The sequence below is a fragment of the Nicotiana tomentosiformis genome, chromosome 4 (genome assembly GCF_000390325.3).
Source record: "Nicotiana tomentosiformis chromosome 4, ASM39032v3, whole genome shotgun sequence".
In the NCBI taxonomy this organism is placed as follows: domain Eukaryota; kingdom Viridiplantae; phylum Streptophyta; class Magnoliopsida; order Solanales; family Solanaceae; genus Nicotiana; species Nicotiana tomentosiformis.
Genome location: NC_090815.1, coordinates 57,598,547 through 57,670,635, shown reverse-complemented (window position 1 = coordinate 57,670,635; position 72,089 = coordinate 57,598,547). Strand labels below are relative to the sequence as shown.

The 72,089-nt window shown below is 40.5% G+C and overlaps 1 protein-coding gene across 1 annotated transcript; it reads right to left on the bottom strand.

The window, feature by feature from the left end:
* Window positions 1-20,733: 20,733 nt before the first annotated feature.
* LOC138909738 (uncharacterized) lies at window positions 20,734-49,366 on the bottom strand. The gene is made up of 5 exons (XM_070200951.1): window positions 48,761-49,366; window positions 47,920-48,210; window positions 24,918-25,074; window positions 24,459-24,597; window positions 20,734-20,827 (listed from the first exon to the last, which is right to left on the bottom strand). The coding sequence occupies exons 1-5, from the start codon at window positions 49,364-49,366 to the stop codon at window positions 20,734-20,736; spliced, it is 1,287 nt and encodes a 428-aa protein (XP_070057052.1).
* Between the last annotated feature and the right edge of the window lie 22,723 nt (window positions 49,367-72,089).

Sequence of the window (72,089 nt, the reverse complement as noted above, 5' to 3'; positions counted from 1 at the left end):
TTTTTCACAATCCTTTCAAGAGGGTTTGGGTATAAGTGTCAATTTGAGTATCTCTTTTCAGTTTGAAACTAAAGGACATGCTGAGAGAGCTATTCTGACAATCGAGGATATGTTGCGAGCATGCGCCATAGACTTTGGTGGGAATTGGAATAATCACTTGCCTCTTATTGAGTTTTCCTACAATAATAATTATCAGGCAAGTATCCAAATGGATCCCTATGAAGCATCATACAGACGATATTATAGATCATCCATTAGGTGGTTTGAACCAGCAGAGGTAGGACTAATTCATCGCGATCTTATGCATGATGCCTTAGAGAAGGTGGTTTTGGTTCAATAATGACTTAAGACTGCTCAGAGCATCAAATATGTTACACTCATGTACATCGACATACGTTGGAGTTTAAAGAGAGTGATCAAGTATTCTTGAAGGTGTTGCCAATGAAAGGTTTTATGAGATTTTGGGAAGAAGGGTAAGCTTTGTCCTAGATTTATTGGCATGTATTGAATCTTGAAGAATATTGGTAAGATAGCCTATAGGCTAGAGTTACCTGCATTGATGGCTTCTGTTCATCCTATTTTTCATTTATCAATGTTATGGGGATACAAGCTTGATCCATCTCACATCTTCTCACCGGAGGTAGTAAAAATAAGTGAAGGTTTAACTTATGAGAAAGAACCAGGTAAAATTCTTGATAGGAAAGTCCGTAGGTTGAGGACTAAAGAGATAGCTTCAGTTAAAGTATTATAGCGTAATCATGAAATCGAGAAGGCTACTTGGAAGGCCGAGGAAAACATGAAAACCCGATACCATACTTATTCATGACTACATATATGACTAGTTCTACGAAATTTTAAGTGTGGAGTTTATCATCTTTTACTTCAATAGAGCGAGTAGGAATTTCTTTATCTTGCTTATGAGTTGAGACTCGGTACATTTATGTGGTGTAGTTGATCCATTTATTACCTATGGTGGCTATATTTGTGCCATTCTATTGGACTTTCTTATTGTGATGCCGAGAGTGGCTATATAGTGGTGTTTTGGTGTATACGAGGCCGTTGAGGCATTTATTGATGTAATTATAATGAGTAGAGTCGTGTGGGGCATATATTGTATTGTTGTGGCTTGCTGACAAGTTAAAAATTTCGATAGGCCTAGAAACAAAGGAAACTATACCGAAAGTTTTGGAAATTTGAAGATTTAGTTAAATTATAAGGCCTTAATGACTTGAAAGTAAAGAGAGGTCTGGATATTAAACTTTCGAACCGTAATAGGACCAAGGATTTACATTCCAGAATGAATGTTTCTAAGCAGAGGAGAATGTTCAGTCCCGCGAATTCAAACGTCATATTCGGGTCAAGTTAACCTTAATAAACATTTAAAGTTAATCTTGAAGTGTACCTGAACTCACACGACGTTAACAGTGTCATCAAAGCATAAACCTTGGTGATGTTATTAAGAGTAAACAAAGTGTATACGAGTTTATAGAACTTAAAATGATCAAGATAGATCAAGAAAATGAAAACCTGCACAAGCAACAAGAGCTGGCACATAGCGCCTAAAGAAGAAAGAAAAAATTGAAATGAAACCAATAAACTTACCCTCCACAGCATAGCTATTGCATAAGAAACAATCCTTCACTTTGGGCAAGAATATATGTGTCGCACAACAGAAGCACAGGAGGAGGTTGGAAACTTGCATAAGACAGTGAACTTAGCTTCCAACGCACAATTATAACGCAACAAAAGAACTGGGAAGGAAGGGAGAAACTTACGCGTCGCACAACGATCACATATGAAGAAGAACTGAAGATGCAGCATGTCGTGCGACGCATCAGGATCACACAAGGGATTGGGAAGAATACTGAAAAATCTGTGCATTACTTGTGCGACACACAAGAAAGAAAATCTGCACCTGGGTCTATAAATAGCAAGTTAGGGAGAGAGAAACTTAGACAAGAAATTTCAATTGGTCTTGAGAGCATTTAAGGGAGGCTGAACTAGTGTTTTAAATACTCATTCAAGGTGAGTTCTCTTGGGTATTTATGAGGTGATTTTCGGTTTTAAACATCCTCTTTAACACCAAATCATCATTGGAATTTAGATTGAACAAAAAATTCTATAAGAACATTGTTTACCCTAAAAGCCGGGTAACAATTGAATTTATATGTGATTTTAAGGATATGTGGATTAATTCAATTCGAGTGATTAATGAAGTTAGATTAAGAAAATGAAGGACGTAATAAATGGCCAAACCAATGATAAGGATGATTCCGAGCTCGGTTGATGACTCGATGAGGAACCTGCCCTCGATTCCAAGCTTGTACTTATGAAGAACTTAAGAACAAAATAAGAACTTTAAACAACAAAGTGTATTGAAATAAATTTCCTTGATATGCGTGTTACAATGTGTCCCATGAATAGTAAGCTTCCCCCTTTATATAGTATGAGAGTTTTACCCTAAGTACAATTCTAAGAAAAGTAAAAATCTTCTGTTTCGCTAATCACTAATTTTCTGCCAATACTGGCCGAGATTCACGCCATGATATCCGGTTGGGCACGGATATCACAGCCTTTTATTAGTCATGTATAGCTGTTGATAATGCTCTCCGAAGTCTTGATCCTCGAACCAGACCCAGAGGACATGGCCCCGATACCCCCAAGGGTAGGTGTTTTGCCCGAGCCCCAATACGAGGGGATCCTTGCTTTGACTCTGATTCATTACGGTCACGTTCCTACTCCGTTTGACTTACCGAGAAATCAAGGTGTTCAGTGGGCCCAGTTTTACCCGTATACAGATAGTCCCCTCATTTCTTGGAGAGTAGGCTTGCCGAAACGATGGGATACGATAGATGACTCTGGTTCCTTCCTTCGTACATTAATATGAGGGAGCCGAAACATCCCATCAATCACGTCGTTCTGACTTCAGACACGTGTTGCTCACTGGCAGGTCGCCTCTGAATGCGAAGCGTCAGCTGTTTCCCTATAAAAGCTTCCTCCTTTTGTTCTTTTTCTACTTTTCGACAAAATCACTACTTTCGAGCTTTCCAACCATCATCAAACCTTCTTCAAACCTTCATATCTTCCTCCTTGTTCTTTAATTTCCATAGCAATCTCCAGATTTCTATCAAGATTTTCTTCAAATCTTCATACTCTATTCTTCATCTTCAAAACCTGTTTTTCCAAAACTTTGAGTTCTTTTCTCAATTTTTCAAACACTCCCTCAGATGACAATGGCCAAAACATCGAAAACCGTTCCTCAACAAGTTGCCTCTTCATCTTCTCAATCGGCCGCTGGTACTGAAGCAGTTGCCCCTAAGGTGGTTGCCCTCGAAACGGCTTCCCCCGTTGTGGCTGCTAATGAACCGGCCGCCGAGCCTCCTTTGTTGGCGTTCATTCCCGGGGGCTGCTCAATTGCAGATGACTTTAAAGTCGAGAAGCCCTCGCGCAAACAAGACCAGGGTGAAGGAATCTCGAGGTACATATGTTCTGTGACTGAAGATATTCTTCCCATAGTTCATAAGGACTGCAATTGGGAAGGTAAGAACGTAGTATTCCCCAAGCCCGAGGACGCCGTCACTACACACGTGGAGGGGTACTTAAGCGTTTATACTTATCCCTTCACACTGGGCCCGATAGTGTTACATTTCGCGTTTTCGTACGTTAAAGTTTTGTCGTAAGTTAATCGACGTAGACTCGAGAATGAGATTATTTTTGAGGTTATAAGCATTTATGCTATTTATAACAGGCGATAAGTAAGTATCGTGAAAGTTAAGAGGTAAACGAATCAAAGAAAATGAGTTTCGTTAAAGGTTGTCAATTTGGGATAAAATACAGTCCGAGCTATAATACCCGGTATTTATGAATTAGTGCCATACAAGGTATCACATGATCATGATAGTAAGGTGTATAAGGTATGTTAAAAGTGAGTAGTATTTTAAGTAATTTGGGATAATTCTTAATAATGTGGATAATCGGATAATTATTAATTTTTAGTGGGGGATTAACTAATTAATTAGCATCTTTGGATAAGCCTAATGAAACTCAATGTGGCAGCAAAGGCCTTAGGCAAATATGACTCTTAAGTTCATATAATAAGGTGGCACATTTAGAGGGTTATGTGGCTAAGTCACCACATGAGTGGGGCCCACACTCACTAAGGTATAAGACCTTTCTAATTCACAAAGAGAGGTGCTTATATCTAATCTACAAGTAACGGATCTTCAGAAAAAATTCATAAGAAGTTATACTGCGTAATAGCAACGGGATTTGTAATTCTAAGGGAGCCCGGTATAATCTTTCTCAAGAACATCATACGGATTTTTCCCTATTCCGATCCGCAGTTACGTATTTTGTCGCGATTGGCGTGTGTTAGAGGGATTGTCAAGAGAATCGGCTCTGGTATGTTAAGGTTATCCCTTCTTTATTTTTGGCATGATTCATACGATATAAACGAAACGAGCTAACACACAACTTTCATAAATTCCTCTATTCATAGAAGCACTAGTGGAGGGGTACCTATGTTCTTGATTTCCCATGTGTCTTATTATATCTTTTGTTCATGGGTCTCAGAAAAATACGTAGTTGATAAAGTTTATCCGAAAGGCATATTAATCTTATGACATTTCGAAAAATCTTATTAACGTACTTCTTATGCATTTCATTCATTTACACATGTACATTGACCCATGACCAGATGGCATTATATACGCATATATTATATGTATATGGGATATGGGAAAAGGTTACGGCGTGATGATTTCAGGATGGGATATATACGCACCACCACCCGATCAGCTAGTATACGTGATGATTTCGCCCACAGAGGCCGAGATGATATGACGTGATGCCCTTAGAGGCTGGATGATGTTATGAATAGATATACCTATGCATGATACGACATTTATATGCACATGCGTGACTTTATAAATAATTAAGGATTCACAAAGTTATTTAGACTTACAGGTGGATTCCTTTACTCCATATTTCATTTATGTCTTTTATGGACTGATTTTCATGCCTTACATACTCGGTACATTATTCGTACTAACGTCTCTTTTGCCTGGGGACATTACGTTTCATGCCTGCAGGTGTAGGTAGACAAGTTGACGGTCCCCTTTTTTAGGATTCTTGATCAGCGAGAGTTGGTGTGCTCCACTTAATCCGGAGCTGTTATTAGTTTTGGTACGCTACTTTTGTATGTAGACATGGGTACGACGGGGCCCAGTCCCGTCCTTTATACGATTGTACACTCTATTAGAGGTCTATAGACAGTCATGTATAGTTGGATAGTATGTGGCCTTGTCGGCTTCTAGTTTTTGATATATAGTTGTCTATCGCAGCCTTGTCGGCTCGCCCTACCGTATTCCGCATGTGTATATATGTCTTTTGGACATATTTTCCTCACTTATGTTATTCACGTGCTTTAGCAGTTTAATGGCAGATGTTATTCATGACCTACCCTTAATTCATGTTTATATCTTAGACGTATGCTTAGGGGTGTTCGACAGGTAGGACTCGGGCACTCGTCATGGCCCATCGGTTTGGGTCGTGATAAAAGTGGTATCAGAGCAGTCCTGTCCTAGGGTTGTCTACAGACCGTGTCTAGTAGAGTCTTGTTTATGAGTGTGTTATGCACCACACTTATAGACAGGAGGCTACAGGACATATAGGATGTTATCCTCCCTTCTTATCTTAGATCGTGCGATATAAGAATTCATTTTTTCTTAACGATGTGTTATGCTTTCAGCAATGCCTAAGAACGCTACAGCCACCAAGAAGGGCAAGTCCGTCGCTGATGAGACTACTAGTCGGGTGCCACGAGTTACCAGGGATCGTGGAGAGTCTCATAGTGAGATTCCATCTCAGACTTCACATACCCCAACCTCTCTAGAGGAGCTCCGAGGGGCACCAGCTCCAGCGCCTGCCCCTGTACATCTAGCTCCTTAGCCAGGTGCACCGGTCAGGAGATGAGAGATGTTATTCAGCTATTGACTCGATTAGTAGCCGCATAATCTCGACGTTAGGAATTAGGTATTGGTCATGTAGATAGGGCCATCAGTGTGAGGGTTCGTTATTTCATTAATTTGGACCCTCCGGTATTCACTGGAGCAGATCCAAACAAAGACCCTCATGTAATTATCGATAGGATGCAGAGGACTTTGAGGGTAATGAAGGCCACTGCGACTGAGTCAGTTGAGCTAGCTTCCTATAGTCTTCAGGATGTTGCAGTCAATTGGTACGAGTCTTGGGAGTTGTCCAGAGATGAGGATGCCCCTCTAGGGGTATGGCATGAGTTTACAATGGCTTTTCTTCGTCATTATCTGCCACCAGAGCTTAGACAGGCCAGAGTTGATAGGTTCTTGACCCTTAGGCAGGGTAATATGAGTGTTCGGGAGTACAACCTTCAGTTTGATTATTTGACTGGCTATGCTCCCACTATTATAGATAAGATGGAGGATCGGGTTCACAGGTTCATGATGGGGTTAGAGCCGCACCTGCCTAACGATTGTATGTCGGTCTCACTTCAGCCAGGCATGGATATTTCTCGTATTCAGGTATACGCTCAGGGTATGGAGGAGTGTAAGCAAAAGCATAGGGCTGATCTTGAGCATGATAGGGGCCAGAGTAAGAGAGCTAGATCTTCGGGTCCTTCTGGTGAGTTTTGAGGTGGTCAGAGACAACAATACCCGAGGTATCCAGCCCAGCCATCAGCTAGCGCACCCCCTCAGTTTGCCGATAGGAGATTTGATCGTTCCACATATTCAGGGCCTAGTTAGAAATTCAGGGCCTCAAGTTCTCAGTATAGGGGTGAGTCAAGTCAGATGAGGCCGCCCTTGCCACGATGTGCTCAGTGTGGTAAGCAGCATGTCGGGCAGTGCCGTATGGGGTTGGGTGTTTGTTATACTTGTGGTTATCCAGGCCACATTATGAGAGATTGTCCGACGAGAGGTGGTATAAGCATAGTTCAGCCAGCGGGATCTGTAGTTGGTTCGTCATCATCAGTACTCCCCCTATGTAAGGTTCACAAGCACCAACCGATCGTGGTAGAGGCAGAGGTGGAGCATCTAGCTCGAGCGGTCCTTAGAACCGCATTTATACATTAACAGGTCGACAGAATCAGGAGTCGTCACCTGATGTTGTTACAGGTATATTATTAGTCTCCTCATATGATGTATATGCATTAATTGACCCCGGTTCCACCTTATCATATATTACTCCGTTGGTTGCTAGTAAGTTTGGAATAAAACCTGAGTTGGTTAAACCTTTTGAGGTGTCCACACTTGTTGGGGATCTAGTGATAGCTAGGGAGGTATATACAGAGTGTATAGTAGTAGTTCATAGTCGATCTATAGTAACATACCTAATTGAGTTAGATATGGTAGAATTTGATGTTATACTGGGTATGGATTGGTTAGCTTCTTGTTATGCCAACGTTGATTATAGATCAAAGATGGTTCGATTCCAGTTTCCAGGGGTGCCTGTATTGGAGTGGAAAGGTAATACGACATCGCCGAGAGGTAGGTTTATTTCCTATCTCAAGGCAGGGAAGATGATTAGAAAGGGCTATATTTATCACTTAGTTTTGGTTTATGATGTGAAAGTAGAGTTACCAATCATTCAATCTATCCCTGTGGTTAATGAGTTTCCCGATGTTTTCCCCGATAAGCTTTCGGGTCTTCTGCCAGAGCGAGAAATTGAGTTTGCTATTGACCTATTACCAGATACTCAACCAATATCTATTCCTCCCTATATAATGGCACCCGTAGAACTGAGAGAGTTGAAAGAACAACTAAGGGACTTGCTTGAAAAAGGTTTTATCAGACCTAGTACATCACCGTGGGAAGCACCTGTGTTATTTATGAGGAAGAAAGATGGTTCCTTGCGGATGTGTATTGATTATAAACAGTTGAATAAGGTGACAATCAAGAATAAGTACCCACTCCCGAGGATTGATGATTTATTCGATCAGTTGCAAGGTGCCAAGTGTTTCTCAAAGATATACTTGAGGTCCGGCTACCATCTGGTAAGAGTTAAGGAGAAAGATATTCGGAAGACAGCATTTAGGACCAAATATAGGCACTTCGAGTTTCGTGTTATGTCATTCGGTTTGACTAATTCCCATCAGTATTCATGGACTTGATGAACCGAGTGTTCAGACCCTTTCTAGATATATTCGTGATTTTATTTATTGATGATATATTGGTGTATTCTCGTTCAGAAACTGAGCATGCAGATCATTTGCGTACTATGCTCAAAGTTCTACAAAAAGCAAAGTTGTATGCAAAATTCTCTAAATGTGAATTCTGTAGCTTTCCTTGGGCATATTATTTCAGGTGAAGTTATCCGGGTTGATACACAAAAGATTGAGGCAATAAATACTTGTCCTAGACCTACAACACTGATGGAGGTTCGTAGCTTTCTCGGTTTGGCAGGTTATTATAGAAGATTCGTAGAGGGATTTTCTTCCCTTTCAGCACCATTGTCAAAGTTGACTCTAAGGGAGCTACGTTTCAATGAACTGATGCTTGCGAACGAAGTTTCCAGGCATTGAAGGGCATATTGACTTCAGCACCGGTTTTAACACTCCCAGAGAGAACCGATGGTTATATTATCTATTGTGACGCTTCTGGCATTGGATTGGGTTGTGTACTGATGCAGCATGGTAAGGTTGTAACTTATGCTTCTAGACAACTAAGAAATCACGAGAAGAATTAACCGACCCACGATTTGGAGTTAGCCACAGTGATTCATGCACTAAAGATGTGGAGGCACTACTTGTATGGCGTTCATTTTGATATCTATACAGATCATAAGAGCCCTCAGTATATATTCAAGCAAAAAGAATTGAATTTACGCCAAAGGAGATGGTTAGAGCTACTGAAAGACTACGACGTTAATATTTTATACCATCCAGGAAAGGCGAATGTAGTAGCCGATGCCCTCAGCCGTAGATCTATGGGTAGCATACCATATTTACAACCAGAGAAGAGTGGGATAGCCCATGACATTCATCAATTAGCTAGTCTTGGAGTTCGATTATTGGATTCAGATGATACTAGAATTACTATTCAGGACACGGCAACATCTTTTTTAGTAACTGAAGTGAAGGAACGCCAGTACGAGGATCCCTTGTTAGCTCATTATAGGATACAACCCCTCAAAAGGAGAAGACACCATTTGAGATTATGGGAGATAGGGTCCTCAGATAGCGAGGACGATTATGTGTCCCTAATGATGCAGGGCTGCGTCGGCAGGTTATGGGAGAAACTCACTATTCTCGTTATTGAGCAACAAAAATGTATCATGATATCAGGAAATATATTGGTGGGACGGAATGAAAAAAGATATAGCGGAGTTTGTTGCTCGGTGCCCTAACTGTCAGCAGGTTAAGATTGAGCATCAAAAACCCGGTGGATTATTGCAGGCTATAGAGATTCTGACTTGGAAGTGGGAAGTAATCAATATGGATTTCATCGTAGGCTTACCTCATACCCAGCGTAAGTTCGATTCTATATGGATGATTGTTGATAAAATCAGCCCATTTTTTGCCCGTTAGGACTACATATTCCGTAGAGGATTATGCAAGGCTTTACATTAAGGAGATAGTACGACTTCATGGTGTCCCTATATCTATTATCTCGGATAGAGGTGCTCAGTTTACAGCTAATTTCTAGAGGTCCTTCCAAAAAGGATTGGAGACTCAGGTAAGTCTTAGTACGACATTTCATCCCCAGACAGACGGACAGGTACGACATTTCATCCCCAGATAGACAGACAGGCTGAGCGTACTATTCAGACACTTGAGGATATGTTACGGGCTTGTGTGATAGACTTCAAGGGTAGTTGGGATGATCATTTGCCGCTTATTGAGTTTGCGTATAATAATAGCTATCATACCAGTATTCAAATGGCTCCATAAGAATCTCTTTACGGACGAAAGTGTAGGTCGCCTATAGGATGGTTCGATGTTGGGGAAACTAAGTTAGTAGGACCAGAGTTGGTACAACAGAAAATCGAGAAGATTAAGCTTATACAGAAAAGGTTGTTAGCAGCTCAAAGCCGTCAGAAGTCTTATGCGGATAATCGACGACGAGACTTGGAGTTTCAGGTTGACGATTAGGTATTCCTAAAGGTATCACCGATGAAAGGCATTATGAGGTTCGGTAAGAAAGGAAAACTTAGCCCTCGGTACATTGGACCATATAAGATCATACGCAAAGTAGGCCAGGTAGCATATGAGTTAGAATTGCCTTCTGACTTGGAGTCTGTACATCTAGTCTTTCATTTGTCTATGCTTCGTAAATGTATCAGAGATCCTTCCAGAATCATGTCAGTTGACTGTAACACCCCGAAAAATTTCAAGTACTTAGGTGGTAAGTCCGGTAAATTTTGCAAAGAAAATAATGTTTCATGGTGTCAACTAGGCTTACGTGTTTGAGGATTGTAGAAATTCTTCGCGGCTCGGACTTTTTGGGTTGAACAATGCACCGGAAAGTAAAGAAAATTTTTTGGCGGAAAAGTGCATTTCTACGGTCCATTATGCGACCGCAGAATCACTCTATGGACCGTATAATGGCCGCAGAGTGAGGCAGTTAATTGGGCCAATTGGAAGCAATTATGCGGTCGACTATGCGACCGCATAACGGTTATGTGGACCGCATACACAGACAGTTCTTTTGGCTATTTTGTAACCAACTATGCGACCGATATGGGGTCCGCATATCGGTTATGTGATCGCATACCTTGTTCCGGAGCTCCATTTTTGGGTTTTTAAGACCTGACCCTATTTCGTTAAATATACTCTTTGGGTCATTTTTGAGCTATTATTTGACATTTTAGAGTGAGAGAAGGTGCCCTAGAGTGAGAAAGTGTTCTCCAATATTTGTCCTTCAATTCTTGCCCATGTTTTGGAAGATTAAGAAGGGAAAACTCACTAGGTCTTCATCCTAGAGGTAAGATTCTACACCCTAACCCTCACTTTTGAATTTTGTGTAGAATTTGATAATTAGCAAGATAATTTCTGGGCAGTTGGGTTGTTTATTTACATGCACTATGATATCAAGGGGTGTAGGAAGATTGTTGAACTAGGCATGGTAAATATTGGGTCGTGGGATGATAGAATTCTCCATAAAAAGGGCCTTGAAACCTTAATGCACACCTAGTGTTTGATAAAATGCTCAAATAAGCTAAAACCATAATCATCTTCCTAATTATGGTTCAATTTGTTATATTTCTAAAATAGATTGAAGTTGCTAAGAATTCCGAAAAGTTTAGAGTGTAAGGAAGCTCAAGTGAGGTATGTTGGCTAAATTCTTCTTTAAGAATTGGAATTGCCAATATCCCTGTAAGTTCCGAGAAGTTGATTATAAATGGAGTATTCCGATAAGTTTTGTGGTGAAGATATATGTTCAATTTGTTTTTCAAATGCTCTTATAATATTGCATTATATATTGAGGATGTGTCCCAAACTATGGATTATGTATCCACATGTTATAATCTCTAGTCGAGATTTATGTGAAAGTTATTATACCAAGTTGTGTAGAGATTGTGATTGTGATACACCTCCACCTGCATACATAGGGGTGAGGCAGCATGACCGCTTTGTATGGGGATTATCGTATAGAGATTGTGATTGTAATACACCTCCACCCGCATATATATATTGGGGTGAGGCGGCATGACCGCTTTGTGTAGGGATTATGATATTGTGGGACTGCACCTCCAACCCCTTACATTGGGGTGAGGCGGTACGACCGCTTTGTGTATGGTTTTGGTATTGTTGTGGCACCACCATCCGCATACATTGGGGTGAGGCGGCATAGCCGCTTTGTGTTGGTATTGGTATCGTTGATGCATTTCCACCCGCATACATTGGGGTGAGGCGGCATAGCCGCTTTATGTAGGTTCTTGGTACTGTGGTTATGCATCCACCCGCATACATTAAGGTGAGGCGGCAAGGCCGCTTGATTTGAGTTGTGGTATTATACGTCCACCTCCACCTGCCTATATCGGGTGAGGCGGCGGGGCCGCTTTGTGTGAAGATGGTTATAGAGGATCTTATCTTAAATCCTATAAATGTTGTTGATAGCTTTTAATAAGCTTGCTATGGTTGAGACGGTTATCTACATTATTCTATTGCCGCACTGGTTCATCATAATTATCTTGTATTTCTAAATTCTTAAATTGGTATTTAGTTTTCATACTAGTACTATTTGACGGTACTAATATCCCTTTTGCCGGGGGCGTTGCATCTTTAAATGGATGCAGGTGGTTCCACAACAGGAGACATTGATCAGTGATAGCAGTACACCTTCTTCCCAGCTGACTTGGTGAGCCCCACTTCATCCCGGGATCATGTATCTTTTGTTCTTTATGTATTATGGTTGAGGTATAGCCGGGGCCTTGTTGCCGGCATTATCATTGTACTCTTCTTTATCTATAGAGACTCCATAGACATAGTGTGGGTTGTATATTGGTGTTGGGAAAGACAAACTATGCTATGTTGTGGTTGTATTACTTGTCTATTTGAGACTTTAAAAATGGTGAAACTTATGGTAAGAAATTGGTAATTGCAGACATGACCACTTTATTGTTCAATTAAGGAAAACATATATTCTCTTTATTCATGAATGAGTTTGGGTAGAAGAAATCTAACAGGCTTGCTCGGTCGGGTTCACTCGGTTGAGGTCACATATGTTCAGGTCACAGAGCAGCTATCATATGAGGAAACTCCCATTGCTATAATAGATAGACAGATTCAGAGCTAAAGACATAGCTTCGGTGAAAGTACTTTGGAGAAACAATAATGTGGAAGAAATGACTTGGGAAGCCGAAGAAGACATGAAGTCTAGGTATCCTCACTTGTTTCCTCTTCTAGAGAAGGATCTGATTGAGACATCACAGCCTTAAGGTACGAGTATGGATTCTTGTGTTAGTTATTATCATTGGTCGTGTAAGGCCATTATCATTTATATAGATCCCGAGGAGTTAAACATTCGAGGACGAATGTTTCTAAGGGGGGAAGGATGTTATATTTCGCATTTTCGTACGTTAAAGTTTCGTCGTAAGTTAATCGACATAGACTCGGGAATGAGATTATTTTTGAGGTTATAAGCATTTATGCTATTTATAACAGGCGATAAGTAAGTGCCGTGAAAGTTAAGGGTTAAACAAATCAAAGAAAATGAGTTTCATTGAAGGTTGTCAATTTGGGATAAAATACAGTCCGAGCTATAATACCCAGTATTTATGGACTAGTGCCATACAAGGTACCACATGATCATGATAGTAAGGTATATAAGGTATGTTAAAAGTGAGTAGTATTTTAAGTAATTTGGGATAATTCTTAATTATGTGAATAATTGGGTAATTATTGATTTTTAGTGGGGGATTAACTGATTAATTAGAATCTTTGGATAAGCCTAATAGAACTCAACGTGGCAGCAAAGGCCTTAGTAAAATGTGACTCTTAAATTCATATAATAAGGTGGCACATTTAGAGGGTTATGTGCCTAAGTCACCACATGAGTGGGCCCCACACACACTAAGGTATAAGACCTCTCTAATTCACAAAGAGAAGTGCTTATATCTAATCTATAAGTAACGGATCTTCAGCAAAATTCATATGAAGTTATACTGCATAATAGCAACGGGATTTGCAATTCTAAGGGATCCCGATATAATCTTTCTCAAGAACATCATACGGATTTTTCCTACTCCGATCTACCGTTACGTGTTTCGTCGCGATTGGCGTGTGTTAGAGGGATTGTCAAAAGAATCGGTTCAGGTATGTTAAGGCTATCCCTTCTTTTTTTTGGGCATGATTCATACGATACAAACGAAACGAGCAAACACACAACTTTCATAAATGTCTCTATTCATAGAAGGACTAGGGGTGCCTATGTTCTTGATTTCCCATGTGTCTTATTATATCTTTTGTTCATGGGTCTGAGAAAAATACGTAGTTGATAAAGTTTATCCGAAAGGCATATTGATCTTATGACATTCTGAGAAATCTTATTAACGTACTTCTTATGCATTTCATTCATTTACACATGTACATTGAACCATGACCAGATGGCGTTATATACGTGTATATTATATGTATATGGGATATGGGAAAAGGTTACGGCGTTATATACGCACCACCACCTGATCAGTTGGTATACGTGATGATTTCTCCCATAGAGGCCGATATGATATGGTTGGATGATGTTATGAACATATATACCTATGCATGATACTACATTTATACGCACATGCATGACTTTATAAATATTTCAAGATTCACAAAGTTATTTAGACTTACAGGTGGATTCGTTTACTCCATGTTTCATTTATGTCTTTTATGGACTGATTTTCATGCCTTACATACTCGGTACATTATTCGTACTGACGTCTCTTTTGCCTGGGGATGTTGCGTTTCGTACCCGCAGGTGTAGGTAGACAAGTTGACGGTCCCCTTTTTTATGTTCCTTGATCAGCGAGAGTTGGTGTGCTCCACTTGATCCGGAGCTATTATTAGTTTTGGTACGCTACTTTTGTATGTAGACATGGGTACGGCGGGGGCCAGTCCTGTCCTTTATACAGTTGTACACTCTATTAGAGGTCTGTAGACAGTCATGTATAGTTGGATAGTATGTGGCCTTGTCAGCTTCCAGTTTTGGATATATAGTTATGTATCGCAGCCTTGTCGGCTCGCCCTACGGTATTCCACATGTGTATATATGTCTTTTGGACATATTTTCCTCACGTATGTTATTCACGTGCTTCTGCAGTTTAATGGAAGATGTTATTCATGACCTTCCCTTAATTGATATTTATATCTTAGACGTATTCTTAGGGGTGTTCGACAGATAGGACTCGCGCACTCGTCATGGCTCATCGGTTTGGGTCGTGACCGATAGACCCGATCGTTCTAGACTTTTGCAAGAGGTACGAGGTGTGCCTTGGGCAAATCCACCTATCGTTATGGAGGATCGTGACCCTCCTCCGCTACTTCGTGAACAAGACCGAATCTCGTCGGTTCACGATCGACCACCTGCTTCGATTATACGATCCCGGGATGTACTGAGAGGGACTGATCAAGCTTACTCGCCGGGCCAGCAAGACCCCCTTTTCGAGTATTGACAAAGGCCGAGACTGGGATGGCAGGGACGCTTTATCCGAGTGAAGAATGAGGATTTGATCCCCCCCGGAACACATGCCATTCCCTGAGAATTGGAACGCGTCTCGTAAGTGCAACTCCTCCTCTCAAAATCAAAAATTCTTCTTCTTCCATTTCTATCTTCTCATTCATGCTTGTGGCTGTGCTGCTGTCATCGGGGTTTCGAATGCGGTCCCCCGGTTAAAGGAGTGGATCAAGGGCATACCCAAATGTCGTATTTCGAGCGCACATGGCGCGGACTCTCGAAGGGCCGAGTAGCCAACACTATGTCTTCACCTTTTATTATACTAACTACTCTTCCCTCTTTGTTATCACAAGTTTGCCTAAGACCACCAAACTTAGGCCTTCGGAAAGGGATGAAGATGTGACCCCGTCCGTTGATTCCTCCGTTGCTGCCACAGAGGGAAAAAAGTAAAGGAAGAGAAAACACTTGGGCTCCTCAAACTCCGAGGTGAAGAAGCCAAAGAAGTGGGTGCTCTGCAAGCCCAACAGGGGCACCAGTTCCCGAGTGCCAGACTCTGACTCCCTCATCCATCTTAGGGACGAGCCTGAGGATGAATCTATTTTTGTAACCCACGGAATGACCTATCCCGGGTATTGGGATGCATCCAAAGGGGAGACTCGTGAGATCGACCCCCCTCAAACTTAAAATACCGACGTGGATACCTGAGGTGAAACTTCCCAGGATGCCGGTTCTGCTCCAAAGGAAGCACCTGGCGTAATTGAGATCTCGGATATGCCCTTTTGTACTGAGTCTATGGTCGAGGAGGCCCAAGCGAGAAAGGAGAAATCCAACGAGAGGGGCCAGGGTGCAGAAGATACCCTTCACTCCTTTTTCGACGGAGTGAACTCGTCCGCTTTGGAAGACTTCTCCGGTCTGGGTGTCATGGAAGTTCCAAAGAAAGATGCTTCCTCAGAAGTCGGCGGGCCGAGCTCGAGCCCGAAATTGGTCAATCAGTTCCCCACTCTAAGCGTGGACCCTGGTCACAAGAGGTCGATTATACTGACCGTCCCGGAGGATGCACGGGTTTTGTCCGCTCCTGTGGGGATAGCTAGCTACCTCTGTTGCCTGGTGACCGAGGAGGACTAGGCAAAAAAGAATGTGGTGAACGTGCCATGCCTTTTCAATGAGGCGCAGTAGATGATGAACTGGGTAAAGTGTAAGGCCCCGTAAATATTTCACCTAAAATATGGGGTTTTGTGGTACCGAGGTAGGCTAATATATTTGAGGGTATGGACTTTTTGGGTTGAACAGAGCGTGGGGGAGTTGAAGAAAAATTATTGCAGAACAGGGCATTTCTGCGATCCATTATGCCACCGCAGATCCACCACAGAGTGAAGCAGAGAATAAGATTTTAGGTGAATTTTGGAGGTTGTTTTGCAGTCAACTATGCGACCGCATAATTGTTTCGCAGGTTGCACATCCATCGCAGAACCAGCATGAAGATTTCTAGAAGGAGATTCTGCGGCAGCATAATTGATATGCGGGCCGTAGACCTGGCCACAAACTGGTCCAGACCAGCCCTGTTTTTAGGACCATTTCTGCAGTACATTTTGTGGGCTGCAGACTTGATCTGCGGTCCACTCTGCAACCGCAGACCTATGTTCGAAGGGTTCAGTTTCTGGTTTTTATTACCCGACCTAATTCGATATATAGACGTTAAGGACCATTTGTAAGGTAAAAATATGATATTTTAGAGTGAGGAAATACTCTAGAGTGAGAGGGGAGTTCCTAAGCTAATTGCTCATCAATCCTTGCTCAAAAGTTGGAGAATCCACAAGGAAAACTCACAAGTTCTTCATCCAAGAGGTAAGGTTCCATATCCTAGTTTCAATTTCGAAATTTGGGGTAGAAGATGGTTAATGGGGAGTGTGTTTCTAGGGTGTGAGAGTGTTATTTATGCATGCATGTACTATCAAGGTTTGTGGGAAGGTTGTTGAGCTCAAATCTACACTTTGGGTTGTGGGATGAAGAAATCCACCATAGATGGGCCTTGAAATCATAATGCCCATCTAGTGTTTGATAAAATGCTCAAATGAGATGAAACCACAAATACCCTCCTAATTCGTGTTCAATTTTTTTATGTTTCTAAATAGATCGAAGTTGCTATGATTTTCGGAACATTGTAGTAACTTAAGGAAGCTCAAAGCGAGGTATGTTGGCTAAACTCCTCTTGTAGAATCGACTTTCATGATGTCCTAGTAAGTTGCGATCATGATTGACTCAATTTCTTATGTCTCGTGTTCCAAGCCCTTCCTAATAGATTTGATTATTTTAAAATGAGTGTTGTGTTGAAAGATGTATGTACCCGAAATGTGCTCCAAATGTTCCTATCATATCATGATTCCCTCCGAGAATGTAATCTAGTAAGTTCAATGTATCAAAGGTGTTGTGATTTAAAAACCATTTTTCAATTGCAAGCTAGCATGCCTAATCGTGGTAGAGAAACTCAATGTGCTTAAGACTCTTGTTTGCCCATATGTGTACTTAAAGTCTTGATTTAAAAATTCTCTTATTGATGATAATCCATGGTAACGTTTGAGAGTTATAGGGGTTAGTATGAAATATGAAATACGACTGACGTGCCAAGAATGATATTACAATTGTGGCCATTAGTGCCAATGAAATGGAAAGACGTGTGAAATATTATGAAATGAAGTAAATTCTTTAAATAATAAATGCTTTGGGAGTATCATTTAGTCACAGAGGAAGGGTAGGTCGAATAACCTAACCCCGAAACTACACGTGTCGGTGTAAGAGTGATTGAGGGGTAAATCCTCATGTTGATGTGATGAGATTGTTTCCCCTTATATGGGATAAGAATGATGTGTTGAGATATTTCCCCTCAAATGGGATGAGATTACTGCTAGCAAGATATGATGTGATGTCGACCCACATAGCATTATGGTGAGATGGCTTAGTCGATCGGGCCGAGATCAGACGTTATGCCACGCACATGGTGGTGTTGTGAGTGGATGTCTCGGGGTGAGATTGCTTAGCCGATCGGGCTGAGATCGGACTTCGTGCTAAAAGCACGGTAGTATATCGGTACTAAATATCTCCCAACTTAAAAATATTAAAATTTACTTTTCTCCTAACTTGACCCCTTGGTACTATTTGAGGTTCTTATTGATTTCATGTTTCCTTCTCCCTTTGCTGTTACTTGTTCTATTGATAGGGTGTTTAGTTTATCATACTAGTACTATTCCATATGTATTAACGTCCCCTTTGCCGAGGGCGCTGTATCTTTAATGATGCAGGTGGTTCCATAGTAGGTGGTATTGATCTATGATAGCAACACAGCCTCCCCTCAGCTGACTTGGTGAGCCCCTTTTCATTCTGAGGTCTTGTATCTCTTGTCCTTTGTGTATATTCTTTTGAGGTATACTCTATAGACATAGTGTGGGTGGTACCTTTATTTTGGGAAGTCAAATTGGAAATATTGTATTTGTATCATATGTTTCCACATCTAAACTATGAACGTGTAATGTAATATTTTGGGGAAATCTTGAATGAAGTTCTAACGGTAATGAAATTTTGATTGTTCATGTAACCTTCTCATTGTCTAATTAATGAAATATACCTTCTCTTTATTCATGAGCGAGTCTGGGTAGAAGACATTGTACAGGCTTGCTTGGCCGGGTTATCTCGGTTGAGCTCAGGTCGCGTTCCTTGAGGTAGGAGCGTGACATAAGGCATCGTTCTCTTCCATCTATCTATAGTTATCTGTGTTTGAAGTTTCTCACATTTTCTTTGCCTTTTTGCAGGACTCGGTACTTCATCACGAGAGCTTCCTTCGGTACCGGGTTGAGGTCAATCAATTCGAGCTCGAGATCAAGGAGCTTGCCTAAAAAAGAAATATGTACAAGATTCTTAGCGAGCAGCAAGAGGGGGTCGCCAAGAACCTCCAGGCTGAGCTGGATGCAGCTCAAAAAGAGGCATCAACCTTAAGGTAGGAGCACGCCTACTTGGTGGAAAAGGTAAAGGTTTTCAAAGTTAGAAACGAAGGTCCGGTCGCAGAGGCTAACAACAATACTTTGCAGGTCAAGCAGAAGATCGACTAGATCGACCAACTCCGCAAGGAGATAGATGAGATCCAAGTGATGGCCGACGGGTGGAAAAACAAGATCGACCTGCTGGCCTCAGAGAAGGAGACCTCCTAGGCCAAGCTGTCTTCGGTGGAAGTTCATCTTCGGGAGGCGAAAGAGAAGGCCGATACACAAGCTTAGCAAAATGAGGACCTCCAAGCACGACTGGGCTCGGCCATCGCTGAACGAGATGCCCTTGGAAAGGAGCTCGAAACAATGAGATCCAAGTTGGAAGCAACCTCGGTTGATGTTGACAAGATGGTGGCCCAATATAAGGCCGATATTGAAGCATCCAAGGCCCGCCGGAAGACTACTGTTGAGTATGTGAGGCGGCTTTCCTGAAGGGAGACCCTCAAAGAAATACATGCCAGAGGCTTCGACCTATCAGCCGAGATTGAAGAGGCTAAAAGACTCGAGGTCAAGGCCAAGAGGCTAGCTGAACCTCGAGGTGAGGAGGGCTCCGAGGGCTCTGAAGAATCTGAAGGCCCCGACGGTTCTGGTAACGAGTCCGGTTCCGGTGAAGACCAGGCGGAGATGCCTTAGGATTTTTTTTGTATCTTGTACATATATTTTGTTGAGGCCATTTTTATTGGCCTTTGTAAAGATATTCTGGAATATATAAAGTTTTTCCCTTTTGGCATTTTTCAAGTCTATTATCTTCAGCATCTTTTTACAATTGCAAACATTTCTATTACCTTAGCACATAATCAAACGTAGTAATAAGTCATTTTTCGGAGGTCTGAACAAGACCTGCCCTCAATGCAATTTTTGCTCGAACTTATGGAAGCTCGGAGTGACCGAAAATTTCCCCAAGATGCTTCTTTAAATGTTTTTAGACTCTATCTTTGCCGAGCGTAACCTTTGAAAAGGTTTAGAATTTTATTGAAGGCCTTATGTTTTGATTACGGGCTGCAGACGTCTCTGAATAGTTTTTAGGGTGGTTGTAGCCTTTTAGGTTCAGGTACTGCCTAATAGGTTTTGTTCCTCCGGGTTCTGATAACCCGAGCCGCCCGAACTTGTCTCGGACGGTAGTCCCTGAGTGGGGGTAGCCCTTTGGGCTCGGATAAGGGTGGACCTTGGGCTCGATATTTCCCATGTAGGAATAGCCCTTAGGCTCGATACTTTTAAGAAGCAAAAAATGTTTGTTAGCAAGGTAGAAACTTTCTTTCATTTCGGTGCGTAGCGTACAAGATTGTAAGCATGTAAAAGCTTGTATTATGGCTGAGGTGGCCTACGTGGGCACGGTTCAATTGACCATTTGGCCTTACAATAAATCCTAACCACCGAGCCTCGACAGTTCAAGCACAAAATTTTCTTCCTTGCTAAAATTCTTGACCCGAGGGTAATGGCCCCCAGTATTCGAGGTCAATCTTCGAGAGGGCTCGGATACTGTTGATGTGACCATTGAATCTGATTTAAAACCGATCTTCGACTCTGAGTTAGCACGATTTACTATTGCCTCTTTAAAAACCTTTCTAGAAAATCCATTTGGGACAAAACCGGTTCAAGGGAAAAAGAGTGCAACGCATGCTTTCAGACCTAACAACTACATTCTCCTTTGGTTGTTGCCTGCAAGTGTTAGACCATTCGTAATATTAAAAAATATGAATGAGGTCTTACCTTAGCAGTAGTACCATTTTAAGTGGGTCACGTTCCAGTTGTTTGGTAGTTGTGCACGATTTCCTGCTTCGAGTTTATATGAACCCTTACCGGTAATACCGATGACTCGATGATAACGACAAGGTCGGGAATCCAAACTAGAGTAAGAATTTGAAAATAAAATGCGGAAGCAATAACAATAAGGAATTGAACAACTAGAACTAAAGGGCAGAAAATAAAGGATATGGGAAAATTCAAGGAAAGAATTCCAAGAAGTTCCAAGAACGCAAGTTCTATAGCCTTGACAAGATCAAAGCAACAACGTCTTGATTTATTGAAGAAATCAAACGCCTTTACTTAAAAGCAAATCAAAACAATAGATTTGGATCTTGACCGCTTTACGAGTAACTTGAGATAACAATTAATAACTAGTATTAATCGCCTTCTAAGAATACCACAAAGAAATCAAAGATATCATAATAGAGAAGTAATCTTACTACCTTGAACTATGAACTAGTAAAGGTTGAAAGATAAATCTCAAAGCACAAGTAACAAAGGTTCAAAAGAACTCTCAAAGTATGATATACTTAATCAATAATGAAGTGTCTCAATGAATGAGAAGAACTCCTTATTTATAGGAGTACTAAGGCACAAAAAGTCCTTAAAATTAGGTAGGGTGGTTGCTAAGGCATAAAAAGTCATTACAATTAGGTAGGGTGATTGCTAAGGAGTAAGAAAAGTCATTACAATTAAGTGGGGGAGGGGGGGAGGGCAAATCCCTTTGGGGCAGATTTGGACCTTAAAACTACTAGTTTGGGCCATTGATTTGGACTCCAATTGGGCTCCCATTTGAAACACCCCCTTTTGGACCTCTTTTAAGCTCATTTTGAGCCCCTTTGGTGGACTTCAAGGGCTGATTTGGTGGCCCAATCTTCCTCCTCTTGGACTTCAATTTGGATCACCAAATAATTATAAAACTTGGATAATTCATCTACTTTGGGCTTGAGCTCTTCCTCTACAATTAAAAGCTTCTTTATTTGCCATTGAAGTCCAGCAACCTTAGAGTGCAACTCTTTAGTTTGAGATCTTGTAAATGGCCTTGGAGCTTCCAAAACTCTATCCTTGTCCTTGATGCTATCATTCCCCTCTTCTTGAAAAGAATTCGTCCCCGAATTCGATCCTACATCAAACAAAGACAAGTCAGCAACATTGAATGTAGCACTTACTTGGAACTCACCAGGTAGGTCCAGCTTGTAAGCATTGTCTCCAATCCTTTCAAGGACTTGAAATGGGCCATCTCCTCTAGGGTGCAACTTTGAACTTCCTTTTGGAGGGAAATCTCTCCTTTCTAAAGTGAACCCAAACTAAATCTCCAGGTTTAAAAATTACTTGTTTTCGACCCTTATTCTTTCTCAAGGCAGTTTGCTCATTTTTCTTCTCAATTGCAAGCCTTGTTTGTTCATGAATTTTTTTCATCATCTCAGCCTTTGTCCTACCATCAAGATTAACAATATCATTAGTAGGTAATGGTAATAAATCAAGGGGAGTGAAGGGATTAAAACCATAAACAACCTCAAAAGGAGACATACCTGTAGAAGAATGGATTGTTCTATTGTAAGCAAATTCAATCATAGGTAAGTGAGCCTCCCAAGAAGTTAATTTACCTTTCAAAACAGCCCTCAACATGTTTCCTAAGGTTCTATTAACTACTTCAGTTTGTCCATCAGTTTGTGGGTGACAAGAAGTAGAAAACAACAATTTAGTGCCTAACTTCCCCCAAAATACACGCCAAAAGTGGCTCAAAAACTTAGCATCCCTATCACTAACAATAGTTCTAGGTATACCATGCAATTTGACAACTTCTTTTACAAAAAGATCAGCAACATGTGAAGCATCATTAGTCTTTAAACAAGGAATAAAACGAGCCATTTTGGAGAACCTATCTACCACAACATATATACTATCCTTACCATACCTTGTTCTAGGCAAACCTAACACAAAATCCATAGAAATATCAATCCAAGGTGAAGTAGGAACAGGTAGTGGCGTGTAAAGACCATGTGGTAACACTTTAGATTTAGCTTGTTTACATTCCAAACACTGTGAACACATTCTTTCAACATCTTTTCTCATTCCAGGCCAAAAGAAATTTTCAGCAAGTATGTATAGCGTCTTTGGGACTCCAAAGTGACCCATAAGCCCTCCACAATGTGCTTCCCTTACAAATACTTCACGTAAAGAGCAATTAGGGATACACAACTTATTTTCCTTAAAGAGAAACCCATCTTGGAGGTTAAACCTCTCAAAAGGATCCAACTTACAATCTGCAAAAATCTTGCCAAAATCAACATCATTAGCATAAAGTCTCTTGATTTGATCAAAACCCATCAATTTAGAAGTCAGGGTAGAAACTAAGACATACCTTCTTGAAAGTGCATCCGCAACAACATTCTCTTTCCCTTGTTTGTAAGAAATTACATAAGAAAAAGTTTCAATGAATTCAACCCACTTAGCATGCCTTCTACTAAGCTTACCTTGACTCTTCAAGTATTTCAAGGATTCATGGTCAGTTTTAATGACAAACTCTCTTGGCCACAAGTAATGTTGCCATGTGGCTGAAGCCCTTACCAAAGCATATAGCTCTTTGTCATAAGTGAAATAGTTCAATGTGGCTCCACTCAACTTCTCACTAAAGTAGGCAATAGGTTTAGAATCTTGCATCAAAACAACACCTATTCCTTTGCCAGAAGCATCACATTCAATTTCAAAAGATTTAGAAAAATCAGGCAATTGTAATAATGGAGCAGAACATAACTTTTCTTTCAACAAGTTAAAAGCATCATCTTGTTCTTTTCCCCATGTAAAAATCTCATCCTTTTTAATAACTTCAGTTAAAGGAGAAGCAATGGTGCTAAAGTCTCTCACAAACCTCCTATAAAAACTAGCAAGTCCATGAAAACTCCTAACTTCAGTTACACTCTTAGGTTTTAGCCATTCTTTTATTGCTTTAATTTTCTCTTCATCAACCTCAACTCCTTTAGAACTAACCACAAAACCCAAGAAAATCACACGATCCACACAAAAAGTACACTTTTTAAGATTAGCAAATAAGAGTTGTTTTCTAAGAACTTCAAAAACTTGTTTTAGGTGTTCTACATGCTCTTCTAAAGTGTTAGAAAAGATCAAGATATCATCAAAGTACACCACAACAAATTTTCCATGAAAATTCTTAAAGATATGATTCATTAATCTCATGAAAGTGCTAGGTGCATTAGTCAAGCCAAAAGGCATAACTAACCACTCATAAAGCCCATATTTGGTCTTAAAAGCAGTTTTCCATTCATCTCCAGAATTCATTCGAATCTGATGGTAACCACTTTTTAGATTAATTTTAGAAAAGATTTTGGATCCATATAATTGATCCAACATGTCATCAAGACGAGGAATATGATGGCGATACTTTACCGTTATCTTGTTGATTGCTCTACAATCCACGCATATCCTCCAAGTTCCATCCTTTTTGGGTACCAATAGGACAGGAACAGAGCAAGGGCTCATGCTCTCTCTCACAAAGCCTTTCTCAAGCAGCTCCTCAACTTGCCTTTGAAGCTCTTTTGTCTCTTCTGGATTACTCCTATAAGCAGGCCTATTTGGGATTTGTGATCTAGGCACGAAATCAATTTGATGCTCAATGCCACGTAAAGGTGGCAATCCATTAGGAATATCTTCAGGAAAGACATCTTCAAAATCCTGCAAAAGAAAAGAAATACTACTTGGCAAAGAAGAAGTTAGTAACTCAGAATTAATCAAAACTTCTTTGTAAGTAAGTAGTATTATGGGCAACCCCTCTTTTCTTGCATTATACACTCTTTGGCTTTTATATAAAAACTCTCTTTTTTTATTTCCTTAGCCTCTTTCCTCTCACCAAGACTTTCTATTTTCTCATTCAAGCCCCTTTTTATCTCTTCTCTCAAATTGTTGCCCTCTCTCTCTTTCTCTCGGCCATCTCTCTTTTTTTCAAACTCTTGGCCTCCTTTCTTTTCTTTTTCCTCAAGCTCACTTTTTATCCCTCCCCTTGGTTTTCCCATTGTTTCCCTTAATCTCTTTTGATCTTCAAACACTTGAGAAGGAGATAAAGGTGCAAGAGTAAATTTTCTGCCATTTAGCTTAAGAGAATATCTATTCTTCCTTCCATCATGAAAAACATTCCTATCATACTGCCAAGGACGACCCAGTAAGATATGACAAGCTTGCATAGGGACTATGTCACAAAGAATATCATCCTCATATCTACCAACATTGAATGAAATCATGCATTGTTTGTTTACCTTTAGTTCACCACTATCATTTAACCATTGGAGTCTATAGGGAGTAGGGTGTTTCATGCATGCAAGTCCCAATTTTTCCACAAAGTATGAACTCACCACATTAGCACAACTACCACTATCAATGATCATAGAACAAGTTTTCCCCTTTATCCCACACCTAGTATGGAATATATTCTCCCTTTGTTCTTCACTATTGCTTCCCAAATTGATAGCCATAATCCTCCTAACTACCCCAATCATGCCATCATTAGGTAGTTCTATATCATCATCATTACTCACATCTCCCTCTTCTTCTCCCTCACTTTTTTCACTCTCATATCCTCCATCTTCTCTAAGAATGATGTTTCTTCTACTTGGACATTCATGCATCATATGTCCCCTTCCTTTACATTTATGACACTGAATAGAACTAGAAGGTGTAAAAGGTTTAGGGTTAAAGGTTTTACCTCCCTCTTTGTTCTCAAATTTACCTTTATCCTTGTCTTCTTGAGATCTAGAAGAACTCTTCATCTCTTGATTCGACCATGGCTTCTTGGAGATGGTGTTTGACCGACCTTTCCATGAGCTAGCTTGTTTTCTTTTATTTTGATTTTCTACCTTTACAGACAAATCAACTAACTCATCTATTGTTACATATTGTTGTAATTCTACTACATCAGCTATTTCCTTATTTAAACCATTTAAAAACCTAGCCATTGTAGCCTCTTCTTCCTCGATACAATTAGCTTGGATCATAGACATATCCATAGCCTTAAAGTACTCATCCACAGACATGGACCCTTGCTTCAATGTTTGAAGGCGTTGTTGTAGCTCTCTTTGAAAGTGTGATGGTATGAATCTCTTTCTCATCACCCTCTTCATCTCAGCCCAAGTAGCAATTGGTGCTTGTCCTTCTTGCAACCTGTCCCTAGTAAACTTTTTCCACCAAATAGCAGCATAGTCAGAAAACTCAACAATAGCAAGTTTAACCTTCTTACCCTCGGAGTAGTTGTGACAGTCAAATATGGCTTCAACCTTTCTCTCCCAATCAAGGTACAAGTCTGGATCCCTTGTTCCCTTGAAAGATGGCATCTTCATCTTTATACTGCTTATATTATCATCTTCTACTCTACCTCTTTGTCCCCTCCTATCTCTTCCCATCCTATCAAAATCGATATCATTAAAATCATCTATTGGGTTTTCTTGATTTACAATGGGAGCAAGGGGTACATTTCTCCTAGCTTGGGGCTTAACATTATTTTCCCTTCTAAGTTCAGCTATTGTATCATTTTGCTCAGCAATGGTGTCCCTCATCTCTTGGAGTTGCAAATTCCACCTTTCGAATTGTTGATGCATAGCTTGCAAGGTAAAATCATTTCTTGCTTTGATTTCGGCTTCTTGAAGAACCCTTCGTTCATCATCACTACCTGTATGTGACATCTTAAATAATTAAAATGTATCAGAAAATTGAATTTTTCCTCAATTGTTCTCATACACACTTTGCCTTTTTTTCTCTCGAAATAACCTTTGAACGAAATACTTTGTAGATTTATAGTTAAACCCAACTCGTTTAAAGTTCTTGGTAGTAAAATATAGATTTTTGGGGAACAAATGAAAGAAGAAGCAAATCCTGGAACTATTAGACTCGGTTGAAACAAGACACGAACAAAAAGGAAATGATTATATATTTAGATTAGAAAGAGTAAGAAGAATTGAATTTTTATCTTATCTTTGAAATCTGGGATCCCCTCTTCTTGTTTCCTTTGATAGTTTTTGGAAACAAATTAGATACAAAAGAAAGTTCCTAGAGAGCAAGCAATTTTTTTTTAAATTGATTTTCGTTTTTTTGTTTTTTTTTTTAACTTTTTTTTTTCGCTCTTAGTATTCAAGAAATCCTCAGAATTATCAAGAACAAAACCTTGATAGAACCGCTCTGATACCACTTGATAACGACAAGGTCGGGAATCCAAACTAGAGTAAGAATTTGAAAAGTAAATGCGGAAACAATAACAATAAGGAATTGAACAACTAGAACTAAAGGGCAGAAAATAAAGGATATGGGAAAATTCAAGGAAAGAATTCCAAGAAGTTCCAAGAACGTAAGTTCTATAGCCTTGACAAGATCAAAGCAACAACGTCTTGATTTATTGAAGAAATCAAACGCCTTTACTTAAAAGCAAATCAAAATAATAGATTCGGATCTTGACCGCTTTACGAGTAACTTGAGACAACAATTAATAACTAGTATTAATCGCCTTCTAAGAATACCACAAAGAAATCAAAGATATCATAATAGAGAAGTAATCTTACTACCTTGAACTATGAACTAGTAAAGGTTGAAAGATAAATCTCAAAGCACAAGTAACAAAGGTTCAAAAGAACTCTCAAAGTATGATATACTTAATCAATAATGAAGTGTCTCAATGAATGAGAAGAACTCCTTATTTATAGGAGTACTAAGGCACAAAAAGTCCTTAAAATTAGGTAGGGTGGTTGCTAAGGCATAAAAAGTCATTACAATTAGGTAGGGTGATTGCTAAGGAGTAAGAAAAGTCATTACAATTAGGTTGGGGGGCGGCCAAATCCCTTTGGGGCAGATTTGGACCTTAAAACTACTAGTTTGGGCCATTGATTTGGACTCCAATTGGGCTCCCTTTGAAACACCCCCTTTGGACCTCTTTTAAGCTCATTTTGAGCCCCTTTGGTGGACTTCAAGGGCTGATTTGGTGGCCCAATCTTCCTCCTCTTGGACTTCAATTTGGATCACCAAATAATTGTAAAACTTGGATAATTCATCTACTTTGGGCTTGAGCTCTTCCTCTACAATTAAAAGCTTCTTTATTTGCCATAGAAGTCCAGCAACCTTAGAGTGCAACTCTTTAGTTTGAGATCTTGTAAATGGCCTTGGAGCTTCCAAAACTCTATCCTTGTCCTTGATGCTATCACTCGATATGGTCCTTCCCAATTCATTCCCAGCTTCCCTTTGTTCGGGTTTCGGGTGTTCAGTGTTCCGGGTGTTCAGGGTCACGTTGTCTATTTGGTTGTAATATCTTTCTATCCGCTGTTTCTGGGCAGCAAACCAGACTAGGGCAGCCTCGCGCGTCTCATACAATAGTTCCAGGCTCGTGCTCATGACTTTACCATTTGATTCTTTGGTTGCATATCGAAACCTGAGGCTCAGTTCTCCCACCACAATCGGTATTAGTGCTTCGGCACAGTAGACCAACAAAAATGGAGTGGCCCCGGTACTAGATTTTGAGGTCGTACGGTATGCCCACAAAACCGGTAAACCTTTTCTTAAGGTTTTGAAGTATAGTCTTGTTTGTAAATTCTACCTGTCCATTCCTACTTGGGTGATAGGGTGTTGACAAGATACTTTTGATCTTATGGTCCTCGAAAAAATTGCTTACCTTGCTGCCGATGAACTGCTTCCCGTTATCACACACTATCTCGCCCGGTATACCGAACCAGCATATTATGTGGTCCCAAATGAAGTCGATGACTTCTTTTTCTCGGACCTTCTCGAATGCTTAATCTTTGACCCACTTAGAGAAATAGTCAGTCATAAATAGTATTATCTGAGCCTTACCAGGTGTCCATGGCAAGGGACCGACAATGTCCATTCCCCATTTCATGAACGGCCAAAGTGAAAGGACCGAATATAGTAACTCCCCGGGTTGATAGATCATTGTTGCATGCCTCTCACAGACGTCGCATCTCCGTATAAAGTCCTCCGCATCTTTCTCCATGTCAATCCAGTAATAGCCGGCTCTAATTATCCTACAAACTAAAGATTCTGCTCCCGAATGGTTTCCACAGATACCTTCGTGAACTTCCCTCAAAACATATTCAGTGTCTCCCGGACCCAAGCATATGGCGAGTGGGCCATTGAACGTTCTTCTGAACAGGGTACCTTCGGATAGGCTAAACCTGGCCGCCTATGTGTGCAGAGCTCTCGATTCTTTAGGATCTAAGGGAAACTTCCCGGTGTTTAGGTAATCTACATACTTGTTTCTTCAGTCTCAAGTTAAGCTTATTGAGTTTATTTCGGCATGGCCTTCCTCCACTACCAATTTCATGAGTTGTATGATTGTTCCTGAGCCGAATTCATCATCATCGACCGATGACCCCAAGTTGCTAGAGCATCGGCTTCGCCATTTTGCTCCTTGGTCACGTGTTGTAGGATCCATTCCTTGAATCGATGCAGCGTTGCCTATAATTTATCCAAGTATCTTCGCATTCGTTCCTCTTTCACTTCGAATATCTCATTGACTTGATTTACCACAAGGAGGGAATCACACTTAGCTTTAACCAATTCGGCCCCCAGGCTTTTAGCCAATTCGAGACCTGCAATCATGGCCTCATACTCGGCCTCATTGTAATCAATTTCACAGTTCAAATAGATTGCCTGATTACGTTACCCCTAGGTGGCTTCAATACGACGTTGAGTCCGGACCCCTTTGCATTCGAGGCACCGTATGTAAAGAGGGTCCAGATTCTCGAGGAAGTCCCCGAGGTTAACAAGGCTGGCGTAAAGGCACCGTACGTAAAGGCTGGCATGAAGTCGGCCACGAAGTCTTCTAAAATTTGAGATTTGATGGCGGTTCGAGGTCGATATTCGATATCGTACCCGCTAATTTCTATAGCGTATTTGGCCAGTCATCCCGAGAGCTAGGGTTTGTGCATTATGTTCTTCAGTGGGTAAGAAGTTACGACACATACGGTATGGCATTGAAAATATGGCTTTAACTTTCTGGAGGCGCTTAGCCAAGTGAGCGCGAACTTCTCTAGGTGATGGTACCTTGTTTCGGCCTCGCCTAGAGTCCTGCTAACATAATAGATAGGAAATTGCGTACCTTCTTCCTCCCGGACTAAGACTCCACTTACCTCTATCTCAGATACTGCTAAGTACAGGTACAACTACTCGTTTTCCTTCGGAGTATAAAGCAAGGGTGGACTCAAAAGGTACCATTTGAGTTCTTCCAAAGCTTGCTGGCGAGGGGTCCATGAAAAGTTATTATTCTTCTTCAATAATGAGAAGAACCGATGGCTCTTATCGAAGGACCTTGATATGAACCAACCCAGGGCGACTATGCGCCCGGTTAGCCTCTGAACGACCTTCACATTATCCTCCACGGTGATGTCTTATATATCTTTGATTTTGTCGGGATTGATCTCGATTCCCCAGTTAGACACCATGAATCTAAGGAACTTCCCGGACCCGACCCCGAATGCGAATTTCCCCAGATTCAGCTTCATATTGTATTTCTTCAGTATGTTGAAAGTTTCCTGCATATGTTCCAAATGGTCCTCTACTCGCAGGGACTTAACTAACATGTCGTCAATGTAAACCTCCATTGATTTTCCTATTTGTTCTTCGAACATTCGATTTACTAGGCGTTGATAAGTGGCACCGACATTTTTTAGTCTGAACGACATTACGTTATAACAAGTGGTCCTCTACTCACAGGGACTTAACTAACATGTCGTCAATGTAAACCTCCATTGTTTTTCCTATTTGTTCTTCGAATATCCGGTTTACTAGGCGTTGATAAGTGGCACAGGCATGTTTTAGTCTGAACAACATTACGTTATAAAAATAGGTATCGAATTTAGTGATGAATGAAGTTTTTTATCGATCGCCCGGGTCCATCCAGATTTGGTTGTACCCGGAATATTCGTCGAGAAATCTGAGTATCTCGTGCCCGGCCGTTTCGTTGATCATGCAATCGATATTAGCCAAAGGAAAAATGTCCTTGGGGCACGCCTTGTTCAAGTCTTTGTAATCTATGCACATTCTTTATTTATTTTCCTTTTTAGGCACTACTACTACGTTAGCCAACCAATCCAGGTACTTAAATTCTCGAATGGAACCTATTTTAAGGAGTTTGGATACCTCGTCTTTGATGAACGCATGCTTGATTTCGGACTGAGGCCTCCTTTTCTGTTTAACCGGGTGGAACTTCGAGTCCAGGCTTAGCTTATGAGTGGTCAATTCTGGTAGGATCCCTGTCATATCTAGATAGGACCAAGAAAAATATTCCACGCTACCTATAAGTAATTTAATGAGTTTTTTCTTGAGCTCGAGAGTCAACCCCGTGCCCAGGTATACCTTCTGATCAGGCAAATGTTCGATCAATATGACTTGCTCCAGCTCCTCGACTATTGATTTTGTGGCATCGGAATCGTCAGGGGCGATGAATGACCTAGGAACCCCGTAATCATCATCCTCGCCAGCCTTATGCTTCTCCGGTTCGATCAGGGCCGGTGTCGGTGATTGCTATTTAGTTTCTTCCTTCCTAACCAACCCCGGGCTCATTAATGTCGAGAGTGCAGACATCATGATCACCTCATCAACTGCGAGCATTTCTTTTGCGGCCAGCTGTTCTCTGTAAACTGTCTTGTTTCCTCCCGGTGTTAGGAACTTCAACGCCTGGTGTAGTGTCGAGGGTATTGCCCTCATGTTGTGAATCCACGACCTTTCGAATAGAGTGTTATACCTCATATCCCCTTCGCTGACGTAGAACTTTTTTTCCTGAATGGTTACGGCGGTGTTTACTGGCAGGGGAATCTCCCCTTTAGTAATTTCACATGCCATGTTGAATCCGTTTAAGACCCGGACTGCAGGCACTATTTGGTCTTGTAGACCCAGCTGCTCTACGACCCTCGATCTGATGATATTGGCCGAGCTACCTGGATCAATAAACACACGCTTAACTCAAGATTTATTTATGAGTACAGAAATTACCAGGGCATCGTTATGCGGTTGCACGATGCCTTTAGCGTCTTTATCGTTGAAAGAGATGGTCCCCTCCGGCATGTAATTTTGGGTTCATTTTTCCCTTGTGATGGACACCTTAGAACGCTTCAGCATTGGCCCTTGTGGGGATGACGACTCCACCGATGATCACGTTGATGACATGCTGAGGTTCCTCTTGCTCGGTCTGCTTGTTGGAGTCCCTATTCCTACAGTGGTTTTTGGCTCGATTACTCACAAATTCCCGGAGGTGTCCGTTATTGAATAACCGGACCACTTCTTCTCTTAGCTGTCGGCAGTCTTCGGTCCTGTGGCCATGAGTGCCATGATACTTACACATCAGGTTGGGTTCTCTTTGAGCAGGATCAGACTGCAATGGCCAGGCCACTTTGATGCGTCCGATGGCTGACATGATACCGGCAGCATCGACGCTAAAGTTGTATTCCTAAAACCTCGGTGCCTCCTGGCCCCGATTGGCCTGTCGAAACTGTTTTTGCTCATGAGTCCCCGGCTATTATGACTTCGATCACTTCTTTTTTCATTCCTCGCAGGGTTATGTCCGGATCCGCTGCCCCTTCGATCTCCGCTATATGGTTGATACCGATCTCTGCTTGGTCTTGGCTCATGATCGACGACTCTTTTAGACATGTCATTAGTTTTGATGGGATACACGGACCCAGAGGGGGCCCCGAGCTGATTATCCTCGACTTTGATTTTGTTTGGTACCTGTTATGGACGTCAGCCCAAGTTACCGCCGGGTACTATATCAAATTCTATTTCAACTACTGTGAAGCCAAGAAGCTTTGGGGGTTGCGTCCTTGAGTGAATTCTTGAACAGTCCAATAATCTGCAACCAAGGGCAAGTCCATCCTTTCCATTTGAAACCTCGATACAAATTCCCTAAGCATTTCGTTATCTCTTTGTTTTACTTTAAAGAGGTCCGATTTTCTGGTCTCGACTTTGATGGCCCTGGCATGAGCTTTTACAAAGGCATCTGCGAGCATATCAAATGAATCAATAGAATTAGGGAGAAGGTTGTGATACCATATCATTTCTCCTTTAGACAGGGTTTCTCTGAACTTTTTCAGTAGAGTCGACTCGATTTCGTCATCTTCTAAGTCATTCCCCTTGATGGCACACGTGTAGGAGGTAACATGTTCATTTGTATCCTAAGTCCCATTATACTTTGGAATTTCGGGCATACGGAACTTCTTTGGGATCGGTTTCGGAGCTGCACTCAGAGGGAAAGGTTTTTGAACAAATTTCTTAGAATCCAGGCCTTTCAATATCGGGGGCGCTTCTGGGATTTGATTAACCATGGATCTATAGGTCTCCACTTTTTTGCCGTTGGCTTCGATTTTCTTTTCTCCTGATTCCACTCGCTTTGTCAGTTCCTCAAGCATCCTTATTATCTCGGGGTTGGTCTCGGGTTCAACTTCACCTGGTTTTTTTTGTGGCTGGTTCCTTTATGTGGGTGTTTTCTCGGGATAGTTCGGGCTCAACTCTGCTGGGGGCGCGACTTTGGTTCTGCAACTGGGCTATTGCTGACTGTTAAGCCTGTAATATTTCAAAGATCATCGGTAAATTGATCCTATCACCTTCGCCATCGTGTGTACTCCAGGCTATCGATCGGGCTCCACCGCGAATGCTATTTTCGGGTTCGGTAGACAAGTTTGCGTCGATAGCCACAAGTGAGTTAGCATCGATCGGGTCCGCGATTGGAACTCTGTTGGGGTCAACAGGAGACACCTCGTTGTTGGGCACTACATTGTTGTTCTCGCCATGGTGGCCAGACTCAGCATCAACGTTCAGATGAGCAGATTGAGAGTTCGACATTTTTAATTGGACCTAAAATTAAAATCTCAAAGAACAAGTGTAAAACAGAGTGCATTATGGAAATTTGTATCAAATTACCACTATTATCCCTAGCCCCACAGTGGGCGCCACACCGTTTACCCTAAAAAATGGGTAACAATGGAATTTATATGTGGTTTTAAGGATATGCAGATTAATTCAATACGAGTGATTAACGACGTTAGATTAAGCAAATGAAAGACGTAATAAATGGCCAAACTAATGATAAGTATAATTCCGAGCTCGGTTGATAGCTCGATGAGGAACCTGCCCTCGATTCCAAGCTTGTACTTATGAAGAACTTAAGAATAAAAATAAGAACTTTGAACAACAAAGAGAATTGAAATAAATTACCTTGATATGCGTGTTACAATGTGTCCCATGAATAATAAGCTTTACCCTTTATATAGTAGGGGAGTTTTACTCAAAGTACAATTCTAAGAAAGGTAAAAATCTTGTGTTTCGCTAATCACTGATTTTCTGCCAATACGGGCCGAGATTCACGCCATGATATCCAGTTGGGCGCGGATATGACGGCCATTTGTTAGTCGTGTGAAGCTGTTTGGTAATACTCTCCGAAGTCTTGATCCTCGAACCGGACCCAAAGGACATGGCCTCGATACCCCAAGGGCAGGTGTTTTACCCGAGCCCCGATACGAGGGGCTCCTCGCTTTGACTCTGATTCATTACGGTCACGTTCCTGCTCCGTTTGACTTACCGGCAAATCGAGGTGTTCAGTGAGCCTGGTTTTACCCGTATACAAACACAAAGAGGAGGAAAGAGCTAAAGTTTCTCTACAAAGGTAATCCTACTATCCTAAACTTAATATTAGAGAATAAATACATTTGAGGATGACGATATTGAGCTGGAATTACGGTTTTTATACGTTATTGAGTAAACCCTAACAGCTAGTGTTCTTGAACTTAAAGGATAGTTGGGGAAGACTATGAATAGTATCGACTTGATGAGATATGAGCTAAATGCTATTCTTTACAGTCTAGATAGTATTTTAACTATTGAATATTATATGGTTGCATACGAAATACTAGACTTAGAGTTAAAAACTGAAGAATCGCTTTCTTTGGTGAGAATATGGATATTTACTAAACTTGTGAAGCCAGACCTGTGTTGGATACGTAATTGACGCATCCCACCCTATTGTCGGGATGCGTCATTAATACCTCATATCTGTAAATCGTGAATCATTAGTGAAATTAGAACCTTGGGGATACGATTTGGAAAGCAATCTCAGGTACACTGAAACTTTTTATCCTCGGAGTGTTTCTGCAAACTCATATCGAAAATTGCGTAGAAATAAATTTTAAATGTGATTCCTAGCTTGTGGGAATGAGAGGGTTGGAATTGCACCATTTCTTGCATAGTAAAATATTCAACAACAACAACAACAACAATCCAGTAAAATTCCACTAATGGGGTTTAGAGAGGATAGTGTGTACGCAGACCTTACCCTTACCCCGAAGGAGTAAAGAGGCTGTTTCCGAAAGACCCTTGGCTTAAAAAACAAAAAGACAAAAGGACAAAAAGGAGACAATATTAGTATCACAACAGCAATCATAGAAAAAATAGGAACACCATGAAATCCAGAAGAAAGATGCAAAGCAAAGGGAGACAATATTAGTATCGCCACAACAATCATAAGAAAAATAGGAACATCATGAAATCTAGAAGAAAGATGCAAAGCAAAAGCGATAACTAGTAAATAGGACCTGCACTGAAAAGCGAAATAGTAAGACACAACATTGCCACTAACTATCTTAGACAAACCAAGTAAAATATTCAAGTGCTATAAAAATTATTTTCTTAAGATGTAACTTCGTTTTATTTTCAAAGAAAAAAACGCTACACTTTGTAGTATTTTGTGAAATAAAAATACATGATTACAGAAACGTTTTACACTTAACTATTCATAAATGATTAGATTGGCTATAAATGTTATACGTGATAAAAGTAAATATTTTGGGAGTTACTTGAGTTCACCGAGATTAAGCTTAGATATTTTTCCATAATAGATTATGAAACTACATATGACGGAGTAGGCATGGAACCTACATTATAGTATGGAACTACGAAAGAGTGTCCCACGAGAGGGTATATTTGTGCTACTTTATTAGCATGGCTGAATCGATTCGTGTGGCACAACAGTAAGACGATCTAAGCAAGTACGGTATATGATACCTATCGCCAGTACATAACTTAGTTGACTTTTTTGTGTCGGTGATGGAATAATGCTCCCGGTAAAGATAAGATTTTTACTTGATTTTGTTAAAACTTAATGCTAAAAGGAGACTCTGAAATATATTTTATATTACCGCTTTATTTCATTGTATAGATTGTTAATTGATATAAATATTTTTTTTCTTATAGTAATTGTTTATGCATGTCTCATGTTTTCTTAAATCTTGTCTAACTTATTTATTAGGGAAAGAGGTTCATGATTCATACTAGGCATGTGAAACTTAGGCCCGTTACTAAATTTTTATTTATGTTTTTAGGAGGGCCGGACCTGAGCAGCTTGAGCTTTGTGGATAGGACAACTCCATATATTCATATGTGACTTTTGGCGAGGCTTCACATTTGTACCAATGGAGTAGTTATTATTGTTGTTGTCATTATTATTATTATTATTATTATTATTATTATTATTATTATTATTATTATTATTATTCTTTCGAGTCATCGCGGTATGCTCAGTTGACATTTCATTCCGCGCCATAGAGATTCCACAGACAATAGTAGTATTTATGTTTTGGGTTAAAAATTCTATTATTATTCATATGACATGCATGAATGAAACTCTTAACCTTTATATTTTTTTAATGAAAAATAAAAAGATTGATTAAAGATTGTATTATTGCTTTGTTTTATTGATTAAAATAATTATAGTTTAAAAGGTTTCTGCATCCATCTATTAGGCATATAGATGGGTAATATTGTATAAGTTAGTTCACTCGGGTAGGATAGGATGTCGAATGCCAGTCAAGTGATTTTGGGGCGTGACATTCAAGAAGTATTAATTTTTGTATAAAATTCACCAACAATATATATCATGTTTGGTTAGTTTTTTCCAACTATTCGTACATAATGCCGTATATATATATATATATATATATATATATATATATATATATATATATATATATATTAAAGGAATAAAGTTACAATGTATAATTGGTATTGTGGTTAAGTGTCACGCCCCAAAACCGAGGAGCGTGACCGGCGCTCAACTGAGTAAACCCGACCGAGCAAGCCTGTTAGATTTTATTCTACCCAAACTCATCCATGAATAGAGAAAATACATATTATCATTAATTAGACGAAAATATGTTCATGTCTACAATACCAATTCATTTCCAATAGTTTCATCATTTTTAAAGTCTCAAATGGACAAGTAATACATCCACAACATAATATAGTTTGTCTTTCCCCAGCACCAATATATAACCCACACTATGTCTACGGAGCCTCTATAGATAAAGAAGAGTGCAATGATAATACCGAAAATAAGGCCCCGGCTATACCTCAAATAGAATACACAAAGTATAAAAGATTTATGACCCCGGAATAAAGTGGGGCTCACCAAGTCAGTTGGGAAGAAGGTGCACTGCTATCAATGATCAATATCTCCTGCTGTGGAACCACCTGCATACATTTAAAGATGCAGCGCCCCCCGCAAAAGGGACGTTAGTACCGTCGAATAGCACTAGTATGTATAATTAAACACTCTCTCAATAGAATGACAAATAATATAAATAAGATTATCATAATATCAATGAAAGACTTAATCAACATCAAACCTCAATTTAGGATCGAAACAATGTTCAAATAAATTTTTACATCTCACATTGGGAGATTTTTGGTATCGATATACCATTGTCCACAATACCATTATTCACAATACCATTATTCACAAAACCAGTACGACCGTACTATCATCACGGAGTCCAATCATGACCCGATCGGCTAGGCCATTTCATTAGAGGCATCAACCATAATTTTTCTCAATATCAATACCACTGTCTTTAATACGGAGTCCGATCACGACCCGATCGGCTAGGCTATCCATTAGGGACATCAACCACAATTACCATTTCAATTATAATTTTTAGTACAATCACCACCATGTGTGCTGCATGGTGTCCGATCACGACCCGATCGGCTAGGACGTCTTATTTGTGACATCAACCTTTTTATATCAATCATCGCATTTCATAATACTTTCACATCTTTTCATTTTATTGGCACTAGTGGCCATAATTATAAGATCATTCTTGGCACGTTGGCCATATTTAGTATTTCATGCTCACATTATCAATTTCAAATATCATCCTCATCATCAACAACAAACACAATTTAAATCAAAGTGTGTAGTACATATGTGAGCAATTTAGAGTCTAATGCACATAGAGATATTTCACAAATTTTGACATAATAGCCTTTATTTAAACTTGACTTAAGGTCGAAATATTATTAATGCACAATCCATATTTTAACACATCCTCAATTGGTAGCATAACATGAATAGAGCATTTGTAATGCTTGTTGAACATATATCGTTCAACCTAATTTTACTCGGAATAGCCAATTTCATAATGAATCATTCGGGACTTACATAATTTATATGAATATCGTGAGATTCAATTCTAAGAGAAGAGTTTAGCCAACATACCTCACTTGAGCTTCCTTACACTCTAAAACATTCCGAAATTCTTAGCAACTTCAATCTATTTTAGAAATATAAAAAAATTGAATCAAAATTAGGAAGATGATCATGGTTCTAGCTCACTTGAGTATTTTATCAAACACTAGGTGTGCATAAGGTTTCAATGTCTTTTTTATGAAGGACTTCAACATCCCACAACCCAATCTTTGCCATTTTTAGCTCAACAATCTTCCTACACCCTTTGATAATACATGCATGTAAAATAAACAACTCTCATGCCCAGAAATTTATCTTGCTAGTTACCAATTTTCAGAAAATTTTGAAATTAGGGTTTAGGGTGTAGAATCTTACCTCTAGGATGAAGACCTAGTAAGCTTCCCTTCTTAATCTTCCAAAATTTGAGCAAGAATTGAAGAAAAATTATGGAAGAACACTTTTTCACTCTAGGGCACTCTCTCTTACTCTAAAATATCAGATTATGACTCAAAAATGGCCCAAAGAGTGTATTTAACGAAATAGGGTCGGGTTTTAAAAACTTAAAAATGGAGCTCCGAAACAAGGTATGCGATCACATAACCGATATTCGGACCACATATCGGTCGCATATTTGATTACAAAATAGCCAAAAGAACTGCCTGTGTATGCGGTCACTATACGGTCGCATAGTCGACCGCATAGTTGCTTCCAACTGACCCAATCAACTTCCTCACTCTGCGGCCATTATGCGGTCCGCAAAGTGGTTTTGCGGTCGCATAAATGTACTTTTCTACCAAATATTTTTCTTTACTTTTCGGTGCATTGTTCAACCCAATAAAATATTATTTCCTTTGCAAATTTTACCGGGATTTACACATAAGTACTTCGAAATTTTTTGGGGTGTTACATTAAGCCAAGTGGAAAATAATTAAAAAATCACTTGGCATTCTTAAAGTGAGTTTAGGAGGAGATTTTCAGACATGAAAATAGAACTTATATGGGATCCCATTTAATGGAAATCATAACTTTTTTTTTTAAATTTAGTTTTGACTCTTATATGGCAATCTTCAATTCAATTTTGTTATGGATCTTTCTTGTTTCATCTCTATAATGACTCGGCCGGTCGTTTTGAGTATTTTAGCCCCTATCTCCTAATTTATGCTCCCTCTATGTTATATTATGGTTACGTGACTTGTCGGGGTGGTTGGTTTTGGTTTCGGGTGAGTTTCGGATTGTAATGGGACATATAGTCCCTAAGTTGGAGGTTTAAGTTGTTAGAGTTGACTGTAGTTTGATTTGTGTGAAGATGACTTCGGAATGGAGTTTTGATGGTTCTGAATAGCTCCGTATGGTGATTTTTGTCTTAGGAGCGTGTCCGAATGTTGATTTGGAGGTCCGTAGCTCGTTTCGGCGTAGTTTGGCAAAAATTGAAAAGTTGGAAGATTTTTGGAAAGTTTGGCAGGGAGTGGACTTTTTGAAATTGGGGTCGGATCTTGATTTTGGGAGTCGGAATAGGTCTGTAATGCCAATTATGACTTGTGTGAAACAATTTGGTGTCAATCAGAGTTGTTTTGGTATGAATCGGCGTTGGTTTCAGAATTTGAAAGTTCATAGTTCATAGGCTTGAATTTAGGTTGCGATCCGTAGAATTCATGTTGTTTGATGTGGTTTTGGCTTCTAGTAGGCCTGTTACGTGTTTTAGAACTTGTTGGTATATTCGGACGGGGTCCCGGGGGCAACGGGTGTGAATCGGATGGAAATCGGATCAATTTGGACTTAGTGATTTGCTGAAGTGCTGGGCTGGTTCTGGTGTCTTCGCACCTATGGAGGGATTGGCTGCAGGTGCGGGCTCGCCAATACGAGCCAATGGTCACAGAAGCGGATTTTGTTTAGCCCAGTTGGGATCGCAGGTGTGATCACTTGTCCGCAGATGCGGAGGCCAATGGTCACAGAAGCGGAACTTGGGAAAACAGCCTAAGGCTTGACCGCAGATGCAGTCGTTTCTTCGTAGAATTAGCTCACTGATGTGAGCTCTTATCCCCAGAAGCGGAACCCCTAGACTTAAGCTTGGACCACAGCTGCGATGGTTTTTCCGCAGGTGCGGCATCGCAGAAGCAACCCAAAGGCCACATAAGCGAAGGTCGCTAGGCAGAAAAGGGGATTTTTGAGGGTTTGATTTCATAATTCATTTTGGGACTTTGAGAGCTCCGTTTGAGGTGTAGTTTCGAGGGATTTTTAGAGAGGACTTTGGGGTAAGGAATTCTAACTCATTTTTGATTAATTCCCACGAATCTAGTTATAATTTCTTCATTTAATTAGTGTTTGGAGTTTGAAATTTGGGGAAAATGGTAGAAACTTCTTAGACTAAGTTTTTGGGTTTGGAAAGGAAAAATGATGTCGTATTTGGATAATTCTTGTATGGTTGGACTCGATATCGAATGGGTTTTCGGATTTTATAATTTTGGTCAGGTTCCGAGACGCGATCCCGGGTCGACTTTTGGGACAATTTTTCAATTCTTTTCTAAGATCATAATTTCATTATATAAATTAGTTTCCTATAGTTATATTTATAGTATGAAATTGTTTTGTCTAGATTTGAGCCGCTCGGAGTCGGAAAATCAAGGGAAAGGCCTTCTAGTTGATTGATTTAGCGTGGTTTGAGGTAAGTGACTTATCTAACCTTGTGTGAGAAAAATTCCCCTTATGATTTGGTATTGTTGTGATAATTGTGATAAGTGAAGGTCGTGTATGTAAGGTGACGAGTGCGTACACAGGCTAAATGTTGAAATTCTAGTTTTAGCTACGTTGTTTCCTTTTCATGTCTTATTTGAGTTACTTTAGCAGGTTATATTCATCATGTTTAGCCTAACTTCACATGTCTACTTGTCTTATCTCTTATTTGCTATTTGTACTACATGTTTAGTTGAATTACTTGCTTTCTTAATTCCGTACTCACTATTTAATTGTGGAATTCTCTACTTAAATTGCTATCCTTGAAATATCTTGCTGTTGAGTTTGGTGTTGAGTTGCAAAGGCCGTGGTTTCTACTGAGGCAAGGTATAAGTTTTGAAATGTCATTTTACTTAGCTGTTATGTTTGGCATTCGTGTTATTGTTGAGGTAATTGTTTGGTTGTTTGCATAAGGTTTCTGCCGTGATGCTGTTATTATTTGCATGAGGTTTCTACTGTGTTGTTGTTGCTATTTGCTTGAGGTTTTTGCCGTGCCGTTGTTATTATTGATATGCATGTGGTGGTGTAAGGTCTGGGTGTTGAAACGCATGCGGTGAGATAAGGTGGGCTTGATACGCGTGGCTAGTAGGGAAACTACTAGAAGGCATGCGGTGTGATAAGGTGGGATAAAATGCGGGGTGCTATTTTGGGAAAAATAATTTTTAAAAGTAAATGTAAAGGCCCCCGCGGTGATATAAAGAAAGATTGTGAGTTATTTATTTTTATGATTTGGGACTACGAGGCGATACCTCGGGAGTGCCCCTATTGATCTTTTCTCTATTTGATGTATTTGTTTGGTTGTTGTTTCCTTAACATGTAAACTCCTTGTCTTCCTTTCGTGTTGTATTGATTACCTTGATTCCATGTTGTCAACTTTCCGTAAATTCTTTATTGTTTCACTTCCTTTTCCATTATCATTATATCATTATGTCTTCTGTCTTATTTCTTATTATCTCCGGTAGGGCCTTGAACTGACCTGACCTCGTCACTACTCTACCGAGGTTAGGCTTGGCACTTACTAGGTACCGTTGTGGTGTACTCATACTACGCTTCTACATATATTTTTGCGCAGATCCACGTACATCCTATCAGCCCCGGTATTAGCTCGCTGAGTTGCTTGTTTTTGGAGACTTCAAGGTACACATGTCCGCGTCCGCAAGCCTCGGAGTCCTCTTCTACCCTGTCCTTCCTTATTTCTTTACATTTTATAGACAGTGATGTATAGGATTGTTCGGTGCTGTATCTAGAGCTTGTGACTTATATCGCACCAGGTTTTGGGATTGTACGTATTGAGTTTTAGTAGATTCTATTTATGAAATTGTTTGGATGTTCAAGTTTTAATCTCTTACTTAATATTTTCACATATTGTTAGGCTTACCTAGTCTTAGACACTAGGTGCCGTCACGATATCCCACAGAGGGAATTTGGGGTCGTGACAAGTTAGTATCAGAGCTCTAGGTTCATAGGTGTTAAGAGTCACAAGTAGGTTTAGTAGAGTCTCGTGAATCGGTACAGAGACGTCTGTACTTATCTTCGGGGGGCTATGGAATTGTTAGGAAAATCTTCACTTCTTTGATTCCTTATCGTGAAAAATTGTTGACCTCGGAATTCTAAGTTTCTGTCTTTCTATTCTTTCATAGATGGTGAGGACACGTACAGTTGAATCAGATGACCAGACACCCGCGCCTCCTACTAGAGCCGTGAGAGGCCGGGGCTGGGGTAGAGGTCGAGGGCGTCCACGCGGTGCAGCCAGAGCACCTACACGAGCTGCTGTAGAGGAGCCACCAGTAGCTCCAGTTGGAGAGCAGGCACCTGAGACGCCTGTTACTGCACCAGCACTCCAGGAGACTCTCGCCTAATTTCTGAGCATGTTCGTCACTTTAGCTCAGGCAGGGTTGTTCCCACTTGCTCCTGCCACATCTCAGGCCGGGGGAGGAGCACAAAATCCCGCTGCCCATACCCCCAGAGTAGCGGGTCCTGGTTGACCAGATCCCAGAGGTCATTCCAGTGCAGCCGGTCACCCCAGTTCAGCCCGAGGTTAGGGCAGCAGTTTCTGATGGAGAGCAGCTCAGGCTCGAGAGGTACAAGAAGTACCACCCCTACTTTTAGCGGGTTGGCGTCAGAGGATGCCCAGAGTTTTTTTGAGGAGTGCCACCGTATCCTCCGTACTATGGGTATTGTGGAGTCTAGTGCGGTTGCTTTCACTACGTTCCAGCTTAAGGGAGCGACTTATCAGTGGTGGCGAGCTTATGAGTTGGGTAGTCCGGCCGAGGCAGCTTCGCTCACTTGAACTTTGTTCTCGGATACATTCTTGAGGGAGTTTGTTCCCTAGAGTCTCAGAGATGCATGGCACACTGAGTTTGAGCAGTTGCGCCAGGGTTCCATGACCGTGTCGGAGTATGCAGTCTGGCTTAATTATTTGGCTAGGCATGCACCAACCTTAGCTGCTACTGTTAGAGAGCGAGCCCATCGATATATCGAGGGGCTCAACCCCAGTATCAAATTTGGCATGGCTCGAGAGTTGGAGATGGACATCGCATACTAGTCGGTAGTGGGGATCGCTAGGAGATTGGAGGGTATGTTGACTCGGGAGAGAGAGGAGAGGGAGGCCAAGAGGCCTCAAGATTCTGGCACATATACTGGTACTCGTGCCCCAGTTGCAGCTCGTCATGGTAGGGGCTATGTGATTCGCCCTGTTCATTCAGCACTTCCAACCTCCAGCGGTATTCCAACCACTCATAGGCCTTAGGCTCCCTATTATGCACCACTATTGTCTAGTGCACCTCCTGCATGAGGTGCCTTCAGCAGTCCGTCCAGCCGATTAGGCCCGAGCTAGCCACATCAGCCACGTCCTCCGAGATCTTGTTTTGAGTGTGGTGACACTCGTCATATGGTGAGGGATTGCCCCAAACTCATGAGGGGTGCACCTCCACAGACTACTCAGACTCTGCGTGCTCCATCAGGTGCTCAGGCCATGGCTATCGTACCAATTGCCACTCCACTACAGGGCCAGCTAGAGGTGGAGGTTGAGAAGGTAGAGGTCACCCTAGAGGGGGAGGCCAGGCTAGATATGATGCTCTTCCTACTAGGACGGAGGCAGTTGCATCCGACTCAGTCATCACAGGTATTGTTCCGGTCTGTCATAGAGATGCATCAGTCTTATTTGGTCCAGGCTTCACTTATTCCTATGTGTCATCTTATTTTGCTCGGTATTTGGGTGTATCCCATGATTCTTTGAGTTCTCATGTCTATGTGTCCACACCTGTGGGAGATTCTATTGTTGTTGACCATGTGTATCGGTCGTGTTTAGTTATTCTTGGTGTTTTTGAGACCAGCGCCGATCTATTATTGCTCAGTATGGTAGATTTTGATATTATTTTGGGCATGGACTGGTTGTTGCCCTATCATGCTATTCTCGATTATCACGCCAAGACCGTGATGCTGGCTATGCTAGGATTACTATGGATTGAGTGTAAAGGTGCTTTAGATTACATTCCTAGCAGGGTTATCTCATTTCTAAAGGCTCAGCGTATGGTAGAGAAGGGGTGTAATGCTTATCTAGCTTTCGTGAGGGATGTCAGTGTTGATACTCCTGCCGTGGAGTCACTTCCGGTAGCGAGGGATTTTCAAGATGTATTTTTGGCGGATCTTCCGAGCATGCCTTCGCTCAACAGAGTTACCTCGGTTGAGCAAACCTGCACAGTGTCGTCTACCCAACTCACCCACAAATAAAGAGAAGAATACATTTCATTAATAAGTCAATAAGAAGTCATGTGAACAACACCGGTTCATTCCCATTAGTTACATCATTAACATATCTTCAAAATAGTACGTTGTACAATCATAGTTAAAGTGGAACAGATGATACCATTACAACATTTTTAGTTAACTTTCCCAAAAATAGATACAATCCACACTATGTCTACGGAGACTCTAACAGGAACAGAAGAGTGCTATGATAGTGACGACAAAAAGGCCCCGGCTATACTTCAAAATTCTATGTACTAAGGATAAAAGATACAGCACTCCGAAATGAAGTGGGGCTCACCAAATCACATGAGGAGAGGGTGTGCTACTATCACTGATCAATACCACATTTATGGAACCACCTGCATCTATTAAAGATGCAGCGCCCGCGGCAAAAAGGACGTTAGTACATATGGAATAGTACTAGTATGTAAAACTAAACACCCTCTCAATAGAATGAGCAACAGTAAATGGAGAATAAAACATGATATGAATAAGAGACTCAAACGGTATCAAAGTACCACATTAGGGGAAACATAAATTTCAAGTAGGTATCGGCAATTTAAATTGGGAGATCTTTATCACCGATATACCACCGTATTTTAGCACGGAGTCCGATCTCAGCCCGACTATCTAAGCCGTCTCATCCCGATACATACACTCACAATACCACCATGTGCGCGGCATGGCGTCCGATCTCAGCCCGATCGGCTAAGTCGTCTCACCACAATGTAGTGTGGTTCGACATTACATCACATCTAGCTAGCAATAATCTCATCCCATTTAAGGGGAAAACATCTCAACACATCGATCTCATCCCATATAAGGGGAAACAGTCTTGTCACATTAACACGGGGATTTACCCCTCAATCCCTCCTACACCGGCACGTGTAGTTTCGGGGTTAGGTTGTTCCGACCTACCCTTCCTCTATGGCTAATCGATACTACCAAAGCATTTGTTATTAAAAGTATATACCTCTCAATTCATATTCCTTTACATATCATTCATTTTATTGACATCATTGGCCATAACGCAATATCATTCTTGGCACATTGGCCATTCTTCATAATTCAGCTCACTATTCTATTTTCAATCATTATCATGAATAATTAACAACAAGGCCTTTCAAATTAAGACTTAAATCACATACTTGAGCAAATTAGGGTCTTAGGGACATATGACTTCTTACACAATTGACATGGTAGCTTTCATAAGAATTCACGCTTTCAAATCATAACATAGTAACACACACAACCCATACTTAAACCACATCCTCAAACATTAACTTAACATAGCAAGAATCTTTGGAATGCATTTTGAACACATAATTATTTCGACACAAGGCTTATTTGAAAACAATTCAATTTATATAGGGCATTATGAGACTTACAAGGACGTTGCAGGGTTCAATTCTAAGAGAAGAGTTTAGCCAACATACCTTGCCTCGAGCCCTTTTAATTTACTAACATATTCCGGAGATCCTAGCCACTTCTATCTATTTAGAGATATTGAAAAATTGAACACAAATTAGGAGAGAGTTTATGGTTCCAGCTCATTTGAGCATTTTATCAAACACTAGGTGGGTATTATGATTTCAAGGTCCTCCCATGGTGGATTCTTTCACCCCACTAGCCAAAGTCTACCCAATTTAGCTCAACATTCTTCCCCCAACCCTTGATAGTACATGCATGTAAAAATAAATAACTTCCATGCCCAAGAATTGCCTTACTAATTACCTATTATCAATTAGAATCACGGAATTGAGGGCTATGGAGTAGAAACTTACCTCTAGGATGAAGACCTAGTTATTTCTTCTAACAATTTCTTCAGCTTTGAGCAAGAATTGATGGATGATGGGCTTAGGAACTCCCCCTCACTCTTTGGTACTCCCTCTCTCTAGAATGTATGTTTTTGCTTCAGAAGTGGTCCATTACTCTAATATATCGAAATAGGATCAGTAAAAAAATTAGAAAAAAGGAGCCCCATCACAGATCTGATGCTTCTGCCGTCCACGAAATAACCCCCAGAACTGGGGACTCCTGCCCCACTCTGCGACCATTATGCGGTCCGAAGACCTGTTATGCGGTAGCATAATGTGCCGCAGAACCTCCCTCCGAAAAAATCTTCATGCTGGTTCCGTGGTCGATATACAGCCCGCGAAATGAATTTGCGATCGCATAATTGACCGCACAATGCCATCCAATCTTGTCCAGTTTCCTGCTTCACTCGACGAATCACTCTGCGGCCCGCATAGTGATTCTGCGGACGCATAGTGGGCCGCAGAAATGTCTTCTTCTGCAAAAAGAATTTCTTTACTCCCCAGTACATTGTTCAACCCAAAAAGTCTGTACCGCGACTTGCTTCTACATTCGTCAACACAAAAGCCTACTTTGGCACCACGAAACCCCGGGTTTTTAGGCAAAATTTATGGGGCCTTACATCCTCCCCCACTTAGGATCATTCGTCCTCGAATAAGGGTCAAAATTCACTATTAGCGCACAATGTGACTCAGTTGCTACAACACACACCATCAGTTCTAATTTTTGACTAACTCCCTAAATTTCCAAAATTTTCGCTAGAGTCTCCCCTGTAATTGGGCCTATGTACCTGCCAGAGAATCCCAAAACAATGCCAACCGTGGCCTCACGAGCAGTATACCACCAAAAAGGAACACTTTTAACATCAACGGTACAAATGATACATAATTCGTAGAAGGTAACTCTTAGCATTTTCATAGAACACAATTTTATAAATACATGGCTATCCAAACAAATAAGGATACTTCTTCTTTTTTTCCTCGGCCTCCCAGGTGGCCTCTTCAACCTGCTGGTTTCGCCATAACACTTTCACGGAGGTAATCTCTTTATTCCTCAATTTTCGGACTTGCCCATCAAGGATGGCAACTGGAATTTCTTCATAAGTCAATTCTTCACTAACCTCAATGGTCTCTACTGGCACAATAACCGACGGATCTCCAACTACCTTCTTCAACATAGACTAATGGAATACCGGGTGCACTAATGACATCTCAGGTGGTAGCTCAAGCTTGTAAGCCACCTGACCAATCCTCTGAACGATTCTGTACAGCCCAACATACCTCAGACTCAATTTCCCTTTCTTACCAAATCGCATTATACACTTCATGGGGGAAACCTTCAAGAAAACCCAATAATCTTCTTTGAACCGACGCACATCCAAATAGGACTTTTGACGACTCTGATCCATTTTCAATCGCTCCTTAATGATCTTAACTTTTTCCATAGCCTGATGCACGATGTCTGGCCCTATCAACTCCGCTTCCTAACCACCCAATAAGAGATCTATATCTCCTACCATATAGAGCCTCGAACGGTATCATCTGAATGCTGGCATGATAACTATTGTTATAGGCAAATTCTATTAGAGACAAATGATCATCCCAGCTAACTTTGAAGTTAAGAACACAAGCACGCAACATATCCTCAAGAGTCTGAATAGTCCGCTCTCCCTACACGTCGGTCTTTGAATGGAAGGCTGTACTAAGATTCACCTAAGTACCTAAACCTTGCTGAAATTTCATCCAAAAATTAGTCATGAATTGTGCCCCTCGATCTGAGATAATAGAAACTGGGGTGCCATGCAACCTGACTATTTCCTGGATGTAAAACTGAGCATACTATTTTGCTATGTAGGTAGTCTTAACAGGTAAGAAGTGTGCTGATTTCGTGAGTCGAACCACAATCACCCAAATCGAGTAAAATTTACGAGGAGTGCAAGGTAGCCCTACCACAAGGTCCATGTTAGTCATTTCCCACTTTCACATTGGAATTTCTATGTTCTGTGCCAACCCACCGGGCCTTTGGTATTTGACCTTCACTTGCTGACAATTTGGACATCTTGCCTCAAAGTCCGCTACGTTCCTCTTCATATCGTTCCACAAATAGACTTCCCTAAGATCATGATATATATTTGTAGAGCCGGGGTGCACGGAATACCTAGAAGTGTGAGCCTCGATCATGATTCTTTCTCGGAGATCATCCATATTTGGAACACATAGTCGCCCTTGGTACCTTAGTGTACCATCATCCACGCCAAGAGTAAAGGCCATGGTATTATGTTTTTGAATCCCCTCCTTCAATTGTACCAACAATGAATTGTTGAATTGCTTCTCCTTGACTTCCACCACAAGCGACGATTCAGCCCTATTTTGCACAATCACCCCTCCTTCACTAGAGACCGCAAGACGAACTCCCAAACTAGCCAACCGATGAATCTCCTTGGCTAACGGCCTTTGATATGCCTCCAAGTGAGCCAAACTATCCATAGATTTTTGGCTAAGAGCATCCGCTACAACGTTAGCCTTCCCCGAATGATACAGGATGTCGATGTCATAATCCTTGAGTAACTCAAGCCATTTTCTCTGCTTCAAATTCAATTCCTTCTGTTTGAAAATATATTGAAGGCTTTTATGGTCCATGAATACATCCACATGGACCCCATACAAATAATGATGCCAAATCTTCAACGCAAGGACCACCGCTGCAAGCTCTAAGTCATGTGTTGGATAGTTCTTTTCATGATTCTTGAGTTGCCTAAAAGCATACGCTATCACCTTTCCACGTTACATTAATACACACCCAAGTCCGATCCTTGAAGCATCTCAATATACGACAAATCCATCTGTACCCTCTGGTAGAGTCAACACCGGTGCCGTAGTTAATCTTGATTTCAACTCTTGGAAGCTCATTTCACAAGCATCTGACCATTGGAATTTAACCGCCTTCTATGTCAATTTAGTAAACGGAGAGGCAAGAGTAGAGAACAAATTTCTGTAATATCCAGCTAAGCCCAAGAAACTGCGAATCTCTGTTGGAGTAGTAGGTCTAGGCCAATTCTTCACGGCTGAAATTTTCATAGGGTTCAACCTCAATTCCTTCTCTAGAGACAACATGACCCAAGAACGTAATAGATTCAAGCCTAAATTCATATTTTGAAAACATTGCATATAACTGGTGCTGATACAGGACCTGCAAAACTGCCTTGAGATGATCGGCATGGACCTCCTTACTCCGCGAATAAACAAGAATACCGTCAATGAACACTATCACGAAGGAGTCAAGGAAAGGTTTGAAGACCTGATTCATAAGATCCATGAAAGTTGTGGGGGTATTTGTTAGCCCGAAAGACATTACCAAAAATTCAAAAGTGCCCATACCGGGTCCTGAAAGCTATTTTCGGTATATCCTGCTCCTTGATCTTCAATTGGTTCAACCCGGACCTTAAATCGATCTTGGAGAAGTAATTAGCACCCTGCAATTGATCAAGCAAGTCATCTATCCTTGGTAGTGGGTACTTATTTTTGATTGTAACTTTGTTAAGCTGCCGATAGTCAATACACATTCTTAGCGACCTATCCTTATTTCTTACAAATAGAGCTGGTGCACCCCAAGGTGACTCACTCGGCTGGATGAAACCCTTCTCTAACAAATCATTCAATTGTTCCTTTAGCTCATTCAATTCTGCTGGTGCCATTCTATAGGGCGGAATAGATATAGGCTGCGTGCATGGCATCACATCAATCCCAAATTCAATCTCCCTTTCTGGCGGGATCCCAGGGAGCTCATCCGGAAAGACCTCCAAAAATTCATTCATAACATGCATGGACTCAAGTGTAGGTGCCTCAGCATCAGTGTCCGTAATATGGACCAAATGGTAGATACACCCTTTGTTAATCATCTTTGTGGCCTTAATGTGAGAAATAAACCTACCATTCGGCACCACATTATCCCCCTTCCATTCAATCACTGACTCAGTTGGAAATTCAAACCTAACCGTTCTGGTTCGATAGTCAAACTTAGCGAAACATGAGTAAAGCCAATCCATCCCGTTATTACATCAAAATCGACCATCCCTAATTCAATGAGATCGTCCATGGTGTCTCGACCACGTACCGTGACAGCACAATCCCTATAAACCCGCGCGGCCTCAATAGACTCACTAACTGGAGTAGATACAGAGAACGGCTCATGGAGTTGTTCCGGTTCTATAACAAATTCTATAGCAACATAGGGAGTAACATAAGACAAAGTGGAACCGGGATCAATAAAAGCAAAGTCGAGAACACAAGCATGCAACATGTCCTCAAGCGTCTAAATAGTCCGCTCTGCTTGCCCGTCGGTCTGTGGATGGAAGGTTGTACTAAGATTCACCTGAGTACCCAAACATTGCTGAAATTTCTTCCACAAATTGGTTGTGAACTGAGCCCCTAGATCAAAAATGATAGAAACTGGAGTGCCATGCAGCATGACTATTTCCTTGATATACAACTAAGAATATTGTTTCGCTGTGTCGATAGATTTAACTGGCAAGAAATGTGCTGATTTTGTGAGTCGATCCACAATCACCAAAATTGAGTCAAACTTACACGGAGTGCGTGGTAATCCTACCACAAAATCCATATTAATCATTTACCACTTCCATATTGGAATTTCTATGCTTTGTGCCAACCCACCAGGCCGTTGGTATTCGGCCTTTACTTGCTAACAATTCGGACACCTTGCCAAAAAATCCGCCACATTCCTTTTCATGTCATTCCATCAATAGACTTCCTTGAGATCATGATACATCTTCGTATAATCTGGGTGCACGGAATACCTAGAAGTGTGAGCCTCGGTCATGATTCTTTCCCGGAGACCATCTACATTTGGAACACATAGCCGCCCTTGGTACCTTAGTGTACCATCATCCATGCCAAGAGTAAAAGCCATAGTTTTATGTTTATGAATCCCCTCCTTCAGTTGTACCAACAATGGATATTCGTATTGCTTCTTTTTGACTTCCACGACAAGCAACGATTCAGCCCTATTTTGCACAATTACCCCTCCTTCAATGGAGTCCGCAAGGCAAACTCCCAAACTAGATAACTGGTGAACCTCCCTGGCCAATGTCCTTCAACATGCCTCCATGTGAGCCAAACTACCCATAGATTTCCGGCTAAGAGCATCCGCCACAACATTGGCTTTCCCCGGGTGATATAGAATATCGATGTCGTAATTCTTAAGTAACTCAAGCCATCTTTCTCTACCTCAGATTCAGCTTCTTTTGTTTGAAAATATATTCAAGACTCTTATGGTCCGTGAGTAGATCCACATGGACCCCATATAAATAATGACACCAAATCTTTAATGCAAAAACCACCGCCGCAAGTTCTAAGTAATGTGTTGGGTAGTTCTTTTCATGATTCTTGAGTTACCTAGAAGCACAAGCTATAAACTTGCCGTGTTGCATTAACACACACCCAAGCATGATCCTTGAAGCATCGCAATACACTACAAACCCATCTGTACCCTCTGGCAGGGTCAACACCGGCGCCGTAGTCAATCTTGATTTCAACTCCAGGAAGCTCCTTTCACAAACATCAAACCATTGGAGCTTAACCGCTTTCTGAATCAATTTAGTCAACGGAGAGGTAAGAGTAGAGAACCCCTTCACAAACTTACTGTAATACCCTGCTAAGCCCAAGAAACTGGGAATCTTGGTTGGCGTTGTAGGTCTAGGCCAATTCCTCACCGCTACAATCTTTTGAGGATCAACCTTAATTCTTTCTCTGGAGACAACATGACCCAAGAATGTGACATACTCGAGCCAAAACTCACATTTTGAAAATTTCTCGTACAATTAGCGCTGATGAAGAGTCTGCAAAACTACCCTGAGATGATCGGCATGGTCCTCTCGACCTTGTGAATACACAAGAATATCGTCAATGAACACTATCACAAAGGAATCGAGAAAAGGCTTGAAAACCCGATTCATAAGATCCATAAAAATAGTCGGGGCATTTGTTAGCCCAAAAGACATTACCAGAAATTCAAAGTGCCCAAACCGGGTCCTGAAATCTATTTTTGGAATATCCTGCTATCTGATCATCAATTGGTGGTACCCGGACCGTAAATTAATTTTAGAGAAGTACCTAGCACCTTGTAACTGATCAAACAAATCATCTATTCTTGTTAATGGGTATTTGTATTTGATTGTGCTTTGTTGACCTGCCGATAGTCAATACACATCCTCAATGATCCATCTTTCTTCCTCACAAAGAGAACCGGTGCGCCCCATGGTGACACACTCGGTTGGATGAAAACCTTCTTTAACAAATCCTTCAATTGTTCCTTTAGCTCATTCAATTCTGTTGGTGCCATCCTGTAGGGCAGAATAGATATAGGCTGCGTGCTTGGCATCACATCAACCCCAAAATCAATCTCCATGTCTGGCGAAATCTCAGGGAGCTCATAAGGAAAGACCTCTAGAAATTCATTCACAACTGGCACAGACTCGAGTGTAGGTGCCTCAGCAGCGGTGTCTGTAACCCGGACCAAATGATAGAGACACCCCTTATTAATCATCTTCATGGCCTTAAGGTAAGAAATAAACCTACCTTTTGGCATAACATTATCCCCCTTCCACTCAACAACTGGCTCATTTAGAAATACAAATCTCACAGTCCTAGTTCGGCAATCGAGCTTGGAAAAACATGAATAAAGCCAATCCATTCCCATAATTACATCAAAATCGACCATCCCTAATTCAATGAGATCGGCCACGGTGTCGCGACCACGCACCATGATAACACAACCTTTATAAACCCGTACGACAACAATAGACTCGTCAATCGGAGTAGATACGAAGAATGGCTCAGGAAGCTGTTTCGGTTCTATCCCAAATTCCATAGCAACATAAGGGGTAACATAGGACAAGGAGGAATCGGGATCAATAAGAGCATATACATCATGAGATTGGACAGTCAATATACCTGTGACAATATTTGGAGAAGCCTCTGCACTCTGGCGACCACTCATAGCATAGAAATGGATGGGTCCTCCTGAACTCTACGCACCACCCCTAGCTGCACCATGCTATGCTGGTGCTGGAGTGCCTCGAGCTAGAGGGGGTACTTAAGATGTAGCAGTTGCAGAACTGGATGGCTATGTTGTGCCTCTACCCGCACCCTAGCGTGATGAACGACACTCCCTCTGAATATGACCCCTCAATCCGCACCCATAACATATAGGTAAGTCCATGTAATAGATCCCCAAGTGCATCTTCCCACACCTGGGGCATGTAGGCCTCCGTTGCTGCTAGAATCTCCCTCCTGATCGGGCCTACTGGTCGCTCCCTTGCTGCCCTGATTGGGCCTGAAACGACTCCCCTACTGCTGACTGGGCCCTGCTGGCGGTGCACTAGCTGAAGATTGAGCAAAAGACTGGGATGGTCGTGATGACCCTCCCCTAAAAGCTGATCTTCCCCCACCAAATGACTCCCCAAAGTTGCCTGCGGACCGGGCCTTGCTGGTACCCTCTCGCTCCATTTTGTTCTTCAACTTACGATTCTCTGTAGCTTGAGAAAACGCTACAATCTTCCCATTGTTCATATCGGAATTCAAGGCAGCTGTAGCGGCCTCATTGATAACCAAGGGGCTAAGGCCCTGCACAAACTAGCGCACTCTAGCCTCCATAGTAGGCAACATGAGAATGACATATTTAGACAGACGCGCGAACTCCATGTGATACTCCCACACACTCTTACTTCCTTGCTTAAGGTTCTCAAACTCTGCGGCACGAGCTGCCCTAGTCTCGGCCGGCAAGAAATGGTCCATGAAAGAGTCAACAAATTCACTCCACCTCGGTGGAGGGCTCCCCTCCTCCCGAGAGTCCTCCCACAGCTCAAACCAAGAATAGGCCACCCCTTTCAGGCGGTAGGCGGCCAACTCCACTCCCTCCGTCTCAGTAGCGCGCATAACTCAGAGAGTCTTATGCATATCATCAATGAAGTCCTATGGGTCCTCCTCGGGATTAGCACCTGTGAACACCGGAAGATCCAACTGAAGAAATCTGTTCACTCTGGAACCACTAGAATCCCCTTGTTGGCTAGAAGAAGTGGGTGCAATATTTGATATCTGGGCTTGAGAAGCCTCTATCCGTGTCAGCATCTGGATAGCTCCCCTAAGATACCCATCAGAAATACCAGAACAGAAAGCAGGGGCTAGAGGTGGAATTGGAATATCAATTGGAGGAACCACTGCACCCTCAGTAGGTGCAGGAACTGGTGTGGCCAGGTCAGGTGTAGTGATATCAAACAATGTAGCAGTCGGGGGATTATCCTCACCCTTCGGGTATTCACCCTCATCACCAAATAAAGGGTCAACTGCCACTTCTGAGGCGGCATTGGCTCTTTGGCCAGTTCTTGCTCTTTTCTTAGGTGCCATGTACTGAAAGTTAAAGGAATGCACGAGTTAAAGGAGGAACAGTTTCATAATCAGTTTCGTCGCACGATCCAGAATATCAAAGAAAGGTATTATTCCTAAATGTCCAAGTAGCCTCCAACTTATAGATGTGGCCGGCAACACATCGATAAGAAGGACTCTACTAGACACGACTCCGAGACATCCTAGGACACATTAAAACCTTAGGCTCTGATACCAAGTTTGTCACGCTCCAACCTCGGGAAGCGCGACTGACGCTCAACCGAGTGAACCCGGTCGAGCAAGCCTGTTAGATACTTTCTACCTAACTCACCCATAATCAAGAGAAGACATGATTTCATTAATTAGACAGTAGGAAGATCATATGTGCAATACTAAATCGTCTCATTGGTTACATCATTTTTAAGTTTCAAGATACACACATTCTTATGATTCGAGTGGAACAAGAGATCAAAACATAACATAATCTGTTTGACTTTTCTAGCACCCATGTACAACCCACTGTGTTTACGGAGCCTCTAATAGATACAAAAGAGTGTTATGATAGTGCCGGCAACAAGGCCCCGGTTATACCTCAAAATGTGATAATAATATGAATAATAGATACAATACATGACCCCGGGATGAAGTGGGGTTCACCAAGTCTGTTGGGAAGAGGATGTACCACTATCTCTGATCTACACTACCTGCTATGGAACCAACCACTTGCATCTATTTAAAGATGTAGCGCCCCCGGCAAAAGGGACGTTAGTACTGTCGAATAGTACTAGTATGTAAAACTAAACACCATCTCAATAGAATGAATTATAATACGAGGGGAAACAGTCATGAGTTAAATAAGAGCTTCAAATAATACTAAAATATCAAGTAAGGATCATATAAGTTCTCAAGTCGATTTCCATGTTATTAGGTTGGGTGATCTTTACAGCCGATATACAATAATTCACTATACCACCGTATTCTTACACGGAGTCCGATCACGACCCGATCGTCTTGGTCGTCTCATTTGAGATATCAACCATAACCACAATTTCAATTATCATTTCCAGCACAATCACCCCCATGTGTGCGGTTTGGCGTCCGATCACGACCCGATCGGCTAGGCCGTCTCACCCAAGACATTACCTTTTTCAGTCAATCATCTCACATCATACATACTTCTTTCATATCCTTTCGATTCATTGGCACTAGTGGCCACAATTATAAAGTCATTCTTGGTACTTGGCCGTATTTCATAATACCAATATCCCTTTCCACATTCAAGCACCATTATCATTGTCAAAAACAATACGACTTCCCATTCAAGACATTAAATTCACATATGAGGAATTTGGGAATCTTAGGCATATAGGGGCTTTTCATACAATTTGGCATAACAACCTTTATTCGATCTTGACATAAAGTCTTAACATTTCTAACACATATTCCACATTTTGAACACATCCTCAAATGGCAAGATGGCATGATGAAGCATTTAGAATAAATATTGAACATAAATCCTTCAACACAAACACATTAGGAATAGCCAATTCTATAATGATCAATTTAGGACTTACAGCAATTACATGAACACTGTGGGATTCGATTAAAGAAGAATGGGGTTTAGCCAACATACCTCAATTGAGCTTCCCAGTTCCTATTTCTACCAAATATTTTCCTTCAACTCCCTAGTGCACTGTTTAATCCAAAAAGTCTGAACCCCGGCTCGCAAGCTCGTTGCGAAGAATTTCTACTATTATTAACCTCTACGCCTACCCCGGCATCACGGAACCCCGATTTTTAGGAAACATTTCACGGGGCCTTACACAATGGGACGACCCTCATGATCCTCCCATGAAAGTTGTCCTACCACCACCACCACCAGAAGTACCACTGAAGTTGCCCGCTGACCGGGCCCTGTTGCTACTCTCTCGCTCCATTCCATTCTTCGGTTTGCGGGTCTGTGTGGCTTGAGTGAATTCCACCATCTTCCCATAGTTCATATCAGAGTTCAAGGAAGCTATAGTGGCCTCATTAATAACCAAGGGGCTAAGGCCCTGCACAAACCGACACACTCTAGACTCCATAGTAGGTGACATATAGATGACATATTTGGACAGGCGCGCGAATCTCTTATGACACTCCCACACACTCATGCTCCCCTATTTCAGGTTCTCAAACTCGGCGGCATGGGATGCCTTAGTCTCGGCAAGCAAGAAATGATCAATGAAAGCATCGGCATATTCACTCCACCTCGCCGGAGGGCTCCCCTCCTCATGGGAGTCCTCCCACATCTCAAACCAAGAATAGGCCACCCCTTTTAGGTGGTAAGAGGCCAATTGTGCTCCCTCCGTTTCAGTAGCACGCATAACTCGGAGGGTCTTGTGCATCTCATCAATAAAATCCTGGGGGTCCTTGTAACACCCCGAAAAATTTTGAAGTACTTAAGCGCTATTAAGAAAGTTGATGTGCGCTAATTATATTATTTTGTGTGCAGACACGGACTATTAAATGAATGATATCAATTGATCATGATAATATATGTATGAGTTGCATTAATAATGGTTTATGGTCTAAGAAGAGCCCCAAGTCTAAGTCAAGTTGAAAGGTTTATGATGGGATAAAGTTTCAAGTTAGTTCGCACAAGATCTTACATCAAATGTATGCTGCTACCAAACTATAACTACTTAGGAGATAAGATTATGCGACCAATTCTGCAATCGCAAAATTAAAGTGAGTCTATCTAGTTTCCAACGCTTCAAACCGTTCATCATTTGGACGCTCCTACAAAATGTTATGACCAAATTATCAAAGGCTGGAAAAATGAGATTATGCGACCAATTCTGCGATCGCAAAATTAAAGTGCTTCTGCGAACGCAAACTGGTCGCAGAATAGACCAGTATAGCCCAATTTTTAGCACTGATTTTGCGGTGCATTTTGCGACCTGCATAACCATTCTGCGGTCCATTATGCGACCGTAGACCTGCTTTCGGAGGGTTAATTTTTTTATTTTCATAACCCAACCCCATTTTGATAAATAGGCTTTAGGGTTTATTTGGGGGCAATTATCTGAGGTTTTTTAGAGAGAAGTGAGAGTGTTCTAGAGAGAGAAAGTAGATGAAGGGTTTTGTTCATCGAGATCTTGTCCAAGCTTTGAAATCCAACAAGGAAATCTCGCAAGTTCTTCATCTAAGAGGTAAGGTTCCATCCCTAGTTTTCAATTTCGGATTTGGGTAGAAGATGGTTGATTAGGAGTATGATTCTTGGGTATGAGAGTATTATTTATACATGTATGTACCAATAAGGCTTGTGGGAAGATTGTTGATCTCAAATAAGTAAAGATTGGGTTATAGAATGAAGGAAATCTTGTAGAAGAACCTTGTAGCCAAATTTGCACACCTAGTGTATGATAAAATGCTCAAATAGGCTGAAACCATGATTACCTTCCTAATTTGTGTTCAATTTTGTTATGTCTCAAAATAGATTGGAATTGCTAGAATTTTCGGAACGTTGTAGTAATTTAAGGAAAGCTCAAAGTAAGGTATGTTGGCTAAACATTCTCTCTTAGAATAGGCTGATCGGGTGGTGGTGCATATATAACGTCGTAACCTTTTTTCATATCCCATATACATATAATATACGCGTATATAATGTCATCTGGACATGGGTCAATGTACATGTATAAATGCATAAAATGCATAAGAAATACGTTAATAATATTTCTCAGAATGTCATAAAATCAATATGCCTTTCGGATAAATATTATCAAATATGTATTTTTCTGAGACCCATGAACAGAAGATATAATAATAATTCACATGGGGAATCAAGAATATAGACACCCCTATTACTTCTATGAATAGAGTTATTTATGAAAATTGTGCGTTTACTCATTTCGTTTGTATCGTATGGATCATGCCTAAAAGAAAGAAGGGATAACCTTAACATACCTGAACCGATTATCTTGACAATCCCTTTAACACCCGTTGATTGCGACAACATGTAACGGAGGATCGAAGTAGGGGAAAATCCATATAATATTCTTGAGAAAGATTGCACCGTACTCCCTTAGAATCGCAAAATTCCGTTGCTATTACCTTATGAAATCTCGTATGAATTTGTTGTAGCTTCATCCATAACTTAGCAAATATAAGCATTCCTATTTAAATCTTATGAATAATATTATTAAGTAGGAATGGAATGTTTGCTTACAACAAGCAAAGAAATGATTATGGCCGTAACATTTTTGGCTTTCTTGATAATATTTTTTTAACCAAATGAGATAAAATGATTATCTCTTTAAAGGTTGCCATCTTGCAAATTTATTTAAGAGTCAACTAATGGCTCTTACATGGCTTCCACGCTGGGGGAAATTTCCTACTCAACAATTACCCACTTAATTCCTTAATTAATTTATTAATCCCCCATTAACCAATAATTACCCTATTATTAACATAATTAAGAAATATCTCAAATTACTTAAAATACTACTCACTTTAAACGTATCTTATATACCTTACTATCATGGTCATGTAGTACCTTGTATGGCACTAATCCATAAATACGGGGTATTGTAGCTTGGACCGTATTTTATCTCAAAATGTCAAACTTCGATGAAATTCATTTTCTTCGATTTGCTTACCCTCTCACCTTCACGTATTTACTCGAAACTTGTTTGAAATAGCATAATGCTTAAAATCTCAAAATAATCTCATTCCCGAACTTATGTCGATTAACTTACGACAAAACTTTAATGTACGAAAATACGGGATGTAACGTCTCATTTCTGTGCTTTTATCAATTTACTTATGGTGTACTTTCACGTACGTGAACATGGGGTGTAACATCATTCCCCCCTTTGGAACATTCATCCTCGAATATTGACTGGTGCACTACTGAGAGCTCGTACGAATGGTTTTAATACTATCCTTGCCATCTAGGCAATTGTTCTGTGAATAAATCCAAAGGACAAGGCGACCCTTTAGGTCTCTTTCTCACACCATGACTTGTGGTCGGAATCCTTTCAATCTCGTAACTGTTGCTACCTTCGGTCATGCAGCTTGTACGACCTTTTCCTTGTATGTGCGTCTATGCGACTCTTCCCTTCAGCTTTTAGCCAATCTCTAGGCCTCATTTTGGGAACATATACAGAACTTGACAAGATGTCCCTTCGGGCATCTATAGGTGTACTGAAGTTCTTTGCTCGGTACTTTGTCGAACTTACGACTATTGCTATATCTTGTTTCATAGCCCCGGCTATCCACCCGTGTGACTTTACTGCATCTAGGTAGCTCATACTATACCATAACTCTTACATTGATTTTATTATTATCGAGGTCTGCTACCCAATTCCAGGTTACTCTCTCGCTTCTTATCATAGATGTATAAATCTAAGTCCTTTAATGCTTCCTCGTTACTGTTTATCTTAAGAATGACAGCATACTCTCATCTCATACTTTGTAAGTCTTGTCCATCCATTATTGATTCACCTCAATATTGATCTATAATCTACCATTGATAACTTGACCTTTTATGTAACACTGCTGCTAGGGCTTACGTCTCATCGGGGAACATCTGAAATGATTTGATTGATCCACCTAGGGGCGATACTATACTTCCATAACCATATTTTATAGCATCCCAATGTGAATCACCTTACACGGGTATTTTAATCCCGTACAATTCATGAAATCCTCTTCAAGTCATTACTCAATTGAAGGCCCAAACGTCATCCTTTATCTGTCACAATTACGCCCTCATTCTATTACCAGGGCAACATTCCATCTCTTCTAATTGCTACTAGTCTTAGACTCTTTTGAGTTCATTCTGGCCACGCTGAGCTTCCTGTAACTTAGAGAAACCATCAGCTCTCTTGTTTTAGTGGGCTTAATCTCGAGGACTTATCCATTCTCGTCACCTGCTCACCTGCCCTTTCGTATCCTTACTCATGTCTTCCTATAACCTTGTCGCTCTACCATACTTTAGCTTGGATTTACATATATCCATTTATACTACTCACAACCTTCCTTCAACTTGCTTGCACTATAGATTTCCTTATGTTATTCTGGAACATCAAGCGAGATATTACATCGTCTCTAACTCTTATTTACTCTCTTAACTAGACTTCTCGGTACCTAGAAACCATAAGTTGGAGGATATGCTACTGACGATGCCTCTATCATTCCTGGATACTGAATCTTAGCGCTTCTGGTCTTCTATCCAAAGTATGGACTATTTACAACCTTCTACATTTGAGTATCTCGTACATTGTCCACCTTTACCTTACTTATCTTAAAGTCTCGCACCCCATCTTCTACCTCTTTCATGACCTTGCTTTCATACAGGTATAATTCACATCCACTACTTGAAGATCTATTATAACACTTGCACCTCTGGTGCATACACAATCTGCTGGGAGCTTCATACTGACTTCTTATGAGGCTGGTATTCTTCTAACTGGCTTTATCGTAGAGCCGTTATAGAATATGGCTACTATATTGTCTCTCTTTTACCTCTGATATTAAGAGTGATTCCGCTATGTTCTCAATCATGGTTTCTATAATTTTCTGGGTCCAATAATCAAACTCTTGATTTACTTAGTTGATGTAACTCTTTTAGTTCCTCTTTCTTCTGATCGGCCTTTATGTAGGCTTAAGCTATCTTCTGATCTGTGGCTCATGGTATTAGTTATTACCTTAGCCTTTCATGGGCGCTATGAAATATCCATGATACAATATTATAACAATTCAATCATTTGTCTATGTCCTCGGCTCAATGTTTTCTTTTAACTTATACCAGAGTCTTCTTCCTTATTTCCTCAGCTAGTCTTTCATTGCAGTACTTAGGGAGGACCCTCTGACTCTTGTAAGGCTGCGATCTTATTACGTCGTATACCCGATAGAATTTTTGATGTTCTTCCTCGCCTATAATTATCCATAGTTACTTACCTCCACGCCCTTGCGCTTGTAGGGTTGCTTGTAAACTGATATTTTGACTGTCTTCCCAGTGGCATTCTCTTTTATTTCCGTAAGACTCATACAGTACCTTTAACTTCTCCAACTCCTATCTTGCACAATCTGCTGATTCGTCTGTAACCTCCTGGCTAGCCATAACTAGGCTCTTCCTGAATCAAGTACCAACTACTCGTTGACCCATTCTCATATCAATATTCTGCGTAATCTTTCTTGGGTCATTTCATTTGTCTTAACTTAAGTCTTGCACTGGCTCCTTATCTATCAATAACATCTTAGGAAGGAACCCTTACTTCCTCTCCTTGACGTCGTGTTTGCATAATGTTCTGGAATCGTAGCATATCTGTAGGATTTGAATAAGTGCAATCTCGTCCCTTTCTCATTTTATTATCGCATTCTTCCTTTACTATTCGATAATTACTAGAACCACTTAATTCTGACTTAATGCCACATCACTCCATATTCCCCCCTTTAGAGGAGTACTAAGATTTAGTGCTACGACGATCTACCTATAGATGTTTTACCTCTTCATCTTTGGCGTCTTTTCACATCATCGATGATCCTTACTCGCCTTGCAGTAATCCATATGTACCAAGGATAATAAAATTCCTTACTCACGAGGGCGACACTTAGTATAACTGGCATATACAGTCCCTTAAACTTAACCTTACTCACATTGCTTGCTTTAGGGAAGCGTCTTCCTGAATGACCATTTTCTGAATTTCTCATGATGTCGATTCTATTATCGCCGGAACGAAGTCTGAAATTCTCATGATGTCGACCATTATCAAATCACTCAGTCCCCAATTCATGTTTAGTTTATCTTGTTCACCAATCCATACTGATTTCTATTACTCTAGGGTCTAACATTTCCTTCCCGTAATCGCGTTAGAGTCACGAAATTATTTCACAAAATGAGGATATGACTTTATGGCCTATACTCTTTTGTTGTATCAAGGCCTGTCACCTCTCGTCTTTTCCTTCACTTGCCTATAGACTCTGTAATACTATCATCTTTTTGAACTACCATTGTCATCCATGTATCACATCTTACTCATAATGCTTTATTATCTCTTTCTTATTTCCCTGCTAATATTTATGTCTATCACTTTATTCTGAAAACTTCAACAAGACATTCTTTTGCTTTTAGCTCCCCTTGCTCCATCTACTGGCTCTTCGGGTTGCCTAAAATTCTCTCTATACTAGGGACGGGAGTCACACTAAGATAATATTTATCCCCTCCAGGCTTCTAGTGTCTATTTTTATAGTACTCATATCTAGTTGTACTATTTTAGAGTGCACCATCTGGGCGTAAAAAAAAACAGAAATGTCAGCTAACACTAACAATCCATCCACCATTGTGGGTTACCTTAACCCCAGCTAGCTCCTGATATCCTGCCTTCTCTTATACTACTTTTGTTAGCCCCCATAGGGCATAAATGAGATGGGTGTGGCCAATTGTACATACCTTTGTTATTGTTGAAGGTAACTCAAAAGGCTTATATTTCTCTGCTTGAATTGTAAATACTGATAATCTTCATTAACTGGGTACCTCGTACCCTTTTTCATCTTGCTTCTTTTACTTGTTCAAACTTGTATCTATCTTCTAAATCTCTCATTGCCTTTCACCATAGGGGTGGATAGATATTCTTTGCCTTAAGGCTCCTTATCAAGAGGCTTACACGTCTTAGTACACACATGATCTACTGAAGACCTTACATTTACTCATCATAAGCATCATGCAAAATCGAGTTCCTCTTACTCAACTCTTTCACAGCCATATGCAATCTCTTACCATCAGTCTTTCTAAATGTAGGCATTATCGTATTATGAACAAGATAGAGTTTAGGAAATTAAGTTCTTACAACAGAGCTCTATCACACGATCTAGAGTAAGAAAAAAGAGTGGCAGTGCCCTGTAGCCTCCTGCTTATAAGTGTGGTGTACAACACACCCATAAACAAGACTTTACTAGACATGGTTTGTAGACTCCCTAGGACAGAACTGCTCTGATACTACTTTTGTCACGACCCAAATCGATAGGCTGCGACGGGCACCCGGTACCTTACTCAACCGAGTACCAACATAACGTAACTTTTCGTATCATACTATCATAGATAACTGAGCTGGAGAGGCTGCCGTGATATAAGTAGAATACAACATGTAATACCAACTTATACATAAGACATACGGGCCTATAAGACCAAAATAACCGCTCGTACACTGAACATAGGCCGATAAGGCCATACAATATTTTACGTACATGATATCTGTCTACAAGCCTCTAAGAATACATAATTGTCATAAAGGTCAAGACAGAGCCCCGCCATACCAAACAATACACGTCTAAATCATACTGACCAAACAAGCAACTCTGGAGCAAATGGAGTGCACCAACATCTTCCGCTGAGCTGATAGCCTACTTGGAGGACTCTCGGCCTGTCTATCGGGTCCTGCAGGCATGAAACGCAACGTTCCCAGGCAAAAGGGATGTCGGTACAAATAATGTACCGAGTATGTAAGGAATGAAAATCAGTAAATAATAGTCACGAGAGAAACATGGAGTAAGAGACTCAACATATAAGTCAGAACAACTCTGTGAATCATTAATATTTACAATGTCATGCATATGCATATTAATGTCATACCATGCTTAGGTATATGTCATAATATCATCAAGCCTCTGAGGGCATCGAATCATATCATCTCTGCCACTGTGGGCAAATCATCAACGTATACTGGCTGATCTGGTGGTGGTGCGTATATAACGCCGTAACCTTTTTCCATATCCCATATACATATAATATACGCGTATATAACGCTATCTGGTCATGGGTCAATGTACATATTTAAATGTATGAAATGCATAAGAAATACGTTAATAAGATTTCCCGGAATATCATAAAATCAATATGCCTTTCGGATAAACTTTATCAAATACGTATTTTTCTGAGACCCATGAACAGAAGATATAATAATAATTCACGTGGGGAATCAAGAATATAGACACCCCTATTACTTCTATGAATAGAGTCATTTTTTAAAATTGTGCGTTTACTCGTTTCGTTTGTATCGTAAGGATCATGCCAAAAATAAAAAAGGATAGCCTTAACATACTTGAACCGATTATCTTGACAATCCCTTTAACACCCGTTGATTGCGACAACATGTAACGGCGGATCGAAGTAGGAGAAAATTCATATGATATTCTTGAGAAAGATTGCACCGTACTCCCTTAGAATCGCAAAATCCCGTTGCTATTACCTTATGAAATCTCGTATGAATTTGTTGTAGCTTCATCCATAACATAGCAAATATAAGCATTCCTCTTTAAAGCTTATGAATAATATTATTCAGTAGGAATGGAATGTTTGCTTACAACAAGCAAGGAAATGATTATGGCCGTAACATTTTTGGCTTTCTTGATAACATTTTTTTTAACCAAATGAGATAAAGTGCTTATCTCTTTAAAGGTTTCCATCTTGCAAATTTATTTAAGAGTCACCTAATGGCTCTTACATGGCTTCCACGTTGGGGGAAATTTCCAACTCAACAATTATCCACTTAATTCCTTAATTAATTTGTTAATCCCCCATTAACCAATAGTTATCCGATTATCTATATAATTAAGAATTATCTCAACTTACGTAAAATACTACTCACTTTTAATATACCTTATACACCTTACTATCATGGTCATGTAATACCTTGTATGGCACTAATCCATAAATACGAGGTATTGTAGCTTGGACCGTATTTTATCACAAAATGTCAAACTTCAACGAAATTCATTTTCTTTGATTTGCTTACGATCTCACCTTCACGTAATTACTCGTCACTTGTTTGAAATAGCATAATGCTTAAGATCACAAAATAATCTCATTCCCTAACTTATGTCGATTAACTTATGACGAAACTTTAACATACGAATATACGAGATGGAACGTCTCATTTCTGAGCTTTTATCAATTTACTTATGGCGTACTTTCACATACGTGAACATGGGGTGTAACACTTTTCAACTGATTTTGGTGAGCCCCACTTCATTTCGCGGTCATGTATCTTTTGTTTCTCATGTACTGTGTTTTGAGGTATAGCCGGGGCCTTGTTACAGCCATTTCTATATTACTCTTCTATTGTACTTAGAGGCTCCATAGATAGGTTGTGGGTTGGGGTTGATGTTGGGAATTGAACTAGAAATGTTGGTATTTGGAAGTCATGTTTTTCATTAATTCTATAAACTCGTAATATTTTAGAAATTATGATTGAAGTTGCTAATGGAAATGAAAAGGAAGTTGTTAATAACAACTTTTCAATGTTTGATTAATGGAGTACATCTCCTCTTTATTCATGGATGAGTTTGGGTAGAAGGAAATCTAATAGGCTTGCTCGGTAGGGTTCTCTCGTTTGAGCGCCGGTCGCGCTCCCCGAGTTTGGGGCATGACAAACTTGGTATCAGAGCCTAAAGTTTTAAAGTGTCCTAGGATATCTCGGAGCCCTGTCTAGTAGAGTCCTTCTTATCGGTGTGTTGTTGACCACATCTATAATGAGGAGGCTACTTGGACATTTAGGAATTTCACACTTCTTTAATACTCCAGATCGTGCGACAGAGCTCAAGATAGGAAACTAATTTCCTCGTCATGTCTCATTTTCCATATGAGTAACCCGCAAGTTCGAGGCAGCGAGGAGTGAATGAAAGAACCAGTTGCTAGGGAAAGTGTCCCAATTTTTATTAATGTTACCCCTCCGCCAGTTTATGTGGTGAGAGCCACTTGGGTTTAGCCACTCAGTTTATGTTGGATGATTCTTGAAATCTGTAATGGTTGTGGAAAGAGAGGTCACAAGAAGAATAAATGTCCTTAGGTTAGATACACCTATTCTGGTCTGCCCGATATGCGGGCGAAACTAATTTGCATCATGTTGTGATTATGCTCAGAAGTATGTTAGGGGTGGTAGATTTGGGCAATTCCAAAAGTCCATACAACGAGTTGTTGCAGAGATTGTTACTCCTGCCATGAAGGCTTAGAGGAAGACTAAGGGGAATGCTTATGATGTATGCAAAAAGGGAAAATATCAGGTAAGTGGGACGAATCAGTTTAGCGGACCCCATCCTCATTGTGTGAAGTGTATGAGATGTCATTCGGGGGTATGTTACTATGGTACTAATGTATATTTTGGATGTGGAGTAGAGGGGCATCAATTAAGGTACTGCCCTGTCAATCTAAAGTCATCAAGTAAGTCACTCCTTAGTACATCATTATGAACACCGCATTATTTTCCTTGTTGTTTATGTACATCCATATTTAAGAGACCTACATAAATATGGTCTTAACCAAAACGTTGAATCACAAAACATTGCATGTATATACTCTTTGAACGAGACACATTATCCGTGAATCCACTCTATCACAAATTCTCTTATTTACATCCTCTTGTTGAATTGAGCTCTATAATTATGTCATTGAATTGTGTTACAACTCTAGGATTAATACTTCCCACTTACTTTCCTAAATTCTCAACAAGGGACTATACCTGATGAATTTCATACAGAACCTTTTGATTCAAATGGATAACATCTGGTCATTTGTTCATATGCACACGCCACCATAATATTTACCTATGTGGTATCAAATCTAATGTAAAGCAGCCTAGTGTTGAGGTCCTTCTTGAGCCACTATTTTTCTCTCCGGTTTATATGACTCCTGTGATTGGAACAAGCACTTTACTCCTTTATGAATAGTATCATGAATCCTTTTCACTGTCTAGTAACATGAGAGCATATCTTAGCACCTATCATATGTGTACCTGCCAATTGAAAGGGGTCATTTATCTATATAAAGTTTCTCGGGAATTTGAGGTTTTCGTGAATTTGTCGCAAGATATTTTTGTTCGCCCATCTCAGTATGACTTTCATGTCCACCTAGGTCATGCCTCAGTGAGTAACTCACATTGTTACTAGTATTGTAGTTGCCTATGAAGTTGCCTAGTATTGCAGCTTGAGAGTTGTTATGGCAAAAACATGTCTAGCTCACAGCAAAGTATTCATTCTCTCTAACCAATACATGATTTCATCCCAACATTAAGATGTCCTAGCTACATGATTTCACTTGTGTGTGGTTGAAAGTTAAATAACTTATGATGAGCATATTGATTTGAAAGACCAGTTTTTCGTATCTCTAGTCCTCTCATGTAGGATCAACTATTAGGAAAGGTTAAGCTGTGAGAATGACAATAACCTCACAAGTGTTCAACTTATTTTTCAACCTCATGAGTTTGTGGCATAGATTTCTTGTGTCAAATACTGTTAAGAGCGTAATACAACTTTATTTATCTTGAAAACCATATCACATTCAGAGTGTTAGAATATTTTCATTTCGAGTTAAACTGATTTTTCCTACATTCCAAGAGGCGATTAGTGTCACATACTTGGCTATCTCTCTTTGAGGCCTACTATTGCCGAACAAGGAACATATGAAATGAAACAATTGTTGTTGCCCTTTTCATGACTCATTTCTTTTAAATCTCAGAATCAAGAACATGGGTCCGTACATTATCAATGCCTACTAGGCAACTATATGCCTTATTTGTCGAATCAATGATGTCATCACAATAATTATCCATGCTAACGCTATTGGTAGTAACCCTTATGTCTCTTAGAATATAACTTCCGAAAATACCCTTCTCAGCACGTGATGGATTCTTGAGTAATTCCAGCCCAATATCGAACCTCGTTGTTCCTATTTATAGTAAACCTATGGGGGGTTAAAGGTTCAAACATGCCAAAGAAGAAACATCATCCCGTGATCAAACATATTAGATAGGAAGTTTTATGGTCATATTCAAGCTAGAACACCTTAGAGTAATTGTTGGAGGTCGCCAAAGGTTTAGTTGGGGTGTTCGGTGTAGGGATCTAGAGTTGAAGAAAGTGAATATGTTATTCTGAAGATTTTCTCTATGATTTTATTGGGTGAATTGTTAAGGAAGCTAAAGTATGTGTAGTCACAATAGGCCTTATGAAATCTTGAAGGAAATAGGCTAAACTATGAGTATGATGTTTCTTTATTATTGTTCTCCGTCTACCCGGTGTTTCATGTGTCTATGTCTAAGAAGGTGAAGTTAATGGATAATTGGATTATGAGGAGCAACTATTTGCTATCCTTTTTAGATAAGTCTGGAAGTTAAGATTGCCTCTGTCAAGTGCTATGGCTAAGTCTGTGAGTCGAGGACATCACCTCATAGGCCGAAAGTGTTGGGGAAAGGAAATATTCTCACTTGTTTGTAGAGCCAAATAGTTGTGGTTCAAAAACGTACCTTCTATGCATTATGGTTTATATGTGTACATTTCATGTCAAGATACCACTTTTGTTAATGTAATGCCCTAATATTGATATCGATGTTGTTGATATATACTGTGATGCGTCGATTAGTAATGGATATATTGTGAGGATTAATTTCTGAGATTCTTTGACAGGTGGATAGGCCCAGTTAAAGAGGAAACTCTATCGAAATTTTTAAGAATTTGTAAAGATAGCCAAATCTTAAGGTCCATAAATAAGTTAAAATTTTGGAAAGGATGTATAAGACCGATGTAGTCATAAGTGCCTATGTATAATTGTTGGAGGTAAAATGATGGTAACTCTATTCTTAGAAGGGACTTGTAAAACATTCGAGGACGAATGTTAATAAGTGGGGGAGAATGTAATACCCCAGAAAATTTCGAAGTACTTAAGCGCTATTAAGAAAGTTGATGTGCGCTAATTATATTTTTTTGTGTGCAGACAAGGACTATTATATGAATTATATCAATTGATCATGATAATATATGTATGAGGTGCATTAATAATGGTTTATGGTCTAAGAAGAGCCCCAAGGCTAAGTCAAGTTGAAAATTTTATGATGGATAAAGTTTCAAGTGAGTTCGCACAAGATCCTACTTCGAATGTATGCTGCTACCAAACTATATCTACTTATGAGATGATCTACCTATTAAATTAAGGCCCTTTGAGTCTAATTTCCAACGCTTCAAATCGTTCATCATTTAGACACTCCTACAAGAAGTTATGACCAAATTACCAAAGGCTGGAAAAATGAGATTTTGCGACCAATTCTGCGATTGCAGAATAATTGTGTGATCGCGAAAGTTCTTCTGCGACCGCAAACTGGTCGCAGAATGGACTAGTACAGCCCAATATTTGGCACCGATTTTGCGGTGCATTTTGCAACCCGCATAGCCATTCTGTGGTCCATTATGCGACCGCAGACCTGCTTTCGGAGGGTTAATTTTTCTATTTTCATAACCTGACCCCATTTTGATAAATAGACTTTGGGGTTTATTTTGGGGCAATTATCTGAGATTTTTTAGAGAGAAGTGAGAGTGTTATAGAGAGAGGAAGTAGATGAAGTGTTTTGTTCATCAAGATCTTGTCCAAGCTTTGAAATCCAATAAGGAAATCTCACAAGTTCTTCATCTAAGAGTACGGTTCCATACCCTAGTTTTCAATTTCGGATTTGGGTAGAAGATGGTTGATTAGGAGTATGATTCTTTGGTATGAGAGTATTATTTATACATGTATGTACCAATAAGGTTTGTGGAAAGATTGTTGAGCTCAAATAAGTAAATATTGGGTTGTAGAATGAAGGAAATCTTGTAGAAGAACCTTGTAGCCAAATTTGCACACCTAGTGTTTGATAAAATGCTCAAATGGGCTGAAACCATGATAACCTTCCTAATTTGTGTTTAATTTTGTTATGTCTCAAAATAGATTGGAATTGCTAGAATTTCCGGAACGTTGTAGTAATTTAAGAAAAGCTCAAAGCAAGGTATGTTGGCTAAACTTTCTCTCTTAGAATAGATATCCATAATATTTCTGTAAGATCAAGTATGACTGGCTCAAGGTTCCTAACTTCTATATTCCGGGTTATTAAAATGTTGTGGCTTTGAGTCTTGTTTTAAATGAAAACTAGTATACCAATTGGGTGAGAAAAACTCGATATGCTTAAGACTCATAATTGCTCATATCTGTACCTAAAGTTTTGATTGGAAGTGTCTTGTTGTTGATAATCTTTAAAGATGCTTGAAAAAGAAATTAGTGAATTGAAGAAATATAGTGTGGCCAACGTGCCAAGAATTTAAGTTATAGTTGTGGCTAGTGGTGCCAATGAAATGAGAATATGTGATAAGGATTATGAAATGAGTCTCGATTCAACTATTTTAAAATGACTTCGAAAATAGAATTGTCTAAAAGCTTTTGTACTCAAGTCATGCCAGATGTGGCTGTTTCAACTAATACTATGCTTTGTGAGTATTTTCAATGTGTTTTGCGTTCTTACATATTCGTGAGTGGAAATTGTGTATTGCCCTTTTTGGGGAGAAGTATTTCAAGAATAAATGGTGTGTTACCTGTTGATGATTTTAAATTGCGCATCAATTGACAATTATTTTACTTCATTTCTTAGAAAGAAATATATTGTGCTTAAATTGTTCATTTCTAATGAACTTAAAGTGGTGATTTCCGGAATATTCTATATGGTTATATTTTGGAAACTCGTAATATTTTGGAAATTATGATTGAAGTTGCTAATGGGAATGAAAAGGAAGTTATTAATAAAATCTTTTTAGTGTTTGATTAATGGAGTACATCTCCTCTTTATTCATGGATGAGTTTGGGTAGAAGGAAATCTTACAGGCTTGCTCGGCCGGGTTCTCTCGGTTGAGCGCCGATCGCGCTCCCCGAGTTTGGGGCGTGACAGTCTTCCTCAAGATCAGTACCTGTGAACAGTGGAGGGTCCAACTGGAATAATCTATTCACCCTGGAACTAGTGGAATCCCCTGGCTGACTAGCCGAAGTGGGCGCAACATCTGATCTCTAGGCCTGGGAAGCCACTATTTGAGCCAACATTTGTATGGCTCCCCTAAGATCCCCATAGGATACACCGGGACTGGAAGTTGGGGGTGGAGGTGGAACTGGAATATCAGATAGAGGGATCGTTGC

Excerpts from the sequence above, each read along its gene's own strand:
- LOC138909738 (XM_070200951.1), bottom strand. The coding sequence starts at position 49,366 with ATGGACCATAAAAGCCTTCAATATATTTTCAAACAGAAGGAATTGAAT. Across the intron at positions 25,075-47,919 it reads AGATGTCATTAGTGCACCCG|TATGATAGGAATGTTTTTCA; the intron begins GTATTCCATTAG and ends CGTCCTTGGCAG. Across the intron at positions 20,828-24,458 it reads GAGACAAAAGAGCTTCAAAG|GCAACAACCAAAGGAGAATG; the intron begins GCAAGTTGAGGA and ends TAACACTTGCAG.